This window comes from Miniopterus schreibersii (genome assembly GCF_964146895.1).
Source record: "Miniopterus schreibersii genome assembly, chromosome: 4".
NCBI classification, from domain to species: Eukaryota; Metazoa; Chordata; class Mammalia; order Chiroptera; family Miniopteridae; genus Miniopterus; species Miniopterus schreibersii.
The window spans coordinates 91,767,487-91,839,575 of NC_138105.1; positions in this window are offsets into that span (position 1 = coordinate 91,767,487).

The window sequence follows — 72,089 nt, forward strand, 5'->3', positions numbered from 1 at the left end:
GAAGATAGTGGTATTTCATGAAACACAAACTAAATAAATAACATCCTGATCTTTTATTTAGAAAACAAAGTTAGAACTCTAAATCATACAATAAAGAAAAATTCTTCCCAAATGGGCTGTACAGATAAATTTAGGGCTAAATATGAAAGTTATGAGCAATTGTTATGATTTTCTGAAAAGAAGCCTGCCTACACATGAAAATTTACCTGAATCTTAAAGAAATAACAGATAAGTTTAGCTATATAAAGATTAAGTACCCTATAGAAATAAGACATAAATAAAGATAACATTTAAATTGGCATATTTGAGTAAAATATATTTCTTCTCTATAAAATTGCTAAAAACCAATATCAGGAATAATAAAAGGAGTACTAAATTCAATAGCAAAAAGTCAGTTATAGAGAAAAAAAGATGATAAAAAAAGATAGAAAAGAATAGGCTGTGCACAAGAGAATATGGTATATATTTAAATAAATTATGATAATTGAATAATTGAGGAATGCAAATTAAAATGGATTGATTTTACCTATTTGCAAGAATAATTAAAAGTGAATAATGATATCGATTTTGAGTAAGTTTGTGGGGAAACACACTATCTCATTTACCAGTGATAATATAAATTTGTAAAACATTCTTAGGAAGTCAGTTTGACAGTAACTCTCAAAACTTACAATTTGTTCTGATAGGACTAAGTGTTTAGCCCAAAGAATTACTCACACGCATGCACAAACATTTCCTGTGGGTGGATGTTTATGATAGCAGCATTTGTAAGAGCAAAACATTGACTCTAACCTAAGTACCCTTCAATAAGGAATATTTAAATACACATGGTTCCTTCATATTATGGGTTACAATAGAGTAGAATTAAAAACAAAATGTGACACCTCTATGGACGCATCTAGAAAGAGTTCCATGTCCGATTAGTAAGTGGAGAAGGAATATTTCAGAACAATGCACACGGTATCAGTTCTGGGTAAATGATATGAAACAAATGCATGTTTTGTGCTGCATGTAGATATATGTAAGTATTTAGACAGAGGTGTTAAGGAACAAGAAACAAGCTATTTATAGTGATTCCCTTTGAAAAGGCAAATGCATTTCTCTACCTTCCTTTCAATTTTGTTTTAAACCTAAAGCTGCTCTAAAAAAAATAAAGCCTTACAAAAAGACAGAGATTTACAACTGAGGGTTAGGAAGAGTGTCTGCTGTTTATTTCCCACTAATACACTTTTTGATAGTTTGAATGTTTACCATGAGGATATATTCACACATGTTTAATTAAGCAAATTTATTTATTATTTATCAGTTCCAATGTTTCAGTACCAGCTGGAGACCCTCTACCTTTCCTTTGAGGCACTTATCTAAGCTATAATACTTGAAATCACTTGAGCAAATCTCTGTTTAATATCCACAATCCCCTTGGCCCTCATGGTGGCTTGGAAAGCTCCAGGCATCATATTTGTGTTCAAGGCAAGAGGAAAACAGGAAGGAACCGTGCTGGCTGTTATCTGTCACTTATTATTAAAGAATTAGAAATTCTCCGAAACCTACCAAGAAACTCCTGCTTAGGACCCATTGTGTATAAATAACTATGTTCCATGGTCAAGCCTAACTGTAAAGTAGGCGAAGACAATTATCAGTTGATTGTTCAGACTTTATACTTCCGTGGGACGGAGCAAAGTTTGTGAGGGCCGTTGGGTCAGCATCTATCAATGAGGTGTTCGGTGTTTTACCTGATAGTTTAAGTTTTATACTATGGATCGTGTTTAACTGATAGCATAGAGTATCTACACTCTAGATACTCCACCAGAGATTTTGATTTCTAACTCACTGCCTCTAAATAAGTATGCGTGATTATACAGAGCTGTGGCCAAGAGAACCGGTCTTCAGGAATGATTTACTGGAGGGTGTAGCCTGTCCATTCCAAAGACTTTAAGTTCTAGTCTGTTCCATCCAGTCAACGCCACGCGCTCTCCTACCTCGCTCCTTTTGCATTAAATCGTCTTGATATTGCTCAAATTGGTCTTGGCAGGGATACGATCACCTTCCATTCAGGAAGAGTATTATAAGAAACCACCCTGTGAAACTAGTTACTACATTTTCTCATACATTATTTATCTGTCCTGCTGCAGGATACAAAGCTCCATCAATTACACAATTGCTGTGTTTCAGGACCTGTTTTCCAAATTTAACGATAAACAAGAATTATTTTTCTGTGTGATCCCGTAGCTTTTGACGACCTCACTTTTAATATCTGCTTTTCTGCTGTTGTATCGACCTGCTATAATTCGTTCAATTAATTATATCTTTTGGAGCATTCCATGGTTTCTGCTGTTGCTGCTATTGTAAGTGTCAGTGAACAAACATCCTTGTCACTCAATCTTTTTGACCCTTATTGACTAATCCCAGAAATGGATCAATGGATAAGGGTGAGTTTAAGTCTTTTAATTTGCAATGAAGTGGTATTTTCAGGGAAGTGAGTGACAGGAGCTGGTCAAGGGGAGGCTGGGGAATATTTTATTTGCAGGATCTGCAATGATCAAAGAAACGGCAGTGAGCCTAATAGACGGTCTGGCACAGCAAACATATTGATTCCGAGGGAGGGGTGACCATGTTGGAGAGTCGAGGGTGGAAATGCGTTTATAAAATGCCCTGACACGCCAGAAGGTAGGTCTGACGGGACTGATAAAACCTCCCATCGTCCTAAGAAGGAGTTAGACTGGGTCTGAACGTGGTATCCACCTCGGATGCCTTTGAGCGGCAGGAGGGAAATGATGCAAAACTCGGCCTGGGGGAAGCTTCTCAACCACGGTCCGTGTGAAACTGCGCCGTGTGAGAGGGCAACGGGAATCGCAGAGGCACGACATGGTCACCCCTGGGATTTCTCTTAAATGGCATGTCAATACTGTATCTTTTTTTTTAGCTTTTAGCTTTTTAATTCAGAAAGACATATCTGAACAAAATATTTGAATGCAAAAAATGTGATGCTATGTGTATTTTTTAGAGTGGTGTTTTCTTTGGCTCCTCCTCTGTGATTCCTGTCGGAAATGCTTGCCATCTCCATATGTACACACAGAGCCGTGTATGTACACATCAATATACATCAGAGTTCTTAAGATAGTTTTTCCAAAGAAGACCAAGTTATACACAAATATTTGGAACTTGCTTTTCTCATTCAAGAGGCCCTCATGCAAACCATTGGAGTCTTTTTTTTCCCTTTAAATATTAAAGCCATTTACTTTAAAGTCTTCATGGCTGCTGTTTTTTTAATCCCTTGATGTCTTTCCAACATTTACTGATAAACTCCAACACTTTCTTCCAAATTTTTGTTAAAACGTTCATCTAGATGGGTTGAGTATTAATACAATGAACACCTAACATAAGTTCTCCCTTTATTCAAAAGCTATTGCTATTTTATTATATTTGCTTTACATATGTATTTCTGTGCTATTTATGTAATAGATATGTATATATATACACATATGTATATTGATATGTATATATATACAGATATATACATATATACATATATACATATATATGTATATATGCCACTTGTAAGTGACATGCATCATGATACTTCATCATATGCATATCTTCATCATGAGGACTTTTTGTACAAAACCATGTTATTACACCTCAGAAAACTAATAATAATTAAAATATGTGTCTAATATTTGACACATATTCTCTTTTTCCCTTTTATTTCATACATGCACTTTTAACAACCTTAATGAGGTATAATGTATATACCATAAAATTCACTAATTTTAAGTTCACAGTTTAATAATTTTTAGTAAATTCACAGAGTTGGACACAATCACCACAATCCAATTTTAAAACATTTCCATCACACCAAAAAGATCCCTCATATCCATAAGCAGCCACTAGCCCACCCAGGCAATCACTGATCTAATTTCCTTCTCGATAGATGTGCTCTTCTGGAATATACACTATGTGGTGCTTTGTGACTGGCTCAATTTACTTAGCAAAATTATTTTGAGGTTCCATTTATATTTTCATAACTATTAGCAATTTATTTATTGTATTAGCAAGTAGTATTGTACGGTATGGACATACCATATTTTTTCATATAAAATTCTAGCAAACTCAAACTAATCTATAGTGATTCTGTAGGTCCTATAATCTATAGAAAACAGATCATCAGTTGCCTGGGAACAGAGTGTGGAAGGGGCAGTGCCTGGGAAGTCTGGGAGGTGGTGGTTACCAAGGGGAATGAGAAAACTTTGGGGATGATGGACGTGTTTATTTAGTTACTTATGGTGATTGATTTCTTGGTGCATACTTAACAGTCATACACTTTAAATATACACAGCTTATTGTATATCATTTACATCTAAATAATGTCATCTTTAAAATAAACTAAAAACAGAAAGGGGGTGAGACAGGAGGAGGCTGGGGAAGGGCTGCGTGCGTGCGTATGCGTTGCATTTTAATCTCTTGAAGCTCTCTGCACATATATATGAAGAATAAACATATCTGGCCATCGTGGTTGTTATATGTTTTCCTCCAACCCTCCAGGAGTTCTGTTCCACTAAGTGTTGTGATTACGCGACCTGATTTTGCTCTTGCCCTTAGGACCCCTGAGCTCAGCCGGGCCCGTTTTGGTGTTCACTGGACTGTTTTTGTCATGGGAGTGTGCTCTACTATAGATACCCTGTCAAGGGTCGGAAGCCCAGAGGACCTTTCAGACTGAGTTTTGTGCTCCTGGGCTCCAAGGCAGGGAGGCCCCCACAGTCTCGGCTTTTTGGGATTCAGAGAAATCCATGATCCTTTTGGAATTCAAGAATACTCACACTCCCTCAGTGGTGACCACTCTGCAAGAGGCCCCAAAATCTCCAAATTGAAAACTTCTGCCTGAACGCACTGTCCTCTTGCTCTCACCTCCGTAGCTGATATTCTCTAGTCCCTCTCAAGCAGTTCGGTTCTGGGAGGAAGCCCCTGTCACATCTCTGCCAAGACTCCACATAGCCCAAGGCATCCATCACTCCGTTCGGTTAACTTCACGTCCAAACACTGGTTGGCAGTGGAGTGTGTCAGAGTTAGGAGAGGAGATGCCTGCAGTGTTGTCACACTTTCTCAGATATTTCAAGAGATTTGCTCTAAAATAACAGCAGTGGCCTTGTTTATGATGGTCTGAATGGTTTACAGTCTTCCTGAGAGTGCAGCTGAGGCTGCAGACAGAGCAATTCTGCCTATGTACTCATGGACTTTTTCTTCCCTTTTTTTTGAATTTCTTGGGGTGACCCTGGTTAACAAAATTATACAGGTTTCAGGTGCACAATTCCACAACACAACATCTGTACACTGTATTGTGTGTTCACCTCCGCGAGTCATAAGACTTTTCATTGGAGCATTATTTTTTAAAAGTTGGTCCCCACCCTGCTGGGTGTGGCTCAGCGGTTGAGGGTCGACCTAGGATCCAGGGGATCGGGGTTCGATTTCGGTCAGGGCACATGCCCGGGGTTGCAGGCTCAATCCCCAGTCGGGGGCATGCAGGAGGCAGCCGATCAATGACTCTCATCATTGATGTTTCTATCTCTCTCTCCCTTCCTCTCTCTGAAATCAATAAAGATATATTTTAAAAAAAAAAGTTGGTCCCCTTCATCTGTAATGGAGTATGGACTCACAGACTGTTGGCAATTAAAATTAAACCTGATTCATCTTTTAATATAGTACTATATTCTAGTGTAATTGAGTAGGGATTGATGCCAGTCGTGTGATGGACAGTAAGCTTATCCAACATGACGGAGATAGATTTCCGAGAAGACGGAGTCTGCCGTTTTTGTGTACAAGGGGGATGAGTAGACTATTTCAGCAACATTTAATTATTCTGTAGGTAATTATTCATTTGAAGAACACAACTTTTCAGAGAAACAAAAGAAGACAGACCAATACAATTACAATTTGTCTAAGTACACTGTTTAGTGAGAAACCATAATTAGTTTTTCATTAAATTTGCATGAAGTGATTTTAAAAAAATAACAAGGAGGAGTTAAATACATGCACTTAAGAACAGAAAGTTTGGAAGTGAGTTAACATTATAATATACGATGATTTTTTTAGGCAAAAGTACAACAAATGATAATTTCTCAGATTTAAATTAAAAGCTAATCAGAGTTTTAAAAAGAAAGTCACTTAAAATGCAAAGTTTCATAAAATATATTCTGAAAACCCAGTAGGAAATTCCATTATGGATATTGTTTAGTCTTACTTGTGGCCTAAATTTTAAATTATAAATGTGACTTTAGTTACAAGAGCTTAGTAGCTGTGTTAAATATTGTATCGCTAGAACAATACATAATTATCTGTATTTTATTTGCTAAACTAATCTTATAAATGTACTTCTATCAGTATAATAGAACAATATCAGCATTATTTGTGAAAGGTATGAACTCTGTACAAAATATGTGTCCTTAAGTAGCAAGAGTGCCACTATTGAATTCTACAAAGCAGAGAATCTTTTCAAAAAACATAGGTTAAATAATAGAAATGGAAAGATGGATTGTTCCACTCATAAATCTCAATTTTGGCTTGAATTAGTTTCTTTCTAGGTAAAAATTATTTTCTTTCTTATCATTAATAACTTTCTAAGATTGAACATCACAGACAAAGCTGTTCTCTTTCAACCATGCAGTCATTGTACTTCATCATTCTCACCTGCAAACCACGACTCTGGTTTCAAACCCAGACCCCACCATTCTACAGTTAATATTTTACTCTGCTTTGTTTAAAATGCAACCTAGTGCCTGGACCACACCTGTACCTGCACAGCTGAACACAGGTGGGGAGACGTACAGCCTCTGCGCTCTCACTTTCCAAACTGACTATTTTAAATCTCTTCTGTTCTCAAATCTCAATCTTTGCTTCCAACAGATGCATTCAGAGGAGAATTTTTATAAACTCCCACTACCATGTATCCTGTGTTACCCTCAACAGTATGATACTCTGCTTTTTCCCAGTGCTCTGAATGAACATGTGGCTAAAGCCAGCATTTTTATTTGTGAGTGGGATGTCTAGATTATTACTTTTCTCTGTAAAGAAAAATTATGAAAACTTGGAAATAAGATGAGAAGATTACTTTCTGCTTTCCTAAAATTATACTAGAAAATTTCCTAAAATTTTCTAATAATCATGTTTAAGACAACAGTGTGGTGGTTAGCAGAGGGAAAGGGGATGGGGGGAGGTAGGAGAGGGGAAAGGGGAAAAAATAGTGCCAGAGGATATGTGACTTGGGGTGGTGAACATACAATACAGTATACAGATGATGTATTACAGAAGTGTACACCCAAAACCTATAGAATTTTGTTAACCAGTGTCACCCCAATAATTCAATAAATATTTTTTAAAAATAATTTTAAAAGAATCATCTAACCCTTGGGGATATACTTTTCCTAAAAATGTTTTACTTAAAAATCAAACATATAGCAAATTAAAAGAATTTTACAGTGAACAACTAGATATTTATAACTAAAATGATGCAATTAATGTTTTATTATACTTGCTTTACCACATATCCCAATATCCACACTTTTTTTTTTTTTTTTTTTTAATTCTCACCTGAGGACATGCTTAGGAAGAGAGAGGGGGAGAGAGAGAGAGAAAGAGAGAAAGATTAATTGGTTGCCTTCCGTATGAACCAGCAACCCAGGTATGTGCCCTGATTGCAAACTCAACCAGCAATCTTTTGCTGCACAGGATGACTCTCAATCAACTGAGCCACTCTGGCCAGACCATCAATTTATTGATCTTATATTTAGTGCACTGTAGAATAAATTATAAAAATTGGTATAATTTTGTTTGATGTACTGTTTACTACTGATTACAGCCTCAAACCTGTAAAGTTCTATGTTAACTTGTAGAAAGTTTGATAAATTGCAAATTATTTCCATATGGAAAGATACAAATGATTTCTGCCCTGCAGGAAAAAATTATAACACCAGAGATTATAGCAGTAACTATTGTAAGATACCAATCCGTTTTGCATATAAATATTCAATCTTATCCCCAAATTCTTTTTTCCCCAAACTCTCCTTTTTCTGAATCTCCTTTACCGTCGTCGGGTTCTCTCACTAATAAGTAAATAGAGAGTTGCCGCTCACTATGTATTTGTATGAGACTAACACTTTTTAACATTTTTATTTTTATACTCTCCCCCAAATCTTTTTCATTATTACATAAATATGCTATTATTTCTTCCAAAATAACCTTCTGTTGACCCCACTTCCATTTTTAACTATTGCTTTCTTTCTTTTTTATAGCAGAACCCATCAAAGGAATGCATGCTCTCGGTACTCTCTTGAACTCATAAGTATCAGGCTATCTCCACTCTTCATCAAACTTTCTTATCAAGATCAGGAATCCTCTCCACAATATTTAATCCACTTAAATGATTCCACATTTTACTTACAAGCAGCTTTTCACACCATTTGTCTTTCCATTCTTTTTATTTGTTTGTTTACTTATTTTTAATTTATCTTTAGTATTGAAATATTACAGATGCCCCCGGGGCCCCTCACCATTGGCCCCCTCCCCCCCTCACCGCCCTCCCCATTCCTTTTGAAACTCTTTCAACCTTGACATCCAGTAGATACCATTTTCTCCCAGTTTTCTTCCTCTCCCACTGGATGCTCGTCTTAGTCTCCTTTGCTGGTCCCTTCTCTTCTGCCAGACCTCTTGATGACTGCTTCAGAGGAAGTCTGGGCTGCATGGATCCTAATGGACTTTGTGTGCTATACAGTAAATCTGCAAGTAATCAAATACAGTGATTTTTTTAAATCAACTGGCTGTTTAGAGAAGTGCTGTTGATCTCTTGCATTTTGCATGTGTATTGATCTCTACACAAATCCTAGGAACGTAGCAGTGAATTTAAATTAATTCTATTAATCCATAAGATGTATTTAGTGTACCTCAACTTGTAACATAACTGATTATGTCTGCCATATTTAGAAATAAATTTGAGCTTTCATTTAAACCATATCCTTATTGTACTTGCGAGTGATAGAATTATTAGGATTTGCTCTGACACTGTTTCATAATTTGAGACTACATCACTACCGCAAAGTTTCCTTCAAACCAATTATTTTGGCATTTTTAAAAAATGTAGGTGTATCTAACACATCATTATCCTTTATATATTTTCTTTAAAAAGGTACAGTCATTTTAGTAACATATCTCAACATTCAACAGGAGGACTTTTGCATGCTCCTGGAAATGCCCTGTTTAACTGAAAAGCCAGCTTACTTGTGGTTTTTAATTCTGTGACTTTCTCGCTGGGTAGAAACTGCACATAACTAGTATAAACAGTCATTACCATTTTGCGTTTGAATCCATATTCCAACTCTTTTAACCTGAACTCTATCTAGCAAAGCTAACCTGTGTTATTGATTGTAGATGGGGGGCTTCAGGTTAACAGAATAATCCTACTCTGATCATTTTGACCACAGTGCTAAACTCCCTCAGGAAATACTTGGTTGGGAGCAAATATAAATAGCTTCGTATAGATCAGAATTCCCGTAAAAACTTCAAAATAAGTAATGAAAATTTCTTTCATCATACCTATGATGATATCTGTAGATTTTATGAGTATTTGTCCATGTAGCTCTAAATTAATGATGGAGTCCGGCCGGGCATGGCTCAGCAGTTGAGCATTGACCTAGGATCCAGGCGATCCGGGTTCGATTCCGGGTCAGGGCACATGCCCAGGTTGCGGGCTCTATCAATGACTCTCTCATCATTGATGTTTCTATCTCTCTCTCTCCCTCTCCTTTCCTCTCTCTGAAATCAATAAAGATATATTTTTTAAAATAAATAAATTAATTAATTCATTCATTCATTAATGACAGATTAAATAATCCTTATATTTGAGTATACATGTACAAGTGAAACGTGTGCTTTAGAAAAATAACAATAATAGGATTTAGGTTTTTTTGGTTTCTTTTGTCATCATTATCCCATACATTTGAAATTCTTCTTGTGCAATTGTCCTTGACCTATTTATGAGCTCAAATAAAAGTCTCATTGCAAATAATCTCACTTTATTTTTAAACCTTGACCACATTCTAAATCACCCACCTTTTAGTTCTGGGTAACTTTTGACTATTTCCATAAAATGAAATACTAAAAGAAAAAATATTTAGAATTTGAAGTACTTAAATACCATGCTGTGCAGGCTCTTTTGTAGGAAAGATGACAAATACTTTTTGAGCAAAATACACTCATATATTTAGATTTCTAATTGGTGGTGTATTTGTTCTAGAAAGAATCATTTCTTACAGGTGTGCGATAGATGTGCTATGTGTATGGTTTTAAACATGAGTTTCTCAAATATGTTTTACTCTCTTTGAATTTGGAGGCTGGATAATGAGCTCATTTCCCATTTAATTATTTCTACGTCAAGGGAAATCTATTCTTTTATTGGTGAGTGAAACCAACCACCTAATTCAATCTCTGGGGCTGAGGGCTGCTAGATCAGGAATGTCCTCAGCTTTAGCACTGTAAGAAACCTACTACAAGCCCTGCTTTAGATGCTCCAGTTAATACATAATAAATGGGGGAAAATGAAGGTATAAAAGAAGGAAGGAAATCAGTCTCAAGAGCTGTAGAATTAAAAAAGTTTCAGAGTAACTTTCTGAGAATTGGGTTTCTCAACATCAGGTTTTGTTTTTTTAGCATATTTATATGGAATTTTAAGGAAAATTAGAAATTTCTACTTGTTATTGGTAACTCCTCTAAGTGTCCGTAACTTCAGTTTTCTGCAAATGTATGGAATTTCATTTAAAAAAATCATAGTGTACTAACAATATATCACTTTAGGCAATGCATTTTTGAAGGAATGCTATTCTTAAATAGTAAAATTTTGTGCCCCTCGGGTGCTTGCCAACACACCTGAGGCATAAAATAATTACTCAGAATATACTGCCTGTTTGTCCCACTGTTCAATATTCACTGATTCTGCTCACATGTATTAACTCATTGGAGCAATTTCCACCCTTTTCAAGGTAGTGTCGCTGACAATTTAAAGGCATGTCCCCTGCCCAGGTCGGAGTTTCCTTTGGCCAATAAACTTCCTGCACCTGAACTTCCTTGAACTTCCTTAGAACAAATGAACCAATATAGCATATAATGGAAGATGAACAGTATGAAATTTATGGTGTCATTTAAATGAAACTTTCTTGGAACCGGCTGACGTGGTCTCTGGTCCTCTCACTGATATAAATACCACTCCCATTTAGCAGATTGCAGCTTGAAACTCCCCTCTTTTGGACTGTGTTTTAATATGAAAGGAGTGGCACCAACTATAAGAAATGTTTCATTGTAATAACTCCTGAGAATCTTTTATATACTTATTTTATTTCAAACACATATTTAGCCTTTCCCTTTCAGTAATCAGATTATATGCGATCAAAAGCAAATGTCTTTTGAAGATCTGGGTCCCGAATTTATGTTTTTTAAAATCTGAAAGGAGTGTGAAATAATAATGATAATAATAATAATAGCAATAATAATAAAACATCATTGATTAAGCATGAGCATTGAGACTACGGAGGGACATAGAGTTATTGAGGAAACCTCCATAATTTATCTTTGTTTTTTGGACTTGACTTTAAGTAAAACTTATTAGTATTGGCTTGGTTTAAAGCCTCAAAACTGAACAATTTTTTAAAGTGTATTTTTCTCTGAATGCCAGTCATGTAATTATTTAGTTTCATGGGCAGAGGATGGGGGTTCTGGGTGGAAGCTGACAATAAAAATGCCATAATCCGCCTCTGGATGACTGTTCTCCTAAAGTCAGTAGTCAGTGGAATAAAGAATGAAAGAAAGCCCCAGAGGGAGACGTCTGGTGAATTACAAAAAATCTGGATTCCAATTCAGAAAACTATTTTAGCCTCTCCGGGATCATTTGCCTAAGTACAAAACAGATAAAAACCAGGCAATCACTTTTCTAAGTTGTCACATATTTTTATGAGCAATAAAATATTGTACCTTTTGTGAGGCACTCATTACATAAGTGAATATCATTTTATTTTTTCGGTGGTAGGAAGTTCTGTGGGTTTTTTTTCTCCAAAGAGCATTTTTTAACATCATGAATATGCAAGCTTCATTACCAGGAGTTATTTCTTAATATTCATATTCCCCACTCAAATATGACCCACTAGCTCGTGCCAATCTAAGAACTGTTGATTGCTGCGCTCCAATGAGATGATACAGAAATAAAAAAAAGTTTGCTTAGAACCTTTTATAGCATTTTGCCATTGTAATATTCATGTATGTGATTATTTCTCTAGTAATTTATTAATTTAAAAAATATCAGTCTGCAACTGGCAGGAAATTTAAAAAACACACCAACTGGTGCGTTTTTGGGGGGGAGGTGTAGGGTGGAGGTGCTCAAAGGGGAAAAAGAGGGATATCTGTAATACTTTGAACAATAAAGATAAATTTAAAAAATACGGTGCTTTTTCACAGCCGTCTAGGAAGCACTGTCCTACAGACCTTAGCGGCTGTGTGTGGGCAAGAGTCCGATCCTCGTGTATAGACTGTTTGGGTGGCTGCATCTCTTTGCTTGTCTCCTCCTTGGTCCCTCACTCTAATAACAATAGTATTGGAGCAAGGACAAAGGCAGAATAAAATGAATATAAAGGGAAGAACCTTGTCCTTTCCATTGTAGTTAGCAATTACACTATTATTAATTTCATTTTACACTTAAAATTTTTAACTTCCGATCCTAATCACAGTTCTCAAAGGCCCCCACCAGAAAAGAACTCTGGTGTGTTAGATTACATTTTCCCACAGTGGTCACTCAAGAAATCACCGTCATATAACATTTGAAATTAAAATTCCTTAAGTACTAATTTAGTTTAAATTTATTAAAATTGTTGCACGTTTGAGAATATTTATTAAAATATAAAATATTTTTGGTTTTAATTCATATCTTTGCTTTGATGTTTCCTGATTCCGTTGGAAGGACTCTGAGTTTAATCAGATGATTTCCTTGGTGTAGAGGAAGGACTTCATGATTGCCCTTTTAAAACCTATATCACCTACTGGGAAAAAAGGGAGGGAATGTTCAATAAGAACCTTAAAGTCAGATGCAATGAAAGAAAATAGGGGAGAGAGATCCCTGATAACATCTCAGGGGAGGTGCAGAACATTGTATAGATCAAACTGTGTACCAAGCCCCACCCTCCTTGCTTCCCCGGAACTCTAAATAGGTAAGATCACACTAAATGTATTATATAAAGGCAAGGAAATGGAACCAAAGAGAAACTGCAGTTTGAAGATTTTAGGGAGGTGAATTTTAGGGAGGTGAATTAAGGTGATGGGTTGTAATACGTTACAGCCACTCTTTCTACCCGTAATAACCTTTAAACTAAATTAGAGGACAATTGTTTGCTAAAACTATTTCTAAAAAAATTACATATGGTTTTCTACATGTTCGTATTGTATTATAACTATACTTGTATAAATATAAGCCCCCTCAAATGCATTTTTGGAAAATTAGACAAAGAATAAACAACAGAATTACTTGTCTATTGTTAACGTGAAACAGTGCCCAATACTGTTCTCTAAAGGCATATTTAATGTTGTTTCGTTGTTTGATATCTATGATTGTTTTGATGATTTCATAATGAATATCACCGCTGAACTCCCAATAATCTACCTAAAGGTCACAAAAGCAATATCATAGTAATCCTGTAAAAAATTAATACCAATAATTATATTAATAGCTTTTGTATTTTGAATATTTATTATAAGTCAGGTACACTGATGTAATAGAAATGGAGTAGTTCATAGAACTGTTGTAATGATTAGATAAGATTCTGATGAAATGAGATTGAATGAGAACTACTCTTATTCCCATTTTATAGAAGAGGAAACTGGGGCATAGAGAGATTGAGTATCTTTTGAAAATCAAACAGTAGCAAAAAGGCAAAATTGGAAGGGAAGGAATGAGGGGAGGAAGAGAGGGAGGAAACTGCTAAGGAAACAGTTTTATTATATAATGTCTTAATATTTAAGAATAGTTTACCAGCAGATAATTTAGTGCTGTTCCATCCCTTCATTTTGAAACCACACCTTTGTTTGAATAGTCAAGATTGTATTTGCTTTAACAGATTTCTGCTTGAAATGTTTAAATCACTTTAACACATGTTTAATGCCTGACAACTTTTAGGTGTAGTGTCAAGTGAGGATTAAGCATTCTGCTTTAAAGCAATTTGGTTAAACTTATTATATTTTGCTAATATTTATTTAAAAGACAAAATATGCCATTAGATATGCTCCTAATTAAAAAAATGATAGTATCTTTATACAGGCTGAGTTAATTAAAACTAGATCAGAGATGTCATAGTAAATTAATTATCTAAATTATTTGTGGATAGTATCAACCAACTATGGTAAACGTTGTTTACAACTTTCAAGGAAATGCAAACATTTGTCTGCAAGAAATGTTGTAACAAATGTAGTTTCTTATAACAAACATTCATATTCACCTACAAATAATTTTTAAAAACTAGCAATATTACAGCACAATGCCCTTCTTAGCAAAGAAAAAATTTCAGAAATTTAATTTCATGATAAAATAACGCATAAGAGCAGACTTTACCCCCATTGTAGAGTAACTGTTATGAAAATATTTGCTAATTCCTCTCCTCCCCTTTTACCCTATCAAATGTGCTATAATGTATAGCTCAAGATTTTGCAACTCAAAGCAACGTGTCAACAAATGCCTATTACTTTAAGATTCTCCATTACCTCTGGGGTCAATTTGTTCCCGTTTCAGTTATTTTCTAGCCAAACTCCTCCTGGTTAAGGTCCCTTGTGGCTTTGTTCATAGGAAGTGCCACAATCATATTTTCCTAAACTAATACTCAAGCAGTTGATATTTCTTTTAAATGTTCCCTGTTATACTGATTCATGCTATATACTTGGTTTTAGCCTATCTGGATTTCAGTTTAAAAAGCAATTACTAAGGTAGAACACTGAATTAAACCCTGCTGGAGCGTCCTTGCAAACTGCTACAGAATCTTTTATTTTTTTGAACATAAAGCAACTCAGTGGATAGATTTATCCCGCAGGTATAGGTGGTTTGTTCTATACAATGTTTAAAAATGAAAAACTTGTCAACGTTTAAAAATTGGCTTATTTCTTATGAAATGATTATCTTTACTTGAAGAGTCTGAGGAGGTGACTGGATTAGGCCTGCATTCTATTCCATGTGGCAAATACTGACCAGGACTGGGCTGTAGCTGCTTCCTTCCTTTATTTGTATTTTTATTACTATTTTAAAATATATGCCGTATCTTTAAATGATTTTTTACATTTGAGACCCAAAAACATAAACCCAGGAAAACCTCCCCGCTGGGTCTGCAGGACCTTGACGGTGGGGTCCCATCAGACCCTGTGAGTTTGTCCCTGCCTTTCAGCCTCTGTATTTCTGCCAGGACACGGGTCCTTCTCTGGCCAGACTCACCTCCGCAGAATGCAAATCCATCCTGCAGGCTCACCTCAGCTTGTGTTCTGTAAACTTTCAGGTTCCAAATAAAGGCATTGTCTCCCTGTCAAGTTTCCAATCCGCATGGGCATTTCTCAAGAGCCAGGGCAGGCGGTAGAGAGAGATCCAGCATTTCCAAGGAAACCAAAGGGGCATAAGTGCTTCTTTCCAGGTAGTGTGCACACGCTGCATGGGGTGGCTGCACCGAAGGGCATCATTTCTCGTTAGCGTCCGGCCAGAGTGATGTGACGGCCTTGGGCTTCCTGCCTGGGACTGCACGGGCCGGGCGCGTCTGCAAGTCCTGTAGACCTGGTTGAAAACAGCGATGAGATGCTGGTGAAATGCTCTGCCTGCCCTTCAGGGACCCAGCGTGGCTTTCTCTTGGGCGATCAGGAGAAATGGGCAGTCACCTTCCACCTGACTCCTTTCCCTCCCTCCTCCTTGTAGCAGCCACTCTTCATTCATTTAAGATAGCTGCTTGGCCCCTGTAAGAATTTTGGTTTGTAATCCCTATATTTCAAGTATTTAATGCATTTACTAAAATATTGAAGTGTGTGAGTAATATACCACAGATATTACGCTTATTCACATAGAAATAATGAGGCCCTTGGCAATTATCTGTAAAATAAAGCTACCCTGTGGTAGATGGCGTGTCCATGAATCACTTGAGACCTTCCCAAGTATAAGTCACCAAAGAAGAAGCCTATCCAGAGCAGGAAGATAAAACTAAATGCGTTTGTGAATTTTTGATTTTAATATTATTTTGTCAAGTATAATCTGTTAAAGTGAGGCTTCTCTATCATAGATTTCAGTATATCAGCCTTTTTGCATGCTAAGCTCTGCAAAATTTATGGAAGGCATACATACGGCAATGCAAATTCCTTGTCATTCGTTGTTGAGCAACAAGGAATATAGGAGGCAATCATAAACAGTAATAATAAAAACAAAATAGGGAAATAAACCACAAGATTAAACTTGCTAAATTATTCATGCGCTTTGCTGGGGCCTTTTTGGTCTACTGAAACTTTTGATCAACATGATACGTGCATATTCACAAGGCACATATGACCCACCACATAGTCTATTACCTCTTTCTAAGATCAGTCGTATTTGCACAAGGTGTCGTGCAGCAAACCCGCACTAAGAAATGCAGGCCAAAGACTTTATGTTGACTTAATGCCCAAATTAAAAGCCCTGACATCAGCATCTAATGTAGTAAAATTGCTTAAAACTAAAAGCTGTGTAGGCTACAAATTCCATCACGATCCAAATAACCAAAAAACTTTTAATGATGAAACAGTATAAGATACAAAAATTAATTTCAATATTGATAAATGGTGCATTAAATGGGATTCAAAAGTGGGAGTTTTGAATAAAATTAATAGGGGTGTTAGACAATATGTACAATTATTTCTCTAATCAAGTAATTTTTTATTTACATTAGTATCCATCAGGAAAATATTTTTGTTATAGTTTTTTTTCTTTCCTTTACAATATAGGTTTAATTAAATTATTCTATTAAAAATAATAATTATTGTCCTTTATTGTAACTTTTTCTAGTTTCACAAAGAGAGAGTTTAGCACAGTACCCGAGAGAGTAGACCCACATGAATTGAATCCTAATTTAGCTGTGTAAACTTCAGCTAATTAAATAACTTCCCTGAGTTTCAATTTTCTACCTCTGAGTATAATATACATAAAGCACTTGGTCTGGAATAATTTGTATTTACATATTTATAACTGTGTCTCTGTCTACACCTAAAACTATACTAAAAGACATATATCTCTACGTGAACAGATATGCTGTTTTGTAGTCTAATAAATTTGGAAAACTATGAATATTTTAATTCAATATGCTTTTGATGGTGGTCTATTGTTTAACTGTGTGGATTTGTTATAACTTGTTGTGAGTCTCCAGTTGAAGTTAGGCTATTTCCAATATTTTGCTATTATAAACAAAATGGCAATGAACTTTCTTTTAAGTATATTTCCATGCAGGTTTTTCTGGCATCGTGTGCATAGGCAGTGAAAGATATAATTCCTATTAAATATATGTGTGTTAATTTTCTTTTTCCATGAAGCAGATCTTGAGCAGTTAGAAAAATCGAGAGAAGTTCTCAAAAAAAAAAGAAAGATGCTCTGAGAAGTATCATTTGTTATAAAGGAAATATACTGTTCTCTTTTATTTTTTGAAACTTTTTTTTCAAATATGTTTATATTGATTTCAGAGAGAGGCAGGGAGAGGGAGAGAGATAGAAACGTCAATGATGAAAGAGAAGCATTGATCAGCTGCCTCCTGGGCACCGAGCCCACAACCGGGGCAAGTGCCCTGACCTGGGAGCCAACCGCCGCCTCCTGGTTCATAGGTTGACTTGCAACCTCTGAGGCAAACCAGCTGGGCTACCTTTTATTTTACTTTTTTATTTTTTAACTCTTGTTGTTGAGAGTATTACAGATGTCACCCCCTCTTTTTCCCCATTGTCCCCCTCTACCAGGTTCTCGCCTGTCCCCAGGCCTTACCCGCACTATTGTCTGTGTCCATGGGCAATGCAAATATGCATATAAATTCTCTGGTTAATCTCTTCCTGCCCCCACTGAGATTCTGTCCTATCTTTTAATTGTATGTTTGCGTATACATATATATATAGAGAGAGAGATCAAGGTACAGATCTATAAAGTATATGTAGTTTACACAATACTTTGCCCAATGTGATGAGGCTGCTGACATCTTGAATTGTGTTATACATTTGGGGTTAAAGTAATTAACTTTGTTTTACGAATAGGACCACAGCAGCTCATTTATCCTTAAGAAATTAAGTCGCTCTCGTGAGAACCTATTTTTTTAAGCTTTCTCTACAACATTAATGTAATGTTAGGATTTCTGGAGAAACTGTATTGAAAATACTGAGGGGAATATTCTTCCCTACAGAGAAAATGCTTTTTGTGGAGAGGGACTGACATGGCATTTTTATATTTTAACATTGTATCATGCATTAGAAAATATGGAAATCCCTGCATAATTTTAAGTAGGGCATGTCAAACTTATCAGTTATTTGAGAATAAGAAACTAACCAAGCATGGGGGAAAATATCAGAAACTGAATCTCAAGTTGGAAGAAATTATAAAGGTTCCACAAATGTTGACAGTTCAGAGAGAAAAGTGAAGTGATTAATTATATAATCCAATGAGATGTTTTAATACACACATTTTATTAGGAAAGGAAATTTATTGTCATTTATTGTTGACCATAATGACAAACAACATGGGGAATGACAGAGGTGTATTCTAGCATTTTATGTGTATAGGATTTTTAAATAAATGAGTTTGTAGTTATGGAGCTCTAGTCCATTAGCACTAAGGTGTCTGGATATAAACAGCAGAGCAATTGTCTTTTTAAATTTTTGTCAACATCGACAGATTAACTTCAGTAGCAATTATAACGGAAAAGAAATACTTCTAACCTAAAAGGATTTTATTTAAAGAAGCTAAAAGTAAGTTATCCCCAATAATATTCACTAACACTCATGTAGCATTTATTGTGTTGCAGGTAGAATTCTTAACCCAGTAACTAAGTAACTGCATTAATGAATTCATTGAAGCCACTAAACAACCCCTATGAGATAGGTATCTTATGGTATCAGTCAGTCGCTCTCTCCATTAACAGATAGGGCCACGGAGGAACAGAACGGGTAAAATACCTGGCCCAGGATCTCACAGACAGGCTGAGGGGGCCCGGAATCTGAACCCAGGCAGCATGGTTCTGGGTTGTGCATGCTTATGACTATATCCTAGTCTCTTCCAGCAAGTCACCATATGGAGCCGCGTGCAACTGTAGACGCTAAGCTCAGATGATATTAATTTCTTTTCTCATGAAAGGAACTGAGGTCACATATGCTGATGACATGCAACATTCCCAAGTCCTGTAACAAAATTCTCTTTTTGTTCATTTTTGTATTTTCAACACCACCCCCCACAACAACTTCCAAAGCAGTATGACTTAGAGTATTTGATTCCATCCAGAAATAATCTCTTTTTGAATGAATTGTCTGGAAAAAAAAAACCTAAACTAGCTATTTAATCAAGAGAGAGACAGAACATGTCATTAAGTCAGTGGTAGATGTTTTGTTTCTTTCTCCTTAGGCTGATGGCTGAGGTTGTCACGCCTCAGTCAACAAGATGCACAATTTCCCTTAACCTGGGGACATGTACTAACAAGACGCCATCTAGTTCAGCTTCAGATCGGCTTCTTCGGTTGCCTGTGAAAAGAAGTATGGCTATTAATAAAGAAGGAGATTATTGAAACTACAAAAATACTCTATATCCTTAATTACTGTTCATAGTTTTCACGAGTTCTCTAGTTTCTATTGTCTCCAAAATGTTTGCTATTTGATGTATTAAAGAGGAAAAGATTTTCAATTAGGTGGATGACAGGTTTGTTTGTTTTTTAATTTTAGTATTGTAGCAAAGACTAAACTCAGAAGAGAAACAACAAAGGCATATTTAAAGCATAAAAAGAGTAATGGCAAATAATTTTGTCCAGAAATAAATTTGGCCCTGGCTGGGTGGCTCAGTTGGTTGGAGCAACAGAGTCTAGTACATCAAAAGGTTGCAGGTTCCACCCCCAGTTGGGGCAACCACTCAGTGTTTCTCTCTCACATCAATGTGTCTCTCTCTCTCTCCTTTTTTCTCTCTCCAGAATCAATAAAAACATATCCTCAAGTGATGATTTAAAAAAACACAAGCCAATAAATAAATAAATAAATAGGTTTCACTTAGGATAATGCTTTCTTAGGCAGAGATGAAATAAACTGAATTTTTGATATATTATTAAAATATAAAATGAATACATTTGGCTTTTTCTGTATGCATCATTTTTATTAATATGTGATGTATGAAAACTGTGGCATGTCTATTTTATTAGCAGTAGTTATAGACAGTAGTTCATTATAAAGCTGTTTTTAAAATTTAATAATTCTTAGTTTTTATATATTTGGACATATAACACTATTTTGATGTCAGTCATTCATGACTGAGAGATTAGAGTAAAGCAAATGGAAGTTGGCTCATCTAGAATTTACTCTAAGGGGCACAAGCACTTTATAAAATGTGTATGCAAAACCACAGTACCAGTGGACACAGCGGTTTGATAGTGTTGTGTGGACTCACCGCTTTATCTTAAGGTGGCATGGTCTTATCCCAAGGATTTCTGGAGGTGCCAAGAGGGTGAAGAACAGCGGATGTTTTCATTCCAAGGGCATACTTAGTGCTCTGACATAGTTACATTATTAGACCACTTTAAAGCTCATTTGTCTGTCCAGAGCGTGTGGACATAGTATGTGAGTCATTTTAAATCGCTGCCCTTCTGAAAGGACCGTTGTCCTAAAGAGAATGGCGGATAAAAGCCCGCCAGGTTAAGGCTTCCTTGGAACTGCTTCAGGTGATTATGAAAGAACTTCTGAAATTCTGCAGAAAGGTTGTACTGAGGAAGGTTAATTTTTTTCAACAGTAGCAGGTCACGCGGTTTGGGAGCGATCCCTTCGCTGACTCTTTGCTCTTTATTTTTAATTGAAGAGGGAATCCTGTAAGAGAGAGGATCATGGAAAACCGAACAAGGGCCGCAAACCGGTGGGATAAGCAGAACACTCTCGAATTCCAGAGAACTCTGGGCAAAATAAAGAAACAGACAAATATTCAGGAGGAGATGTGCTGAACACTGACTGTCAAATATTTTAGAAACGAGTTAGTCAATGTTGTGACCAGCAGTGACACTTAGAGAACAGATTTCAGCTTTAAAATGTATCTTTACGCTTGATGTTACTGTGACACTTTTCCTAAGGAGTCTTGGTGCTGAAAGACTGAAAATCAGTAACATGGGTAATGGCAATGCTCCAAAATCAAAATTTAAGATTTAAAATATAACACTTCTCAGTCTCTATCAGGCCAGTGACCCAGTTTAAATTAATAGGTCTCAAACTGGATGGTTAAGCTGTCACTTCTTTCATCATACTATTTTTGCATTTATATTGAAAGATTAAAAATCACTATTTTTAAAAAATAGTTAGAAATAGTTGAAGACGTTCAGTGTCCTATGCCTTTTTGACTGCTCGATAGGGTATTACTTAAAGGTGAATTTATTCCATTGCATCAATTAGCAAATGTTGCAAAACCAATCGCAAGTTACGTAATTGTTGCTCATGCACCCTTTTATGGAAATTGTAGCAGGATATTTAGTATATCCAGGAAGTGCATGATGCCTTAAACTGAAAGCTACCAGCATTTGTAGTTACTGTCTATTAATTTTTCAAAAAAATGAGGTCGCCGCCCAAATGGAAACAAAAGTCTTTTCATTTATTTTTGAAGGACAATTACTTGATGGGAGGTCAAGAAGGGGACTCAAGGTCTTACTGTTGACCAATAGGACATATATTTGTGTGACCTATAGGACATATATTTGCAGGAGGCTAGGAGGGGCAGCAGGCAGGGACAAGAAAAATTAATCCAAAGAGGCAAATTTGTGTGAGGGTTCCTGGAAAGGAACAGGGAATAGCTATTAATATGGTTGTTTGGTTAACTCAAAATATTTCATCAGTCAGAAAGAGGGCTATAAGTAAAAGCTAATTCAGCTATTGTCTTAGCGGCTACAAAAACAGATGTCCAAACTGATATATTTGGGGGTCCCAGCAGTCAAAGACACAGAGTTAAATAAATGGCCAAGCTCCCCACACCTCCCTGCCTTACCCCCTTTTTTCATGGACTATACTTTGGTTCTGTCCCTGGAGTAATGAGAGGACACCCGTGGCTTTGGTCAATTTAGGGAAACATGTAGCAGTGGAAAGAATGGTATTAAACAAAATCTTACGTCTAAATAACTCAGGCAGCTATAGTCATTGATTACAAAAATTCACTTTCCAATGTGATTAGGTGGTAGTGTCTATATTGAAAAATGTATATTCAAAGGAGGGAAGGCTGAGATGCCTACTGTCCTCATGTAGAAGAAATTGATGTTTTTGCTTGAATGAAAATCAAACCTTCTTGGGTACAGAAGTGCAAGTTCCATCGGGGGAGAAGCGAATCAGTGCAAACACCTCCCTTTAAGACGTGATAAGGTTTTCAATAAATCAGCTACTTTATTAGACTCACTGTGTCATTCACAATGAAATAGCAGAGCTCTATGTCCCCACCGATATTTCATAGTTTTATTTTGAAAAAGCACCATCTCCAGTGTTCTGCCTGTACTGTATGATTTACTGTTCTACACTCAGTTCTGAAATATCCATTCACATCTCAGCTATTCTATTCTTGGCACCAGGAAAGATTTTGCTTCAGGTTTTATTTATTCAGCGCCTGTTAATGTTGTAATTTTTATATCACTGTCATGTCACTTTGCCACTAATGTCATGTATCTGATAAAAGAGCACAGGGAGAGGAGCTGTGTCTTATTAATTACAGAGGTCTGATAAATGGATTATCTTATTTAGTAAGCAAGTCCTTGACAAGCCAGCAAATATGGTTGGGAATATTAATGCTGGCTTTCTAATGTACTGCTGTGTTAACATGAGGTTTGGTTATTTCGTTTTTGTTTTTTGGTAAGTTTCTGAACATCTCCCTGAAACCTGCCTCATTAACAATAGCTAAAAGTTATTGATTGGCAACCATAAATAATTAGATAGGCTATATTCACATGAATTATTTTATTTTAGTCCTTTCATGAGCCCTACAAGATGGCCTATAGTTACAGTCTCCGTTTTACAGGTGGGGAAACTGAGGCAAAGCAAGGTTATAGGGACATAAGATTTCATGTCTAATAGAGATCGAGTTGCAATGGGCCCTGGTAATTCTTCCCCGGAGATGCTGTCTTCGCTTCAGTGCCTTGGACAACGTTTAATCTATAACTCCCATGCTGACCTTCTGATAAATATATAAATCTTTATGTCAAATATAGATAGTAAGCTTTTGATCTGGATGTTGATCTGATCTTAGTGTTTACCCATTGAGGGCCTATTCAGTTTTTCCTGCCCTCCTATAACACCATGCTAACTCGCTCATTACGCCCGCGATGGGGATTCCCAGTAATGCTGCACTTTAACATGTAAGATAATATTATCAAGATCAATCTTGGTTTTGTACAGGAAAAAGTAGTAATTTCTATCCAGTGTCATCATTCAGATGATTTCCACTTGAAAATGAGTCTGTTTTCTCCCTGTGGCCCTCTTTAGTCTCTGTGGGTCCACTCAGTGGCCGCCTTCCTGTACAGAAGGATTGTAAGAGGGATTCGTTTCTTGCTCCTTTGTTATAGCTTTGTTATGCTGACATTTAAGCTTCTGGAATCTTCCTTACACACACACACACAAACATTGGGTGTTAAGCATTCATTTCAGGAAAAGATGTGAAATAGCACAAAAGTGGAATCATCCCAGAATAAATCTTTATTATTTTTGTGCATAAAACCTATTCAATAGGGATTTCAAAAAAATGATGTGTTCATCTTAAAAGCAGGACAGGACCAGACTCCTTTTTGGATGAAACTCAGCTGTGTTTTCCCTTTCTATGGAGCGATTCTCATTTGTCCAGCCACGTCCCATTCACTGCAGAATCCTGCCCGGGATTTGCAGGGTGTTGGTGTCAATCATCCTTCAGTAGAGTCCCTATGACTCTCTTCCCAAAGGCTTGGCCCACTGGGTTCCCGAGTCCCCCCACCCAGTGCAGTGCATACTTCATAAGCTTGCACAGTCCATGAAAACGGTCAGAGTGGAACTGCATCAGGCTTCTGTAGGCCTAGAAGTTTAAGTTCCTCAGAGTTGGCACTTGTATTATTACGGTTTGTGTGACTGCTCTTCTACTTTGGTTTCCTGTCTCCCAGGGAGACTTCAGTCTGTGTCACAGTCATAACCTCCCTGGGTGGGACCCTGTCCCTGGCCTGTATTATGCCAACCACCTCTTCTATTCTCCTGTTACTGGCTGTGCCTCTGCTTGTCCCAAAAGGTTGGTCTGCTGGGACTGAGGGCTAGGTGCCTTTGACTTTGAGTATCATCACTTTGTGGAAACCCAGGCTGTCCCCTCTCCCCAACTGCATCCTCTTGGACACTGACGTTGGCCCAGGTCAAACCTGAACATACTCACTCCCTGTGAGTAGACATTGTGTGTTAGAGCGCTACCTGTGGCGCTCAGTCCTTGGATGCTTTGTTTACCTGTTATCCTTACTATCATGGCCCCCTCTGCCCCCAGCTTTGGCCACCAAGTCCCTGTCACGTCTGTGAACCCAGCCCAGCAGGGAGCAGCCATAGATGTGTGGCTTTTCTCCTCAAGCTCCTCTGTGTGCATCTCAAATGGAACACTCACCAGTGCATCCCAGTTATCCAGCACCCCTTTCATTTTTGCTTCTGTCACGTAACAGCTGAAACAGGCTGGAAAGGGTTGTTGGCTGAGATGGAAACAGGAAGCCGACTCCCCGGGGCTGGCTGTGCGCTAGTGTATCGCACAATATACTTCTCATGGAGGACTCCGGGTGACAGCTGGAAGTTCAGATCTCAGGCGCATGACTCCAACGCCCTGCTCTTTCTCAGGTGCATGGTTGCAAGGTCCTGTTCTTCCTACCTCCTCTCACTGCCTTGCTTTGCTTAAAAAAATCATGCTCGAATTAGCTGCGCTAACTTGGATCAGTCACTTCTCTGAGTCTGACAGTCTTTCTCATTAAATCAAGGAGGTGGGCAAGATGCTGCTTACTTTCATGTTCTGATCTAAGATGTCATACTAAGTGTCAAATCATAATTCCAATGTGATACACTCTGGCAGGAGCTTCTAAAAGATTGTAAAGGCCAGGAGGAGGGATGGCCTCTGCCCGGGTTCCTGGCCCTAGTGGGAACTAACTCAAGCTTGAATCTGCCTCATTGGGATTGGACATTTTGTACATTTTCACCCTGCCTCTTATATTGAATGATATTATTTTAAGGTTGTATCTTGAGTATTTTTAAGTTTCCACCCAGACTTTAGGAGAAGTAGATTTCTCTACCATCCAAGGTTTACTCAAGAAAGCCTTTTAGAGTGTCTTGCTGAGGGAGCAAATCATATTTTCATTACCGTTAGCACCAGTCACTTCTCGGTTTCTTGTTTTGTGCTCCACTTATTACAAACACACATATTGGGAATCACTCTACTCAGCAGAGCCCAAGGAAGCTGTTTTGTCATTTACTTGGATTCTCTTGTACTCCTGCAAGCTGTGCGGCATGGACCTATGGGGCACAGAAACATTCTGAGATAAATACTTAGAATTTGGAACTTTTCTGTAATAACAAAGTGCCCCAATAATTTCTCACAAATTCAGCTGACTAATTACCATAGATCTGTTTGCAACCCAAGTCCCTTTAGTACCTTACAAAAAGTGAGATGCTTCCGGCAAGACTATCACCAGAATGAATGAGTTGGCGAGTATTAATAAAACCAGGGACCAACAGTGTTAAATGTTTTATGCATCATTCGAGTATGTGCCACTGCAGAAAACTGAATGAACAGCTTTTTGGTTATAAATACTGGAAGTAAATTTTTTGCATTGCTTTGCATTTCTTTTGGTGACAGACTTATCAAAATGAACATTTTTTAATAGAGAAGGCCTTGCAGGCATTCTCTTTCTCTTAGAGCTTAACAATGTGTGTAAAAAGTTTAGTGCATCGCCCTCCGTGTCTACCTTTTTTCTCTCAGGATAAACCATTCTCCCACTAAGCATTTACTGAACGCCAGCTGGGTCAGAGTTAGGGTCACATTGAGCTTGCACCAGGGGTTACAGCCGTGAAAGAGAATTGTCCCAGACTCTACAAGGTCACCAAGTTCACCACTGGTCCTGAGATGGATTTTAGCATTCAGGGTTTATTAGATTCTTGAACAATGAATGATGACATAATATCAATAAATTTCTTAGCAGTAAAAAGTGTTCAATAGCTCTCCTATGTGTGATGCTCTTCATTTCAGATATAAATGGCACAGTTCCTACCCTCAGGGAGGGCATTCTGTTGAGTTTACATGTGGATTTTCTACGCCCACCTAGTTCCAGTACTAGAAGAATGGGAAACGTGGAAGGAGGAGCAGGAGGGAGGGATAGTAAGAAAAAACACGTCCTGTGAGTCTCATGTGCTCTAGGAATTCCTTAGATTTCAAATAAAATGCAGCATGATCTCCTAAATGTTACTACTTCTACTCCTCTAGCTAAAGTAGAAACTAACACTTATTGTCTCCTTCCTATGTTCCAGGGACTCTATACAAATAACAAACAACATTTATTGAGAAGTAACTAAGTGCCTTACATGGATTGTCTTTTTATGGATTCTTGTATATCATCTTTTGCACAATTTCTTCAATCCTGTTTCATGTGTGTTATTTTATCTAATTATCTCCAAAACCTATGAGATGGATACTGTGTCTGTCTCCATTTTAAAGATGAGACAACTGCCCAGCCCATGTGGCTCAGTTGTTGGTTGAGAGTCGACCCATGGACCAAGAGGTCACAAGTTCAGTTCCCAACAGGACACATGCCAGGGTTGTGGCTCGATCCCCAGTAGGGTGCTTGCAGGAGGCAGCCAATCTATGTTCCTCTCTCATCAATGTTTCTATCTCTCTATCCCACTCCCTTCCTCTCTCTCTGAAAAAATCAATTAATAAAACAAACACATTTAAATGTGAGAAAACCTAGGCACCGAGAGATTGATACATTGCATAGGTAATGAGATTTGGAGCCAGGATTTAATTTCGGGCAGAGAAAGAGATTTTCCATGAAACTAATGAAATTTGAGATTCAGGAGCACTCACTTTTAGGCTCCTTCCAAACAGTGATACTTAAATTGTACTTGTAATTTCAAATTATTTATTTTAAAAAGGACTGTAAAACAGTTAGATGCTTCATGCCCCAGGTGACTGGGCCTCATAAAACCCCTCCGCTTTCAGCGAATAGAAGCATAGGCCTACCTGCTACTTGACCTGTCTTCTCCTTCCCTCTCTGATCAGGGTGGGCGTGGATTCCCTGGAAACCAAGGCCACTCTGTCCACTTCTCTTCTGCAGCCTGTTTTCTCTTCATTTCACAGAGACCATGATCTGTCAGCTTTATTTAGTTTCATTTTTCTCCCCATCTCTGTTATCAGACTATTTCTCTCTACTATATTAGTCCCATCAGCATTCAAACATGCTCTTGTTTCACCGTTATAAAAGGGAGATTTTAAAAAGGAAAAAAAATACCCAATGTCTTTCCATTTTAATTTCAGCATTTTCCATACCACTCTACCCCATTCCCCAGCTAGCGGGAGACCCGTTGGCTTGGTCTGTCTTCACTAAGCCCTTTCTTTCATTATTTAACAAACACTGATTGACACCTGCCAGGTGTCAGGCATTGTGTCAAACCACAGGGTTAAACCAGAGAACAACACAGATTTTATAGGTATAATAATTTATAATAGGAGCTTGTATCTAGTTTGTTCTATTGTCTCTGTGGTATTCAAGAAATAATAACAGGGATCTTCATTTTTTAATTTTTATTATTATTTATTTTAGTCCTATCTCTCATCAAATCTGCGCGGGTTTTCGAGTCTTGGCATGCCTATATACAAATAACCCACCAATGCATTAAAAAAATATTGCAAAACATGAGAGAAATGTAGATTTCAAACATGGCCTTTATATCTAAATTTATCAAGCTGCATTGTCATCTAAGGGCATCAGTCTGCTTTTAATCTAAGATATTAGCTTCATCTAATTATTTAGGTAGGAAGGACACTGGCCCACAGCATGGGATTTTCCAGGGCATTTCTATGAATGAGGGTAAGTTATATCGATCCCATTTTATAAATAAAATAAGTGAACATTTGAGATAAATGAATAACTTGCCCAATCTCACCCAATCCATTATATACAAAAACAAGAGTTGACTAATAGTTCTCTTTGGTTGCACAGTCTGAGCTTTCCAATGTACCTCATGAGTGCAGGAAAATCAAGAGGCCTAGGGTGGTTGAGACTAGATGGGAACAAGAAGACCCACAATGGGAGTGTCAACAGACTATCTTTGTGCCCTTTGAAATCCTCCCTAGCCTGCCCCTTGTCCCTAGTCATGGAAAACAGGCATTTTTAGAGTCTCATCAAAAAGACCTCAGATGCTGAGCAGCTGTTTGAACTATTGATAAATTATTTTTTCCACTCTCATTTTCTGCGTAACCAGAGTCTTAGCGATTTGTTTGTGAGACACTCAAAGCTCTTGCTATTTTTGCTTTCAGATGCTGAGTTATTTCCCTGTGTTAGGAGAAGCATTTTAAAGAGAGGATTTGTTCCTAGCTTCCTTTCGCTAAATTTGTTTATTTGAAATTTTGCATGATTTAATGTTCTGCAGAGAATTTTGTTGTTGGTTTTCTCTCCCTTTAATTTTAACTCGAACAGCTTGATAAGAGCTTAATAGAATTTGTTTTAAAGTTATTGCTGACCTTGAGTTAGGTGGGAGCCAGTATATTCCCATGCAGGTGTGGGCTTCAATTTATGGCAAATATGTCTGTCTTTACAGTCATGCATAATTTCCAAATCCCAGAAATTACTTCTGTTTTATAGCTGTGCCTTTTAAACCCATCATAAGGAGGGCTCTGTCAGCATTTCTATTACATTCTTTACTTTACAGAGGTTTATAACATGGCCATAAAACTCACTCCAGGATTGGTTTTGGCAGATAAACTCTCATCCAGGGAAGAAAGTGTTATTTTTTCCCTAACATTTTAGAAAGAATATACTAGCTTGTCTATTCTTATACAATTGGAGTTCACAGACTACATTTTTTTTTTTTTTTTTTTGCTGCCAAACTTCTCTTTCTCTAACAGAGGATGTCCTAATTAGAACTTCTTTCTCCTCAAAAGGGAGAGCTGCATAGCAACACAGAACATGGACACGCGAGTTCAACAGACACGAGTTCAAAACCCTGTGCTATGACTTAAAAGGTGTGAGATTGTGAGCGAGCTACTGACTACATATAGTAAGCACTTAATAAGTGGTTGCTATAGAGGTATATAGTATCTCATTTTTGGTCCTGTTTCCATTTAGGGAGTTAATGAACTCCTTAATCAGATGCATGTCTCTAAATAATGAATTAAATCTGTTCTTTCATTTCTCATTCAATATTTATTGAGGATCAGACTGGAGGCGAGAGATACAAAGGCCGTGGGACACGGCCCCTATCCTCGGGGGATATGTAGTTCAGTAGGTGAGAGTCAGACGTGTGAGGAGACAAACTGCAATGTATTTGATGCCTCCTTAGAGGCTTGGGCAGCTCAGAGCAAAGTCGCTTTCCCTAGCGGAAGGCATCACCGAGGGTGGAAGGTATTTCTCTACCGGGTCCTGAGGGATGCGTAAGGGAAAGAGAAACTTCTCCTGGTCGTGGGAGTGGTGGGTACTGGGAAAGCATAAAGAAGAAGGCACGGCGTGACCTGGGAACTGGGCGTGACTGCCGGGAGCGGCGCAGGGGGATGTGAAGCGATGGAAGGACGTCTCTATTCTGTCTCCATCCTGGTAAGCCTGCCAGGCTCTCTCTTGGCTCGGACACCCTGCGTGCCGTCTCTTCTTCTATTTTGGTTTGTACCTTTATTTTGATGAAGTACACTTTCCAGTAACTTTCTGTGTTGTTTTTTTACTTTATTTTTAAAGCGTGTGGGAAGTATAGTTTTGTTCACATTCTTATGAGACTTAAAATGGCTCAATTCTACCCTCTCCCCTGGCATCTAATGTAGCTGAGTATGTGATTTTTAATTTGGAAATTATTTCCTGTCGGGGTTTTGAAGGCACTGCTCCTCTCTCTTCAAGCCTCTGACAGGGCCGTTGAGAAGCCTCAAGCCCTTCGGATTTTTCATGTTTGCATCTGACCTATACTTTTCTCTGTGGAAGATTTTAGAATAGTCTCTTTGTCACTGTGTCTTTGGATTTTCACTTTTTTTTTTTTACTGGTTGTTCTAGACCGTCTGTTGAACATTTAAATCTGGAAACTCATATCCTTTATGGCTGGAAATTTTCTTAAAATATTTCATTTATTACTTTTCTAATTTCTTTTGTTTCTTTTCTCAGTTTGGGGGGACTCCTTATTCAAATGTGAGATAATATTGTCATGTGCTCTATATTTCTTATTCTTATTTCCAGCCTTCCATTATTGTGTCTTTTCATATGCTTTTGGGATTATTACTGAACTTGGTCTTTCAGCCTTTCTGTTGATTTATTTCTAGTCCTTGGGTCTCATTATCTTTTACACTAGTGTCGCTCCTTCTCCCATAACCCTATGTTCTTTCTCTATGCTGGTGACCTGAAAACTTTTCTTTACCATCCTGATACCTCTCCTGAACACCGTCCTCAATTATTCACTGTCTACTGAAGCTTCGCAGCAACAAAGCTGAGTTCCTGGTCTCCTTTCCCGAATCAGTCCCTCCTGAAATGTTCCCCATTGTAGGAAACAAGAATGTTTTTTTGCCAGTCGCCCAAGGCAAAGTTTGAGTAGTTCAGGGAGCTGATCACGTCTCATTATTTCCAAGCTTACCAGTCTCCTTTAAACTACCTTTTGTTTCTCACCTCCTTTATTGTAATAGCTTTCTAAGTGGGCTTCCTGCCACTTCTCTCGCCTTGGTCCCAGCACAACAATCCAAGGGACCAAATTCAAAACACTTGGGTGGTTTCCCGTCTCACTCCGTGTAGAAGTGGAAATCCTTGTGATGGCCAGCAAGGCCCTGTGAGCTCCTTTCCTTCACCTCCCATCACTCATGACCTGTCTGACCTTTTCTGTGTTTGTTCCTGTTTTGCACCATGACAGCCACATTGATTCTTGTAGCAACTTGACCATGTCTTCTTGCCTCGCCTCTGGAACACCTCTGCAGTTGCCGTTCTGTCCTGAGCAAGGGAGTGTGTCCCTGAAAGGAGTCACTCGCACACGTTTGTGTCTTTCCACAATGCCTGGTTTATTAGGGGAGACACTCCCCGGTGAGCCAATAGAGTCACATGCAGGTTACACGCAGAGAGGGGGAGCTTACAGGATAGAAGCCAGCAGAGCCGGCTCCGGCTCAAAGTCCTGGTCCCTGGCGGTGGCCGCAGGTGGAGAGGCGGGCGTCGGTCCCAAGCCAGGCGCCTGGAGTGGCAGCAGGTGTCCGGGTGCCTGGAGGTCAGGCAGGGCTCCAAGCATGGCCCGTCCTACGGTGCCATTTAGAGGAATACTTCCAGAAGGTGAAGTGCAAGGACGATTATATTAGAGAGACCAATTATTTACATTTGTTTTGTGAAATGTCTCTACTTGTAGGTTCTTCCCCCTAGCAGGCCAGGCTGTGCTCTCCTTCAGAACAAAGGACATTGTCAGGGAAGGTGGTATTGTAAGGTCCTTGGGAGCTTGAGCTTTGGTGGCGTTTAAAGACTGACAGCAACAACAGTAACAACCACCTGGTTTCAAACCCAGGTTAGATCATTTATTAGGTTCGTGAATCTGAATAAGATAATCAGCAGTACAGTGATCCCCCTTCCCAAAGACAGAAAAGTTTCAGAGCTAAAAAGCAACTTGGGATCATTGAACTTGATACACTTACTGATAAAAATTCAAAGCTGGTAAGTTATTTGACTAAATTCACATAAATTGCTGACCTTTAGAGCTCTGTAGTCATCTCATGCTGAGCACAGGGTCCCTTTTAGAGGAGAGATGGTGGCCCTAAGGGTGCTTAGCAAGCTTTGAAGTCTCCCAATAAAAACAGAGGCACATTCACAGAAAAATCCCGGTGGCGGAAGCTTATCAGTTTTCCTTTTAATTTCTCAGGTTTGCCAGTTCTTGAATGCAACTTCCTTCAACTCCCTGCCTGAAAAATAACTTGCTTTAGGTAGGCCTCAAAGTATACTCTACTCTATTTCTGCCTACATTTCCCCTTGTTCTTGGTCATTTCTTTTAGGTCCACATAGAGGTGGAAGAATTTCTCAAATAAAAGAAGTTAGAATATCAAAAAAAAAGAAGGTAAGGTGTGGTCAAAACTACAGCAGACAATTGACAACAATAGATATGTATATGTACTTATTTATAGTAGAGTGATACCTATATTGTATCTATAGCTATATCTGCATATATGTATAGCTATCTATATTTTTAATTAAGCCACTGCCAGGTACACATACAATTCTAAATGGGATAAACCAGTGATCCTCAATGCGGTACCCATCTCAGTGTGGCTCATTTAAATACCCTTCCTATCTATTTGCTTTAAGAGAGAACGTGGGTTTAAATGAGAGCAGATGCAAGTGATTAAATTAAAGTCAAAGTTTGGGGTTCGCTAATCTTCCAACCTCAGTACTTGCTTCATACTCCAGTGATGTTTGTTGGAACATAAACATGCAGGAAAGAATACTATAAATGGCAAAACAGCATTTTTCCTGCTCCGTGGCCAAGCCCCAGACATATTGGCCTTGTTTCTGTCATACCCAGCTTTAGTGCCAAAACACGAAGTCTATTAAAGATACTTGCCATATCCATAGAGTGATTGGAGCCCTCTCTGAATTTGCTCATCACTGACTTAATGCATAATAACTAGCTGATTACAATGTTTTTAGAATTGGCATATAAAACATGTGGCCATGACAGCCATCATTTCGGGAGTGGGAAAAATTCCTGCCGAAGCTACAGCTGGAAAATAATTTGCTGAAAAAATCGGCTGAAGCGGGAGGTTCCAGCTCATTGAAACTCAATTTATTATATGCTTAAATGACTCCTGGAACAGTGGGCTATGTAGGCAGTACAACTAGACAAGGCAAATCCTGTGCTGATCACAAATGTGTAAAACTCCAGCACCTATTGGAGAAGTGATAGCAGCCAAAATTCCCTACTTGCCAACTAGTAGAAAATAGGAACATGCTGTTAGATAATTAACATTTCCCTTATTATGCAGGATTGGGTAGTGAATGTGTAACCAAACTTTTCTCCCCCTCTGGGTAAGTTGCAACTTGCAAAAGCATATGATTAAAGCAAAGCACCATTTTCGGAGAAACGTTGTGGTATGGGCCCTAAAGTTGAGATCTATTCCCTTGTGTTTCCAAGGTCACAGATCTGTAATCATGAACCTTGGTTAATAATAAGATTACGTAGAAGGTAGATTAGATGTTTTATCTTGTACAATCCTACTGAACTTGAAGTGAACTATTATTGAACATTTGCCATGCTGGTATTGCAACCAACTTACCACAACTTACAATTATATATGTGTAGATAGCACTTAAATAGAAGTTCTCAACACCGTACAGTGTAAGGTTGAATTCAAAATGGCCAGTGATAATAATTATTAATAGTGTGGCATTTTGAATGCTCACGTGTTTTAGGTAAAATGTTTTTTCATAATTGATTTAAATTTATGACCCATTTGGCTAAAATGAAATGTAACTGTTTCCTGATGACACTCAAACTAATGACAGAGCTATACGGTCCAAAACTTCCTAGATAGTACATGTAGACTTAATATTTGTTACAAATATTTCAGACACAGATAATTGATAATAAACTTGCAAGCAAGAATGTTAGTTTACCTTTATCCCAGATGATATCTAATTTCAAAGACAATTCTTTGCATTCGGAAAGGTGATCTTATTATGAGGCTTTGTTTTGTCCTTGTGCAAAGCATTTAGCACATACTGAATTTATTTATTTTCCCATTTATTTCAACTTAAAATATCTTGTGGAGAAATTCCAAAGATATCTAGGTGGATAGCCAGGTAGATAATGTATTTTATCTACATAGGTATTTCAAACCTATGAAAATTATCCTGCATTATAGATCAGTTTATTAAAGCATTGTTCTATTCATGGAATTTAGAGTATTTCCTTTTTATGTAAATTATAACAATGAGCCTCTTTGTACCTGCCTAACATGGTGAATGTATCTCTATTAGAAATCTACAAGCAGAAATCTGCAAGAGAATACACTTTTAAAATTTTGTTAGATGCTTAAAATTTAGTTTCCAAGTATACATGACAGTTTATGTCCTTATATTTTTGCCAGAATTAGATATTTTCACTCTTTCAGATATTTCATTGTTTTAATGTGATTCTTTAGATCACTTATTGGCCATTTTAATTTATTTTTCCTTAAATTTCTTGTTCAGATGCATTTCCATATTTTTATTAGATCAGTTGTGTTTGTGTGACTGAATTGTAGGAGTTCATCATCTATTTTGGATGTTATATGTATGTGTGTGTGACAGAGATTTATATACAGGCCTGGCCAAACTAAGTTTATGGTTGTAATAGAAATAAATAATACAATAATTAATAATACAAGAGTAAAGTCTTTTGTGTACTCACAACTGTAAACCTACTTTTTCCCACCCATGTGTGTATGAGAGAGGGAGGGAGAAACTTCACAAATATTTTGTTTTATACATTTAGTTGATTAACCTTGCTGTCACCCTGCTCAGTGGGAGGCTGTTAAACTTTACATGCAGACGTGGGTGAGTGTAGAACCCGGCAGATGACTGGAGGAAGGCCCAGAGAAATGTCCGGCTTGGGTGTTTCGGGCAGCTTGGTAGTGTGATTTGTTTCTCTATTGGAGGCCCGTGGTAAAGAGTATGGGCTTTGGCATTATTCACGCCATGGTCTTCAACTCTTCATTAGCCTTGTGACCTTGAAAAAATAATCATATAACTTCTCTGCACCTGTGCTTTCATCTATAAATATAAAAATTGTCGTAATTCACTTTAGTAATGAAGGAAAATATTTCTACAATATCAATCGGGTATATAGAAACCTTCAACCAGTATTGATGATAGTTATTACATGTTATTTTGAAAGTTAAAAAATCATCACTGTCTTTCTCCCCTTTACGGCTCGCACCTTGAACTTGGCTCCTGCCCAAACATGTTCATGGCCTAAGCTTCGACATCTCTTCCTTAAGGATTCACCCAGGTTCTTTCAGCTGCCCCTCCTACACCTCTCAGTACCCTGTACGTCTCGTTTCATTGACCGTATCACACTGTAGGTTTTCGTTTAATGCCTGAATACTCTTTTATTCCCCTAACCTTTAAATTCCAGGAGGGCAGGGACTTCGGTGTTTGCGTTTTAACTTCTATATCCCTCGTCGTGCTAGCATACCCCTCAACGGTTGCTGAATTTCCAACAGAGAAAGGACGTGTGCGTGGATAAACGTTTCCTGGCGGTCGCGTGTCTGTCTGCATGCGGTGCATGGACGGCTGTGTGGCTGGAGGCGTGGACGGATGGGTAGGTAAACAGCCATGGCACAGGCTGAGGGATACTGGTAGGGTTAGTGATCACGGTGTCAAGCAGAGAATCTAGTTTTGGATTAGCTTTTGAAATCATTTAAAATACACCCATTGTCACGCCTTCACCAAGTGCTGACCTCAGCTGCCTTTGTTGCGTGGACGTCCAAGGAAGATGGCAGTGCAGTGAATTTTACCTGGTGTGTGGCAGAGAGCGTCGAGAGACTCAATGATATGTCACAACATGCCTACGGTTTGCTCCCAGCACATTAAGGAAACACTTTCATAAATGCAGGTCCACCCCTACCTGCTCTTTTACCTTAGCATAAGGTTAAAATATGAGCTATTTTACTTCACACATTGTACATTCGATTACTCCATGTTACAAATGTAACATCCTTTAGCGGTGATTCATTATGCAATTTAATCTGATAGCGAAAATTCCAACATAATGCAGAACAACCTACAAACTTGCAGTGAATTTTAAGTAATATATCTTGCCTAATGTGTGTGCTGATTTACCCAGCACGTCGAAACGAAGTTTGCCAGGCATGTATTGGATTGCTAGGAAAACTGTAATTAGTCCACAGTGCTCAGCATGTTTTCAGATATTAAACTGCTGCTCAGTTTGATTTGACACCATTGAGATTCGACAATGGGCCATAGCTTGCATGAGAGTAGATACAAGAGTGATGCCAAATGCTGTCTCCTACCGCTGGGGGATTGACCCCCATTTACTGAATTTAAGAAGATTGAGAAGAAAACTTTTTCCCCATAACTGACCTTTCCCAGATTAATTACATCCAATCTTGATTACATTTTGTCTGTCTTTCTCTAGTATTAATTCCCTGTAAAACATGCTTGAGTGCATGTGAACTTGTCAGCCTCATTTTGTAGAATTAATTAATGGTTATTGGATATATGATTTTTAACAATTTGTAATACCTTTACCGATGTAAAGTATATTTTCTAACATCTTATGTTTTTCTGGACACACTGTTTTTTCTTTCTCTCAAGTGAAACTTCCAAATTCTATATACATTCAGGAGACACGTGCATATATGTGTGTATGTGTGTCATATGTGATATGTGTGTAATATTTGCATTGTATGTGATATGTACTGCAGATATAAAAGACGAAACCTGAACTATTGAAAGGGGAGAAAAATCACTTGTCTCCACCAAAGCATTACAGGACAGACTTTATATTATTTTGTTTAAGGGTAAGCCAGGTTTAAATTAAATGTCAAACATAATTTTGTATTCAAAATTTGAAATACATGATCGTCCTTAGAGAAAAATATTAGAACACATGTCTTCTTGGCAAATTTGTGTTTGCATAATAGTGAGATATAATGTTATAGATCACTTTATGGCAGGGTGCCAACCCATAAACTGCTTAGTAAAGCTGCTAAAAACTTCAGTCTGAAATGCATTTATCTCAGTTAGGAGTTTGAATCCTCCATATAAAAATAAAATGCACTGGAGTATCTAAGTTCTTAAAAAAAAGAGGGACAAATTCTAAATTCTGTTTATTTCCACATTTCTTCCTTTAACTGCTGCAGACATAAATGCAGAATGAATGTTGACATATTTGCTTAGCATCCCTGAACGCATTAAAGTGCTTTAGAAGTTCTTCTGTAATCAGGCTTGAAAAATAGAAACGAGCATTCGCATCCCTGGATAGATTAAATTATCTCAAAAGTTTCTTATTAATCAGACATGAAAAATATATTTAAAAAGTTGCAGTGAGTCCTTTGAAAAGTACTTGAACTTTTCCTTCCAACAAGCTTTTTTGGAGTTTCACCATATATTGCCCTTCTTTCACCCACACACACAGAATAATAAATATATAACCTGTCTACGTTCTCTGTAGGTGAGTTGGTCAGCAGAAATGGACATTGACCCATCCCCTTGTGAAGTACAGTGTGTGTGTATAAAGAACACCGGGCCTGAGTGTAGACCTATCATGTGTCTTTGGGCAAATAAAGTGGGAAGGATATATAATTTTAATTTGAAATTTCTCCCAGGTGATTTGCAAGTATAATAATAATTCTGTAAGTTTAACAGTGTTATGGCCATTTTAGAGATGAGGAAACTGAACTTCAAAGATGTTAATTGACTTGCCTCATATATTCTAGCAATTACAAAGTAGAGTCAACAGTCTCTATTAGACCTAACTCACCCCAAAGTTCCTGTTCCTCACACTGTGTTTTCTCTCTCACACTAGTTTTCTCCTGGAAAATGAAAGGATTGGGTTATATTGTTAGAACACCATCTCCCACTCAAATCCTCTAAATTCTTGCTGAGCAGGCATTGAAATGTGAGATAAGGGGTGATTCGTTAATTATAGAAATGTATGTCATTCCAACAGTGTGAGTTCTTGACTTTACTTCCGTAACTCAAACCAATGAGTGTCAATGACTTGAACTTTGCATGGCAACCTGCAGGCAATAAAGACATATGCATCATTAGGTTTTTATTTCATTTCATAAATTTACCTGTAGGTTTGAAGATAGTTAACAATGAACCACCAATAGTTACAGTGCTTTTTTAATGGCCTTACCATTTATACATTATTCTTTCTAAAATTTTATGGCATTGAGTTGTTTCAATGGCCAACTAGTGATCAGAAAGGACAGGCCATGTGTTCTTGTCTTCAGGGAATGACTTTAAATTAAAAAATCTATATAAATAAAGTTTAATTTCTATTTTTCACCACATGTTAAAAATGTTAGATGCATCTTATTGATGTAGAAGGGGATACTTTATATGGCTTAAACACAACTCTGAGCTTTATTTCAAAGGGGCAGTGGTACTAAAGAGTTGCTTGAGTAGTCAAACAAGAGATCAAAATTTATGTCAATGCCTCATGGCCCAGAGGATATCAAAATTACTTAGATGCCATGGACAGATTTCTGATTTCAACCGTTGTGGAGTAATGGGTATCAGACTTGTCTCCATTAACACTTTGAAACTGTATGCTATATAGGAGGCCACTAGTTTCAGATATTGGATACTAGACAGCACGTGGAAGGGATCCTTGAGAAAAGGGAAATGTAAGTGTTGTGTTCAATTTCCATTCCAGATTGTTACATGTACACACTTTCCAAAATGTGACACGGAAACTGGAGCTCAAACAGAAACCAGGGATCTCATTGCCTGGAGAAAATAGAAATCAGAGTTTGGGGCTGCTGAGGTGCTGGAGTTTGTAGAACAGGGTATTGGAGATAAGGGATCTGTGCAGAGGAGCCGTAGAAATCTGCCTAAGGTTCCACTTGAGTTTTAGAAAAATACTAATATGTGCATGTAGTAAAACACTGCAAGACTTGGCAAAGAACAGCTTTTGAAGGCCTGCAAGCTTAAAAAAAAATCAGAAATTGCACAATCCTGGAGGACATAGCTATAACCTTATTGACATTATGAAAACTATTCATAAGAAAGCTGAAGTGATACATTACTGTCAGAAAAAACTAAACTTCAAGACAATACATTCTATTGACAAAATAGATGGATATTTATTAAGGATTAAATTTACAATTGATTAAGAAGATATAGCCACCCTAAACTTGTATGTACCTAATAAAAGAGCCTCAAAATAAATAAAAGCAGAAACTGACAGGACCTGAGGATAAAGTTGCATTCAGATTTGGGTATTTATCTCTCTAACAAATGCAAACAGAGAGAAATTCAGTAAGGGTAGATTTAAACCACCAACTTGATAGATTATCAGCTAACTTGAGCTTATTAACACTTACAGATGAGTCCAATCAATATCAATGAAATACACATTTTTCAAAATTATTATACATTTTCCATGAAACAGACCATACTGTAAACCATACAGCATGCTTCAATCCATTTTTAAAGGACTTAATTCATCCAAAGTATGTTCTCTGATCAAAGTGGTATTATATTAAAAATCATTATCAGAACAATCTGAAAAATTCCCCCAAATTTAGAAATTAAACTACATATCTCTAACATTCCTAAATTACCTTTGCATCAATGAAAAAATCAGAAATATAATTAAATAATATAAATGAAAAAGATATATATATAAATTTGTGGAATGCAGCAAAAGCAGTGTTTATAGAAAATCTTATTGCTTGAAGTGATGATATTAGAAAAGAAGAACACATAAAATCCATGGTCTGAAATTCCACTTTAAGAAGCCAGAAAAATAATTAAGTGCAATATAAGTATAAAGGGGAAAAAAAAGAGTACAGTCATATAAAATAGAGAAACAATGGGGAAAATGAAGAAAATAAAGAATTAGCATTTCAAAAACAGTAAGTTTGGTAGATTGCTTCACTAACAATTATTAAAACAGGAGGAGACAGGTGGAGTCAAAGAAAGTATGTTATTAAATAGCCCTCTGCTACTAAACAGAAAAAAAAATTATGATTTTGGTTACATGAACAATCAAAATGAAATATATATATATATATAATCAAAAGTGATACTGAAAGAAACCAAAACTGAATAGACTTATTCTTATTAAAAAATTAGATTTTAATTTGTAATTAAGAACTTTCCTACAAAGACAAGTCCAGGCCCAAGATGTCTTTAAGAAATAAATAATACAAGAATTATTTCAGAAAATACAGTAAAGAGGACACACTTTCCACCTTACCATGACCATGATACCCAAATCAGGCAAGAACATTACAGGAATAAAATATATATATATGAACAATAGCCCTCGTGAACAGTCACGTGAATCTCCTTAACCAAATATTAGCGACGTGGATCTGACAGTATAGAGTCGTCTCTCAGTGCCCGTGGGGACTGGATCCAGGGCCCTTGGGGATATAATAGAAGATGCTCGAGTCCCTTATGGAAAGTGGCCTAGCATTTGCGTATAACCTACCCACCTCCTCCTGGCCACTTATCTGAAGTCCATCCAGACCCTCTACGGTGTGAGAAGTCATTTTGGTTAACATCTGTGGAAGCAGTTAGTGAAAGGGAGTGATTAACCTCCTTGAGTTCCAGTGATAACTATTTTTTTATATTTATTTGCCACATACAAGCCTTTATTTTGTAAAAATTCATTGTACTGTAAACCTATGATTTATGCTTTTTTCTGCATCTGTTATATATATATATATATATTTAATTGTATTACTAAGTTGTACAATTTCAGAAAGGGTCATATGAGTTTAAGGTAAAACTGGGACTTAGCCTAGCTTTTAAAAGTTCCATAGTACTTTTAAAATGGTAGGCATACAATGAATTGCATTCATTATTGTTTCAATAATGAAATTCTAAGTGAGAGAGTGACTACTTTATATAAAACCAAGTTTAATACTTATGAATATTTTCCACAAAAATGAAAATATAATGGGAATAAAAGCACTCTAGAGTGAACAGAGCAATATATTTTTCTTAATGTATTAAGTTCTAATATAGCAGGACATATAATGAAGCATGTAGAGACTTATTTCTCACAACTACTCTTCAGTTAATTATTTTACCACATAACAGCTCTTGAGAAGTTAAACCGTTTGTTGACAATGGCTCCATTTTTCAGTATAATGAATTTTACATCCTAAAACATACTAAATTCACTATAAGAAGTGATATTTCACATGATTTCAGGCAATGAAACACTCATCAGTTTTCATGACACAATAGTTTATATTCATAGTATATCACATGGAACAGAATTGAAATGTGCACCATTCAATTTTGAATAATTCCAGTGTTTTTTCTTTGTCTATGTATCACAGTGAGAAGGGTATAGAGGTAGCATCTTCTATAAATATTTCTCTGTTATCCATATCCATGCTTTTCATACTTATTTTGAAGTGCCCTCATGGTTGTCCTTAATTTTGCTCCAAAAGTGCTTAAACTTTATGTGTTAGTATAGGTTGAATGCAAGATGACTGTGAGTCTGGAAAATCTGTAAAATTAGCGAAGAAATGAATTTTCTTTCCAAAGATTGGCTCCTTTACATACAGTCTCTGCTAGTCACCAGCCACTATTACATGTCCTGCTTTGACAAGTGCAATATATACTCGTGATTTTACATGTTATACACAAACTACTGCATTTATTTGTTTTTAGAGTGTTACTTATCACTTGTATAAGCTTATTTTGTTATTGTTAATTAATATATTTTCTACCTGTTTCTATATTGTGTATCTTGGGTTAGGCTGGACTATATCACATTTCTCTCTTTAAATTAAAGAGAAGTATTTTTTCATGCTGTGACCTTTTCACTTAGCAGCAGAGTTCCTAGAAATAAATCGAAGTGAATAAAGGATAGGTGTGTGTGATCTTCTAAGAAGACTAATAAGGTTCCTTACCAATGAAATTCTTAAGGAACTAGCATTCTATGGATGAAATACATTTTTCTTTTTCTTTTTTAATATACTTTTCGTTGATTTAGGGGAGAGAAAGGGAGAGGGAGAGAGAGATAGAAACATCAATGATGAGTCATTGATCGGCTGCCTCCTGCACCACCCCCCACACACACTGAGGATCGAGCCCGCAACCCGGGCATGTGCCCTGACCAGGAATCGAACTGTGCTCTCCTGGATCCTAGGTCGATGTTCATCCACTGACCCGGCTGGGCAAAAGACACTTTTCTTAAATGGTAATATCAACTATTACAGACTAGTAGTTCTTCTTGCTTCCCATATTTGTTCACTTAAATACCCCTTAGGTTCTCAAACTCAACAGGTTCAAAACAAAACTCATGATGTAACAATCTCAAAAGACAAAGGCTCCCTCTTTTGGATTGCCTATCCCGTTTAATGTCTTTAATTTCATTCAGGACCTTAGAAACCATCATTATTCCTCACCCTATCTTCTGTGAAATGCTTTCTTCCTGAGAGTGATTAAAAAAAAACAAAGACACACACAAGTTCACCAGCATTTCAGACATCAGTATGAATGAACCTGGCTTTCTTCTCTGATTTGTGAAGGCACATTTAACACACACACTCAACCTCCTACATTTGCCTGGGCTAATACAGTATTTTCTGGTCTCTAAGAAGTTTCACTCTAGTGAGGGAGAGTGGTCTTTGCTTTCTTCCTCTCAGCATATTATTATTATTTTCCTTAACATGCTCACCAGTAGAGAAATTAGAATTGTGCGTCCTTCATTATTCTTAAGAACCTCTAGGAAAAGCCATCATTCCATGAATTCTTCAGTTATTCCAAAACAATGCTGTTTCTTTTGCCTGCCAGGCTAGCTACCGGTGGGCGGGGCACAGTCACGGATAAGAGGGAGGATCTGCCCTGAAGGAATCCGTTATTTCAGAGAAGAGAAAACTATTAAACAAATATTAAGTAGAATGTAACAGAGTCAACACATCACTCTGTGGGGATGTTGAGGAGAAACCTCTAAACTTGTCTTTGCCAGGACAGGAGAAGACACTCTGGAAGAAAATGAATTTTAAGCTATGGAAAATCCGAGTTATCTAGTGAGAAACTGAAGGGAATATGTTTCACTTGAAAAAAGATGTGGAGGGAACTAAATGCAAAACCAGAGGGCTGCCCTGTGTCACTTTTCCCTTGTTGGAGTATCAGCCACCCAACATTCAGCGCTGACTCACCCCCCTCTCTAACAATAACCAGACTTTCCTATGGCCATGCCCTTCGTCCTGAAAGCAACCAGTGGAAGGTGGCTTCACCTCAAGCTCCTGGGAGTGAGACTCACGTGTTTTGGCCGATTAGCACTTTCTAACCCTCTGTCTTGTGAGTTAAATGGTCCAATCAGAGTGAACTTCATCTGGAATCTCCTTCTGAATGTTGTCATGTGCAAATGTGGAAGCGCTATCATGATTTTTCCACTATTGCAAGAAATCAGCCATGGAATGAAGCTAAGGCTGAAAGGCAAAACAGAGAACAGGAAGGATTTAATTCTAGCCCCTTAATCAAATGAACTTTGAAGACACTCTCAGCCCTCTAGACTTCCAGTGTTGCGAGCCAACATTCCCTGTGCTGCATGTCGGGTTTTCTGGGAAGTGAACTTTTAGGTGCAGATTAACCTGCGAGACGTTTATTAGGGAGGGCTCCTGGATCTGCACCTGTGGAAGGGAAGGAGGGAGGCAGGATTAAGCAGAGGAGGAAATTAGGCTGATCACACTGAACCAGAGCAGTCCTGAGTTAGGGCAACAGGAGAGGGTATTTATAGCCCCGAATCAAGTGGATGTGGATGGCCCTGGGAGGTGATATGACATTAAGAGTCTTTATTATCCAAGGTAATTCCCAATTCCCAGAACATTCCCAGCAGGGGAGAGACTAAGAACTTCTGTCCTGGGTGGGGATTAGAGTGACCACTCCATTGTTGAAGCCAGTTTGTGTTTGACTTTCTTTTACTATCTACAAACCAAAGGCACCCTCCTTGAAACCAGGAAACATTGTGATTTGGAGGAAAGGCCAGATATGTGTGTCCTTAGGCTAGTTACTAATCTCCCTGAACTTCCTCTTTTACTAGAAATAAGGATTTTTGTACAAATTAAATGATCAATTACTCACTATATACCTTGCTATCAGTATGAGTGACCCCCCCTTATTGTGAGCTGATAAGGTGTAATAGCTGAAGCATATGCTACATACTATTTTCTGTGACCTATTAGGCCCATCTACACAGTTTCAATAAAACTATAAAAAGATAGGCAATGATTACCTAACAGTCGTATTTAAAGTTTTATTCTATAAGTGTGCATAAGAGATTTTAGTTAATCATACAATAAATCATAAAATTTGTACATTCAACTCTAGTAATTTTTGGTAGAAGTGGCAGAACTTATTATGGAAACTGAATCACCACACGTGTCGAACTGAAGGCATGGAGAAGAAATAGAGGGGGGAGGGAGGGAAGAACTGAGAATTTCTGCTATTTCAGGTGTGAATTTCTAAATTCACTATGGCAAATTGTTGATTGGATTCTTTAATGGCACTTGAAATATCAATTTTTGAATATATTACTAAAATATTCACAGCACTGACAGGTAGGCAGGGTAGAGAAACAAGAGTCATTTACGTGGAGGTAAAATTTCTTCTTAAAATAAGTCACAACGCAAATTCTGCACATTTATTAAAACTCTTGACAGTACTAATTTAAAGTTAGCACTTTATCAAAAACTTAAAGAGTGATAAATGTATATGCGAATAGTGATACGCATATGTTCCTATAAATCACATCACGAACATAATGATTTAAAATTGACATTGTACTACTCACAGAAAATCGGCCACACTGTTAGGTTAATGAGAATGTATAATTTTGCTTATAAGGGAAGCTGATATGTTCCTAAAACTTTAGCTGTCTAAAAGATTTAAAACGTAATTGAGTTTGTTTCTGTCTCAGTTCTTAAAGATTAAAATTTCCCTTAAAAACCAACCATTATTCTATATCTGGGATCTTCATGGGATTAAGTCTTCTACACTTTTTAATTTTTTTTAAAAATTTGATTTAAATTTGACTTTGGTATAAAATATTTGGTAAAATATAATTGTCAGAAGGAGATGCTGCAGAAAGTTCTTTTAACGAGATATGCAATTCTATATTTATTATTCCTGCCTTAAGCATAAAATCCAGAACTACATGATGACATGTACTATATCGGAACACACTTTTAACACATCTATTTTGAGTTATTTCAAAGATTTTGAAGTATGAGCATTAAAGTAGGATCTGATTCAAAGGAAGAGTCTCAGACATAAGAAACCAAACCATTTTCCTATAAGGCCAAGTTCAGAAGGGGTATGAATTAACTAGGATTTGGCTCAGGATATCCCTAGAGGTTTCTAATAAAAATGTGGTTTTCTTAAAAATTAATTGACAATCCAATAAAATAATAAAATGCGCTGTATTTTCCAGTTTCCGTTTCTGAAACTTACTTGGGGTAATTATTTTGCCTGTCATCTCCTTCCTTGAGGGTAGTGAGGTATTAGTTTGTTTTCCTCTTGTCTGCTGTAGTAGATGAGATTCTTACGATTATAAGTAACAGGTACCTAATCAGACCAGCTTGTGCTGAAAGAAAAAAAAGTAGAATTTACCAGGAGATACAGGCCATCTCAAAAAAAGGCGAGGAGAGAGTTTTTGTCCAAAAAAGAATGGACACAGCACTGGAGTGGCAGAAAGGCCTCTTTGACCCTCTGGTGCTCCCGGCTACTATCTCTCTGCTTTCCTTTGGACACGCGCTTGTTTCTGTCTCTACATAGTGACTTTCTCTGCTCTGCTGCCCTAGTTTTAGGGAAACATAGACTCTCACTATGTACATAGAATGTCTTAACTCCAACCCTAAATACTACGTAGAGGGAAGATGAATGACCCAGTTTGGGTGAGGTATTGACCTTCCATCCAGTGGGACGTGGCCAAGGCTGGTAAGGAAAGTGCTCAGCAGGAGGTGTGGGGTCCAAATCAAAGCCGGAGCCTTGGGGGCAGTGGCCGTGGGTAACGATCACGGAGAGCAGGGGTGGCGGTGACCACTCCAGGTAAAGGGGACAGACTCAGCAGGCACGTGGAAGCATTGCCTCCACTCACGCCGACAGCCTTCGGTTATCTGCAGACTTCACTTCTAAGGTGTCCTCAAATCGAAAACATTGCACTTACAATGAAAAATTACTCACAGGCCTACGCCCGATTCACGTCAGTGATCCAGAAAGGGTGTTAATCTTATGAATGTTACCATAGCATTATAATCTGATTCTGTAGAATTTCAGAGTTCTGGAACCGGTTAATGTAAATTCCATAGGTGCTTTTAATTATTAACAGATAACCGATATAAAGCAATCTTAAATATTTCTAAAATAATTAAGAAAAGATAGCCTTAAGGTCACCAGAGACAAAATGTAAATGATGGAATAAAAAATGATGGAGAGGATATGCTGAATATTATATAGAGTAGGCAAGAAGTGTGTTTTTATTCTGTTTTTATTGATGTTCTAGATGGTTTGTTTTGAGTCTAGAGGAGCTGGCGTGGGTCACAACTATGCTTCAGATGACAAAACTTTCCATTTTTCTTTACTGGAAGGAGGAAAGTAAGACTCCACCCTGGACTTATTCAGCTCTCTCTTCACTCCCCAAGACAATCAAAATGCTTCCAGGATCTCAGCAACAGGCAGGATGTCGTGGGGATGCTCCCTTCCCATTTCAGCTGCCGGCCTGGCAGAGCCAGCTCCTGTGCAAAGCGCCCAGCGGCTGCCCTGTGAGCCCCACATTCTGTGGGTCAAAAATAAATCCAGCCCCAGTGATGACAAAGGTGCGATCGTAGTCTTTGGGTGATTGAATCAGGACTCGTACTGCAGATTATATCAGCTTCCCCAACTACTCAATTTAAATTTTGAATCAAGAAACAAAATAGTAAGTGTTTTCACTTTTTCATTTTCCCCTTTTAAGATTAAGTGGCCGGAGCCTAAGGTATCTCGATGGCTTCATCTTCAAATGGCATCGGAAAAGCAACAGGCGTCTAGCTCAGTGGTCGCCCACTGATGAGAGACACTTCTCAAAAATGAAATTCTAAGTCCTAGTGACAGGAAAGACTATGATTGTGTAGGGCACTTAATTTTTCTTTCTCTTCCTGACACCTGCAGATAATTCCGAATAGCATTTTGATCTAATTTGAATGAAGTGTCTTATGCCTTTTTTAAATGAACACATCAGTATCTCGGCCTCTGGCTGCCACAGTTCCTCAGCTCGACTGGCAACTTAGGAGTGTGGAAAAGTTCTGTGTCTGATCCGTGCAGCATCTCAGCTGTAACTGCACATCAGCAGTGAAGGAATTATGAGTAAACCTTTGACTGCTGCAAAAAACTAAGTTGTGCCCCTTAGACAATGCGAACCCCCTAAACAGAGTCCTGTTTCTAACCGTAAGCAGCCCCTTCACGGTATGTGCAAGCACGTCTGTCTCGGCGAGGCTCCTGTCTTCTTAACGCCAGCATCTTGGGGAAAGAGGTGCGAACCGCAGAGGTAGGTTTGCTTGTGTGTTATGAGTAAGTCAGAAAAGATGATAAAATGCTGGACAGCAGAATGCTTGAGAAAAGGAATTTATACAGAGCCCTGTAAATCATATACGGTCACCAATTAGGAAGGTCGAACTTTAAAACAAAAACCTAGTCAAAAGTCCTTGCTTTTACAAATAAGAAAAGGAAAGGTGAAGGGATGGGGCCAATGACCCAATATCATGGAGCTTGCCCTTAGCATACTGTTCTCTTCTGATTTATATTCTTTCAGTTAGTCCTACTTAGCTTATATTTGTGTAAGGTTCTGGGCAAAGTCAAAGCACTAGACCCCTCTAATAGACAAATTCCCTTAGTTGCCTTGGATTCTGTGCCTTTCTCATTTTCGCCCGTGATACTCAAAGCAGCGCACTCTCTTTGTACTCACTGAAGGCTCCTAGTTAAATTATGTTTCGCTATTACATTACTTCTTAATGGGAAGTCAGGCAAAGAGGGGATTTAGGGGAAAACACACACACAACTTTTAGACTCTCTATTTTAGATTTAAGTTATTTCCAAAAGATTGTATAGTATTGCGGCTTTACTTGGTGTATTCTTATTTCCTTTAGTGAGACTTAGTAATATTAAAGCAGAGCCCTGACGGCCGTGAGTAAGTAAACTCCACCACCCCTGAGCTGTATGAAGGAGAAATTTGATTAACTGAATCATCTCATCCTCACCGTAATACTTTAAGCTTTTCTTTTAGTGACGCTTTCAGGAAAACATCAGTTTATCTTTCAGCTTCTACAATTTGTATAGCAATGAAGTCAGTACACATTTTTTTAATTCACACAAGCTAACATTGTAATACAGTTACATTTTCTAGAACACTTTCCATTAGGTTTTTTTTTTTCTTTTAGGTAAATTACTTTTGAATAATTATATTACATTACTAAATCTGTCTTGATGCCTTTAAAATGAAAATTTAAATCAAAGTTGCTAATGTAAAGGTATGTGGTCACTGGTACCAAGAATATAAACCAATTGTTTATAAAAACAAGTGTATATTAGATTAGACATTTGAATCCATTACAGAGATTTTATACCCTAATCATTGATTTAAAAAGAAATAAAGCGGCATTTTATTAATATCAAGACACTAATTTCATTAGCTAAAACATGCCTTAAAATTGATGAACCTTCATTAAAATCTTTTTCTCCCACTGCCTAGAAAAAAAGCTATTGCAAAGGTACGATGGCCTTTATATGGCATCCTGTAAGCCAGACATACAGGTTGTCTCCTTCTAATGTGACTGTTTTCAAATAGAAGCTTCCTCCAGATGTAGGAAGAAAAAACAGTAATCACACCCAAGCCTCACCATCCCTAATACATGCCACTCTGCTTGGAGTTTCTTCCTCTGAATCCTTAACCTAAAAAACCTTTAATGAGAGACAGCCCGGATGCGAAGCTGTCAGCTCCACCCGTGTCCTTGATGCATACCGAGAAAAGGAGCGATTTCGCCTTTAAAAGGAGCTCCAGCTTCTGGAGACATTTATATTCAAGCCGGACTCTCTCTCTCTCCTTCTTTCTCCTGGGAGAACAGCTCGGCTCTTCAAATGAAAAAGAAATAATAAAGCACGCGGGGCATGGCGGGCCTCAGACCTGGCGCCCCTTGCCGTGGACCGCTCCTTCCACATGGACGGCTACCCTAAGCCCTAGCGGGGCACTGTGGCGGGAGCTCGGCCCTCCTGGGGTCCTCTCCAGCACCTGGGTTCTGCTTAAGCAACAGCAAACCACGGGGTGGGGAAGCGATTTATTCGGCTGCCTGTTGTAGAGTCTTGCAAAACTCCGGTCAGCCTGTCCTGCCCGTCGAGCCAGTTGGCGTCCGTTGGAAAACGAAACCCAGGCACCTGTGAAGGTGTCGGCTGAGCTCTTTCCCGTGGCAGTTCATGTCACACCCTAGTGATGCTTCTGTCCCTCACCCTTCTGGTAGATGTGCCGGCTTTTGCGGGGTATTTCCCCATAAAGACTAAGAGGCTTCCGCAGGCATCCGACTTCTGCCCCGTCCTTTGAGGGCGTCTTTAGAACGTTGCTGTTTAAATACAGGCAGGTTTATATTAAGGAACGTTAATCTCCAGTTTAGGACATTTAATAATGCCATTCAACATGCTTGTGACAACACATTTACCTCCTTAAATCAGGGCTAGTTCCTAAAAGGCTCTTATGATTTTAGGGGAAATGTTTCACAGTCTTCTCACTCGCCGCCTCATTTAAGCATCGGGCATCCGTCTCCGCACAGGGATGCTTTTCCTTCAGCAAGTACCTCCCCTCCTGCACGTGCCCCCCCCAAAGTCCCTTTTAATGTCTCCACGGTGCCGTTCTCAAGGATAAGAGGAAATATCTCCACTGAAGGACTTTCTTTTCCAGATAAGAAAGATAAAGGCGATTCTTAAGAGGAGACAGACCTACTGATTTAAGCTTTGTGAATGTTCGCTTACACTTACTGACATTTTGGGGTGTTCTGTGCAGTGAGTGTGTACAGCTGCTTTCACTGTATTTCTCTAACACAGCTTTTCTTTTTTTTTAATATATCTTTATTGATTTCAGAGAGAGGAAAGGGGGGGGGGGGAGAGAGAGATAGAAACATCAATGATGAGAGAGTCATTGATCGAGTCCGCAACCCGGGCATGTGCCCTGACTGGGAATTGAACCCCAATAGCCTGGATCCTAGGTCGACGCTCAACTGCTGGGCCACGCCCGGCCAGGCTCTAACACAGCTTTTTTACACTAAATTATTTCCTTCTTCCCATGCACCAGTTTTATAGTTAAACATCCATGAAGAAAATGAACGTCTCCCTGATTTTCCCTTCTCCTGACTTAGCCTATTACAACCTGATGTTTCACTCTCACCAGCGTCCTGAACTGCAAGGAAAAGGGTAGAACAGGGGCAGCTTTCTCGTCAAATATGCCCATGATTTACGAAGGTGGAAGAGCTCCCTCCCGCAGCTCTAGGAAGGGCTTACTCAGGCACAGACCTCTGCTAGTGAACAGGCTAGAAACTGGATCATGCAGAACCGGTGTGGCTGCACATCACCGAGGCCCGAGGAAGGGCTTTGCCAGGCAGATATTTAGTCTAAACTTCTTTGTGTGATATGTTAGATGAGTCTTAAGTACTTGATATCATCGATGAGCACATGAATAAGTTGCCTAACTGTTTTGCAATTGTTTGTAATTATTTTAAACGCTGATTTTTTCATTCAAATGGTCACACGTGCTCATAGTAAACATGCAAAAACTGCAAAAGGTATGCATTGGAATATATGTTTATTTAACATTTTAGCAAGAGCCATATTTGGGATTGAATTAAAGGGAAAAAGTTTAGTTTACTTTTCTTCATTTTTTTCTTTCACATTCCCCTTCCTTCCTTCCTTCCTTCCTTCCTTCCTTCCTTCCTTCCTTCCTTCCTTCCTTCCTTCCTTCCTTCCTCCCTCCCTCCCTCCCTCCCTCCCTCCCTCTTCCCCTTCCCTCCTTCCCTGCATAAGAAATGAATGGTATCAAGCTTAAGCCTTCACATATTGAGTAAGAAATTTAAGCAATATATTTTATTAACTGTGATTTCCAAATTACAGATACTTTGTTCTTAGCTATATTGAATATAAGAACGCTATTCTTGCTTTTGAAGTTGCAATTTAATTTCTGAGATGAAATGTACGAGCAACAATTGATTTTAGGAAAAAAAAATATATGGTAGCAAATGCACATTTGTTTAGAAAATTTTATTTGTAATGCTTGGATTGATACTTGGTTTCTAGTTATATTTAAAAATGCAAAACAGCCCTGCCAGGCATGACTCAGAGATTGAGCATTGACCTAGGATCCAGGAGATCTCTGTTCGATTCCCGGTCAGGGCACATGCCCGGGTTGTGGGCTCGATCCCCAGTGGGGGTGTGCAGGAGGCAGCTGATCAATGACTCTCTCATCATTGATGTTTCTCTCCCTCTCCCTCTCCCTTCCTCTTTCTGAAATCAATAAAGATATATTTTTTAAAAAAATGCAAAACAGTATATGGAAGAAAATTAAAATCACATTTAATCCTATTTCATTAATCATCAAAAATAAGCTAATTAAAACTACAAAAAAGTACTACTCCATGCCTACTAGAATGGCTGAAATAATAAAAGACAAAGAATAATTTCCAAGCTGACATGAATGTGGGGAAACAAGAGTCCTGGTGGCAGCGTAAACTGGCGAAAAAACACTTAGAAGTCTTTAGCAGTATTTAGTAAAGGTGATCAAGGACATGATCTGTGACTGTATCTCCACTCCTAAGTCTCAAAACAATAAAGTTTAACAATCCGCCAAATGGACAAAATAATCTCATTATTAGTTTAATTTAAATAATTTTTATTTTCAAGTAGGTGAAGTATTTCAGGAGTTCCGTGGATGGCTGGATTGCTTTCTGCAGGTCATTTCCATGCGTGGCCTATTTCCCCGTTAGGTGGGATTTTTTCTCCTTCCTGCTTACCCTTTTCTTTTGGGTTGAAAACGTTCCTTATGAATCATAACAGCGCTTTGTTTGCTGCTCATCTTTTAAGTTGCTTTATTGCCCTTTCATTTTGTATGTTTTTTATAAGTGGGAGGGTTTGAAGTGTGTATATAAGATCTTACCGAAATTTTCCTTTGAAAGTTTTTGAATTTATTTTGGCAATATGTGTAATAGTTTTACCAGTTACAGTAATTTCCTAATTACGTGTTACTGGAGTTAAAGTATTCTTGACACATGGTAGTTTATCAAATGAGATAATTGAATCTTTAAAAATAATGAACTAAGAGCCTCATCAGAGTTTTATACAGGAGCAGATTCAGTTCCTAATAATCAGAAGTACAGAAGCTAGGTTTGAGTGAGCATTTTATAATGATACATTTTAATAACTTCTGAAATCATATTTAAGATTTGGAAGCAAATTTTAGCATTTTGCTAGTTAAACCAATCACAGTATGATTGAATCCACCATGTAATATCCTTCCGCTTGTTTTTGCTTGCAATTTCAACACATAACAGAATAGTTTCTGGTTCTAGATAGGTCTAGATTCTAGTTTCAAGCAATGCCATCAAAAATCCATATTTTTGTAATTATCAGTTAAGCTTTTTTTTTCTTTTTTTTTTTTAATGTTGGCTTGATTCTCAGGCAAGTTTCTATCGGTTCCCAAGATACTGCCAGAAGCCTCAGGCTTATGCCCCTACCGCTCAGCCACCTCAGGAGGAAGACTCTCTTCTCAATAGTTGGAGCACAAGTCTCAGAGATGGTTTGATTCATCCATCTCACGTCACATTCCTACATCTGAACCGATCCCTGAGGCTACGGGGAAGCAGAGCCCTCACTGTCCAGATCTGAATCACATGCCCACACCCCAGAGTCAGCAGACGGGGTCAGGCATCGAGAGTCAAATATTGGCCTGAGAACTAAGCTAATGGAAACCATGGCGCAGTTACAGGAAGAGTAAATAGATTTGGGGTGTGCAAAAAAATTAGAGATGTCCCGTGCAAGGGGACGTGTGTATGTGTAATTTTTTTTTTTTAATTTTTAAAAATTAACTCAAGCTTCATCTATTCTCTACTTTTACAGTTGCTTATTAGATAGATCAAAGTGCAGAATTTACATTTATGAATTAAGTATCATCATTAGACTTGGTCTATCATTCTAACTCTTTCAGATCTTTATGGGTCATATCTTCCAAATTAGGGTCATATGCAAATTGAACGTAATCAACGTTGTATTAATGCCCTCAAGCAACGCATCCGCATCCAGAAAACGTTGAATGGTACCAGGTTAAGTTCGTGCAGACAGAGAAATGGAGCTATGCACCATACCTGTAACGAATTTTCCATAGGTTGTCACCTATCCTATCATCAGGGCCTCAAGATAGGGCTTTAGTACCAATATTAAATCCGCCGCATTATATCATTATCAAAGCATGGTTCTCCATCATTCCCGGTAAGAATATAGTGAAATATGTTGTTAAATGCCTTCTCAACTCCAGATACACTGTGTTTATGTAAATGTCTATCAGTCTACTGATAGTTCCACTTCCAAAAAATACAGTAAGCTAGTGATGGTGCAAGCATTTTGATATTGGATATCATTCCTTATTTTTCTAAATACTCATGCATCATGCTTTTTGAAATTTTCCCACAGTTGATTACAAGTTCTCTGGCCCACAGCTTATTTCATCTCACCTTTTTCATGTTTTAGAAAGTATCCTCATGTAAATTTTTAAAAATGTGCCTGTCTGCCAACAATCACATTTGTAAATTCTTTTGGGATGCTAGAATGCAGCTTATCTGTGTCTGAACTCATTTTAGATAGGCTTTTAAAAATAACTCATTCACTTAATTGGGCTTCAATTACTGCTCTACATTTTCTAGTCTGAAGATCATTTTCTTGACAAATAATGTGAAACAAAAGTAGTACTTGATTGTATTTTACCATCTGCACTTCCTCAAGTATTAGTTCTTTGCCTGGTTTTCTTCCTATGCGAAATATTAAGAAGCTGCCCATTGTTCCTTTCAGCATTATTTACTAGCTTCATTCCCTGCATGCTTTTGTTTTCCTGTCACCATGTTTACCGTCCAGTCTACCGTTGCTCTTCCTCCCAGAAGGGTCTGATTCTTTTGTGCCCTGTTGTGGAGCTCCTTTTCAATGAACTCCTGATTTCCTCCTCACTAGGGCCTTTCCTGATTGTTCATTTTATGTCTCTCAAAACCCTTGCAGTAGTAACTTACCCATCTGGAAAATGGGTATGCCTTTTGTTCCCCTGTGATTTTACAAAATCAGATTTAAGTAGATTTGACTAGGGCCCCTTCCTTGAACAGCATCACCTTAAGGTACCATGTTTATTTGGTAATGTCAACGAAAGGAAAAACTTATTAATGTAGAGATTAAGACCTGAATCAATGCTCGGTGGGTCCCTGTTTGTTCTATGGTTAAGGACATATCCAGTAACTCTGGGTCTCATTTTCTCTCATTTGTAAGATAGGAATTGAAATCAAGTCACATGGGTAACACATTATAAAAAGATTCTGTGAATAGTAAATTAAGACACAGGTTGAAAGGAGGAAAGGGAACGAAAGATGGAGAAGGAACCCTCCCTTACACCCTACTTCAGCTTGAGATCATTTATCCCCCAGTCGATATAGTTTCCACCTCGCAAGTGATGCTCACCAATTCGATGCTATGTAGATGTATTTATTTGTCTCTCTCCCGCTCTGCCTTCAACCCATCTACAGCAAGCTGATTTTTTACTTCAACAAGCCATTCAATTTCAAACTTTAAATCTTTGGTCTCAGAGGCTCTGCTCAGCCTCAAAGGTCACAGCTACTCCCACCCTGTGCAAGCTGGTGGGAATGAGCTTCTTTGTAGGCACCCATTGCTCTGATCTTTGATGGATGACTGGCCAGATCAGGATTTCCATGGATATAGATTTGAGAGTTTTTTGTTGCAAGGAGAAATTTTGGCAAGGTGTTTTTAAAAACCTTGTTAGCTCTAGAAGACGTATTCACTCTTGAGGAAGCATTAATGTAGTATATTGTTGACTTCAATAAATGTTATCTAGATTATAATTTAATAATAACAATGGAAGTTATTTTCATATATAGAAAGAGATAATATGGTATAGATCATCATCAATGCTGAAATGTCCCAGCCACATGAGTCAAGTTCGCTAATTCTTTTATATGAAAAAACAGATTTAGCCCTTCTAGAATACATTTGTTTCCTTCTGTTGAAAAAAAGTAATTGACATTTTATTTGACTTTAAAATGCATATTTTTCTTTTTTAATTCTTGTGTTGTTTTACTTTAATTTCCTGGTGGTTTTTAAATTTGTTTTTAGTAGAGCAGAAAACTTGCTTTTTTGTATATTATGTTAGTTTAAAAAACATAATGAAAATTTCATTTCATTCATTTTTCATTGTTTTACATTAAGCTTCCCCTTGTGATTTGCATTTGTGTTTCAAAACAAATTAGCAGAATGAAAATCATGACAAAAATCGTGTTTCATTTCCTCCTGTCCTTAAATAACTTATAGTTCCACCTTATGCATTTATTACAGTGGTAGAAAACCACGATGTGCTTTATACTTTGACTGTAGTGAATGGTGTGTCAGGCACTGATCTAAACACTTTACATTTGTTAACTCTTAACTTTCGGAAGATCCCAGTACGGTTGGTACTTTTGTGAACTCTATTTTATAGCTGAGAAAAAATGAAACAGGAAAGTGAAGTAACTTCCCCGGGGTCACACAGCAATTACTGCTAAAGCAGTAATTTCAACCTAGTAGATCTGCACTCCACCTTCTCCTGTAGATAAAGTTATAAACATGGCCTTGAAACATTTTTTGAAGTTCATTGAATGCCAAAGTAAAAGAATGTAATGGGTTATTTGTTTTCTGCTTATTTTCATTTTTTCAGCATTAGGAATACAGTTGCCAAATAGAAATTGCATATATTTGAGGTGTACAACTTGATGTTTTGGTATACGTATGCATCGTGAAATGATCTAAACATGAGCTGGTAATTTTATTTTTATGCTGTTACTCTGCTATGTGTGGGGCAGGGGGATTTCACAGAGTGGAGAGCAACAACAGAAAGCTAATTTTCTTTATCATTTGCCCCATAAAACAATTTTTTTGCCTGTGATGGCTGGGTAGCTTGGTTATTCTCAGGGATGGTTTTAGTATAAATTTTCCAAAAACAGTTCAATCGAGAACAGAAACATTTCTGATTCTGAAGGCCAGATTTTGTGAATGGCAGTGTGTGTATGTTTTACTTATTGGTCTGATTTTTCCCCATCTGCTGAATAAGGCATTTTCATCCACAAGTAATGGGTATTTTTGTGTTTAAAACTTGGAGATGAGAAAACAAAAGGATTGGCAGTAAGTGACCTAAGAGGTAAACCTCTGATCTGTACCTTGGCGCTACCATGGTGAATATAGAGTCATGAGCAATTTCCTAGCTTAAATTCAGATGGACACCAACAGCAAAGAAAAACACTATCAACAAAAGTATGATATGAGCATCCACTGGTCAGAAGATTCACTCAAACGTATTTAGAAAATATATCTTCTAATCAGCTCTTCTGGGCGATTTCTTTTTTGGCAACCGTAGGCCCTCGCTCCGTGGCCCTGGCGCCTGATCAATTATTAGTCTGAACCTGGAGTGCGGCTTTTTAGAGAGGCGTCAGCCCCCTTGAAGTAAATTGTACCCCGTGGCTAGAATTGGACACGTTGCAGAAGCACCTACTGTCTCTTCTCTTCTTCGGCAGAGGGCTGCTCTTTCTCAGATGCCTCACAGGCATCTGCATCTGGGGTGTCTGAGCCAAACTTTCCAGGACTTGGATTCTTTGAAAACTTCCAATGCTCTGTGTTATCAGACCGACGGTGAAGCCAATCTCAAAGTCCACTATTAAAACTCCCCTCCAGGACATTTTCATTAGAACTTTGTACGTGGGTAGTTCAAAAGAGCCAGCTATTGATTTTTGTTCAGAAGTCCTGTCTCCGCTTTCACAGAACGCAACTTTTCTGACGGATTTTCAAAAACCACAAACTGCGGGCTGCCTGTGATTCCAGCCAGGATTTTATGCTGCTCATTTGATTTCCTGGGGCCACATTCTTCTGTCCTTGTCAGCATCGCAAGGAGAAGGTCCGTCTTAGAAGATTTGCTAAAAAGCAGAAGCAATTTCACAGCAATGGGAGGGGGAAAAAAAATCTGACCTTTCCATGCACAAAAAAATCTCACTTAAGTAAATAACCTTTTTAGCTGTAAAATTTGGTTGAGGCATTCATTTATCAGACACACAGATAATCGGAGTGTTTATCTCTTCGCCATTTAAAATTTCATAAAAGGAGTCAGGAGCCACTGGGTGTAAATTGCAGAGAAGAGCCTCTAGCATATGTGCTCAGCACATATTTAATGGAACTATCTATTGGAGAGTAGGAGGCAGAGGCAGCCAAGGAATTAATTATCGGGATAGATATTTTATGTCTATCCACCGGGACAATGTGAAATAAGACTTGCCTCCATATTACTTCTGTCACTTTGGGTGGCCTTTCAAAACTGGCAGTTTCTAAATAGATGGAGAATTGAATCATGTGGTTGGCCCTGGTCCAGAGTGTGACTATTTCACGGCCACCAGGTCATTCTGAATAGGACAATTTTGGTGACCCATGTAGAGTTCAAATGTGAGATAGCAGTGAAATGACCTTGTACAGGTAGGAACCTCACTAGCTTCAGACTTGCAGATATCATTCAAATTTAAATGTCAGAATGAAAAGCGAACTCCATAGGATACCCTATGTAGTTTTCTTAAAACATATGAGTTTATGAGGAGTATTACTATTATTATTAGAGCTAGCTTTTTACCAATCGGTCTCTACAGATAGGCACTGTACAGTGGACCTCACTTGTATTATACAAGTCAGTTCTCTTAACCCCTTGAAATAGGTGGTATTAATTTTCCCATTTTATGGATGAGGAAACCACGGCGGAGAGAAAGTAAGAAAATCATTCAGAATCTATAACTAGTAAGTTTTGAAAGTGACACATGGTGAAAATTCTACTCATGCCAGAGAATATGAAAGATTGAGGTTGGCACTGTAGAGTGCTGGAATTCCGTCTCCAACGTGAGATCATGATTATAATTTTCTATTCCACTAGGGGGCAACATAAACCCTGCATCTACTCCATCCCCTTTGTTCCCCAAATATCTAAAAGACCCAGGAAAACAAAAAAGATCGGTCAAAGCCCAAGCGCTTCGATATTTAAAGCAGAAATAACACTTTGTTAAAATATCGGTTGTCCCTTATTGTTGATTAAAAATGTTACCTTACTCATTGTGATAACAAGAGCTTTTTTTTAAAAATTGATATTAGCAATTTAATTATGCGCCTTGTGTTGCTTTCCTGACCCCACTTCCCCCGAAACTCAACTTGAACTCTCGCATAAGATGACAACCAGACAGTGAAACGTGGTCTCACGTGGGTTTTCTTGTCAACCTTTTCAAGGAAGTGCTGGGAGTGCAGTGGGTTTACCTCACACAAAGCATCGTGGGCAAGGCCAATTTTAAAATGCCAGACAGCGAGGAGTTCCATGCTGCCACAAATCAGGTGCAAGTGGACACTGGTGAACACTCAGATGTGTCTCTCTCATATCAAATGTTGAAAATGTACTGTTCCTAGAAAAAGCTGTTAGCAAGTTCATGAACCTGACAGCACAGGGCAACAGTGTCCTATTGTAGGAATAAATGAAAGCGGACGCTACTTGGGTTTCCTGATGCTTCTCTTATTTGATCCTTTTGAACTTATTTTCATACTCCCCCTGCCGGACTTAAACAGGACTAAACAAATGAGTTTGGGTGTTTGCAGCCTGTTGACCTGCGATGACACATTTCAGATCGAGTTGCCGGGAGTTCTACTCCTTTGTGCCTTGTTGAGTGGAAATCAGTCATTTGAGGCCAGCGACCGTATCCCTCTGTCGGCACTGTGCGCTGGAACTTACAAAAGAAGGCCTAAGTTCAGTTCCAGTTCTGCCCAAATGTCAGAAACAAATGAAGTTCTCCTGTAAAATAGTACAACGATGGTTAGGTTTAAGAAATTTGTGAGACAATTAGTTTTGCTTGAACTTTGGGTGCCAAAAATTTACACAGAGTATATGAGAGAGAGAAAATAATGCAATAATTTAAGTGAGGTAGTATTCTTACTACCTTAAAATAAATACATAGGAATATTTGTTTTTCAATGTTCAACATAAACATAAACATAGAAATAGAGATCTTGTCATTCTTGGATTATCAATATTACTAGCTATTTATTGACTGGCCTCTGTGAATCAGGCTCTGAACTATGCCCTTTGCAAAGAAATAAGTGCAAATCCAACTTTCATAAACACTCATTTGGGTCCTTTGTAATCTAGATAGAAATTTGGAAGACATTACTGATGATAAGTTGTGTGAACAGCTCTTGCCCAGGATTAAAAATTGAATTATGAACAAATTGCCTGTAAATTACAGGAGATTCCTTTTCCATTGTCACATTTCAGTCTCTCCTAGTTCGTTCTACGGGTTCCTTGAGGATGACCACAAGAGTATTGCGAGAGGGGGAGCCATCAGCTTGCCACCACAATTTTCGTTCCTTACTTGGGACATTGCCCTTGGAAGTCTCTGTCTCATCCCCATGAATCTGTGGCGCTATGTGACAGTTATACCCCTATAAAATTCTTGATGGGTTTTTGTGTATTTCCCATACTGCCAGGGTATCTTGGAGGGTCCTCATGCAGCTTCAGTGGATCCGACAGATGCCAAAATCCCACGGATCCTCCATGTCAACTAGTACGAAGGACCAAATAAAATATTATGAGACAAAGGGGGCACAGTTCCTCCAGAACGTTCTGTCTAAACATTTCAAAATTCAATAAGATGGAGGGTTCAACACATGGAGAGGAAGGAGAAAAATGATATTAGTTGGAAAAACTTGGACTTCATATCCCTTGTGCTTACATAGAAGTTCAGATTCTCTACCGATGTTTTCCTGAAGATGGAACTCAACATATTGCCTGGTGTCATTTCGAGACCATCCTACAGGATCCGTATTTATCAGGGATCTCGAAGAGATCATTCCCGGCTCCTATGTTGAAAGAGCACCGCTTTCATCTTTTGTGTCTTAATTGTTTTACATGATTCAGGCATTGTTTTGCAATGTGTATATAGAAAAGTTCTGAAATAAAGTGACTTTTGTATGTTTGCTTGTTTTTTTTGCTTATGTTTTTAAAATAACTTTTGGTCTTTCCCCCCTCGATTTTAGTGAGGTATAACTAACATATAACATTTGAGTAGTTCAAGATGTACAATGTAATATTTGATATGTGTATATTATGAAATTAATACTACAACATATTTAATTAGCAACCATGACCTCACATAGCTACAGTTTTCTTTCTCATGATAAAACCTTTTAAGATCTACTCTCTTAGCAACTTTCAATTATGCAATTACACAGTATTGTTAATATAGCTGCCATGCTGCATAATATATCCCCAGAACTTACTAATCTTATAACTGGAAGTTTGTGCCTTTTGAACACGTTCACCCATTTTTCTCACCCTTCTTGCAACCCTCTTCTTGCAATGTGTAATTTGTTTCTAAGAGGTTTTTTAAAAATGTTATATTCTACTTATAAGTGAGATCATACAGTATTTTTCTTTCTCTGTCTTACTTCGCTTGGCCTAATCCCCTCAGAGTCCATCCACATTGTCACAAAGAGCAGGGTTTCCTTCTTTTATATGGCTGATTAATACCCATTATATAATATATTACATAATATTATATAACATTATATGTAATATTATATATATATAATATCTCAGTTTCTTTATTCATTTGATGATGAATACTTAGGTTGTTTCCATGGCTCGGCTGTTGTAAAAACTGCTGCAGTGAAAATGGGGACGCAGGTATCTCTTTAACATAGTGATTACATGCCCTTCACATATCCAGAAGTGGAATTGCTGGCTCCATTGCCATGGTAGTTGGATTTTTTGAGGACCCTCCATTCCACACTGTTTTCCACAGTGGCTGCGCAAATTTACATTCCCACCAACAGTGCCTAAGGGTTCCCTTCCCTCCATTTCCTTGACAACATTTTTTATCTCTTGTCTTTTTGCTAATAACATTTCTCACAGGTGTGAGGTGACATCTCGCTGTGGTTTTGGTTGGCATTTTCTTAATAATTACTGATATTGAGCACCTTTTCATTACTCGTTGGCCATTTGTCTGTCATCTTTGGAAAAATGTCCATTCGGTTCCTCTGCCTATTTCTTTCTACATTTTGCCTTTTTAATGTAGGCATCCTGAGCACCTGGAAGAGTACCTGGCAGATACTCAGTGCTGAATAAATATTTGTTGTGTCCATTGTAATCACATTAATTGGGACAACTGAAGAGCACCAGAAGAATTATTATGCACACATCTTGATCCTCACATCTAATCTGTCTATTAAAAAAAGGTCAGCACCTTTGCTCAAAGAATGGGGACTCTCATGACATCATATTAAACACTGGCCTCTGAACCAATCACGGTATCAATTAAGACTTGGTGAACACTTACAGTGTGCCAGAAACAATGCGAAACATTTGCGGACATCATTTCTTTGACTATTTACAAAAGCCTCTGCTGTAACCAGGAGAGAAAATGAAATCTAACAAAGGCGAAGGGACTAGCAAGGGGAATTGAGTCCATTTTCCAACCCAGGTCTGGCTACGAATGTATTCTCTTCATCGCCCCTTTGTTTCCCTGCAGGATTCCCTTTCAAGTTAGATTATTTAAAACCATGCTCATCTCGTCTTTGCTGCGCACGTACAGCCAGTCACCAAGTTGTATATATTCTGTTTCAAAAATAGCTCCCAAATCTATTCTGCATTTTTGTATACCTCTTGTAACTAATCCTCCTTAATTCTCATGTGTATTATTTTGATAGTCCCATCTGGCTCTCTTAACATAAAACTCTCCTACCTCCTAGTTCAATGTTTTTGTTTGTCAGTTTCTGTTATATTTGGTTTTCGTTTTTTGGGAAGGTATTTTTGTTTGTTTTTGTTGGATTTTTTTTTTTTTTTTTTTGCTTTGTATTTCTTCCAAATATGGCCCAAATTACCTCTCAAAAATATCTCTTCTGGTGCCACATCCTATATCCTAAGATTCCAGCCACAGGGAACTTTTCACAAGTTGTCCATGTTCATCTTATGCTACATTCTGCACATGAATGGCCTCTGTGCTTAAAAGACCCTTGTATACCTTCTCTACTTAAATCCTCTATTTTTCCAGCAAGAATATGTTCAAATATAAAGTTTTCACTGATTTTTTTCCCATTAAATAGCATTCATCATACCCACCTAGTTTATATTTATAAACATTTTAGGAATACATAATGAGGTTAAATATTTAGTCAGATATTTTGTTAGCATCAAACCCTTTAGAGAAAAAAATTTATGTTAGTGGCAGAAACTCTTTATCAGGAAAAAACTTTATATTTAAGTTTCATTATAAAAGAACAGATGAAACTATCCTAGGATGGATACATAGCCCAGCTCACTCTGACTTTCTCTTATGTGCTGCGGCTCCCCACAGCTAACCCTGCAGTTCTAGGCAACTTCACTTGAAAATCACAGGCACAGGGTGCTGGGAACCTTGCGTGGATTTTCATTTGTTGTTATTATTTTGACTCCTCATATCTGAAAGCCAGTTCATTTAAAGCAACACTCCCGTTCTCTCTAAAATGCAGGCACGTGATATTCTTCTTAATTTGAATTTATCTAAAATGTTTCCTTTTCATTACCGACTTTATGTGCTTCTATAGCAACGATGTGGACACTTAATCCTGCCTGAGAAAATGCTAAAACAGACCTGAAATGGTCCTTCTTAAATGCACTTGGATCCGCGTAGGGAAACCAAAATCAATCTGATAAAGGTTCTATGAAAGAAAGAAACCTCCTTCAGTGAGCTATCTAAGAAAAATAGATGGGCGTCTCTGTTTTAGTAACTCGCTGATTTGAGTGAAGAGAGCTGTTTATATGGAGGCTGCAGCTATTTTTATTAAATCTATCTGAGTTTTAATTAAGTCTCTCACGTCAAAAGCAGCTGTTGGAATTAAAATACTCCAAGAAAGTCCTTTTGATTGTGTAGGACTCCTGTCACTTATCCAAGTATGCATGCTTTTATCTTCTTCTTGATACTATTCTCAAAATAAAACTTTCAGCAATTTAGCAAATACGTACCAGGCACCAGAAAGCCACTCTTGCAGCTACTTGGATCCCTATGGTGAGCAAGGAAGTTTTCTTCCCAGTGTCCATACTTCTTAGATTCTATTTTAGAAGATTGATATTCAACACGCAACTTCGAGTCACACCAAAGGGAAGTACTGTGAAAGCACAAGACTGTGGGAGCCACCTAAAGTGTGGGGACTCGGGAGTGGACTCCCTAAAGCAGTGATAGGTTAGGTTGAGACAGAGAGAAAATGTTAGATTTAAAGAAAAGTTAGACTAACTAAGGAAAGGGGCTGGAGTGCTCCAAGGAGATGACCTGAGAGGTGACAATTAGTGACTATTTTATATTTAATATTGAATTTGTAACTACTTCATATTTATGCAAAATCTCATTAGCTATAAAAAGCTAAGTTGTGTTTAATAAAGACAAATATTGCATAAACCTGCTTATGGAACCATCTTTTGAATAGTAAAAAGTTGGGAACCATCTACATTTCCAACAGCATGAAGTAGACTAGAAAATTTGGGTAAGTCCTCTAGATGGTTGGACCATTTCAGCCATTAATAAGGACTATGAGGCAACATGGAAAATGCTTATTGTGTAATATTATGTGGAAATAGAGGATAATATTCTAAGTCCTTCATGCTTATAAATATGCAAAACGGATATGAAAAAAACCCCACTGGAATATATTAAAATCATCTTTGTGTTTGTATTAAAAAAGCTGATCCGTGTGCCAAAAAATTATTTTCTCACTTTCTCACAATGTGGTATATAACTTTTTAAAAACTAACAAAGAACAAGAAAAACGTTGGATAAAGGAAGTTATTTCTGCTTTAAAACTAATTACCACCAAGCAAAGCAAATCCCACTTTGAAATGAATCCTATGAAGAAATGTTTCGGAAACCAGGAGTTTCGGTTTCAGCAGAGAGTAGAGGGCAGTTTCTCGTGTTCTGTCTAACGAAGCCGAGCGATGCTGCGTTCGGCGCTGACCCCCGCCGGAGGGCTGCCCTGTGCCCCTGGCGACCAGGCCTGGGCAGGGCGCTGAGCTGGGGCCGGGCACCTGTCCAGGCGGCCAAGGACAGGAAGCTGCCAACTCACTCTCCTGCCCTCCTTGAGCTTATAATTTATAACAAGAGGGAGGCTAAGTGTTCGTCTCCTACCTCTCATTTCCTAGACCCCTTTCACCTTCATTTCCATCACGGGTATTTAGAACACAAACTGCGGGTCTGCTGCGGGTCTCACTCCCATTTCTCCCGTCGCAGGACACACTGACAGTCTGCGCTGGGTGTTACAGATCCCTCGCTGCCACAATAACAAATGGCTCTAACCGTGCCATACGAGTCTCCTTCCTGCTCCCCTCGTTGGGAACAAAACTGATACAGAAGGTTTGGGCTGCGAGTCAAGAAAGTAGATAAACAAACTGAGCTAACAGTTGGGAGCAGGATTAGAGAAAATGTTCTCCTGAGATTGCTATTGTTAGAAGAACGATAAGACTGCTGACAATGACTGGAAATAAAGTAATACGCACACGCAAAGAAGACAAACTCCGAAGATGCTGCCAGCAAATAGGGCGAGAAACCAAACAAGGTTCAGTGGGAAAAGACAGTTGTTGTTTTCTCATTCCCCTTCAAGAGCCTTGGCTCAGCTCGTATTATTTTTCTTTCTTTTTCCCCCTTCTAAAATTAGATGTTAATTTGGTTTAGAGAGTAATTATGCGCCCATGGCTTCCCCTGGACATGCAGTTGCTGTTGATGGAGTCACATATTGTTCAGAAGCCCTTTTCCCCCTACCTTTGGCCCATTTCGAGGCAGGTTAAATGGAGTGGGAAGTCGTCATTTACTGGTGAGGCTGATAAATCTGGGAGCCAAAAAAGATAATTTGAGCTCTATGAACATTTTCTGCAAGATCTCTTTTAAAGGAGAAAATAATTGTTGAAATATTGTTGTTGTTTTTCTTGATTCATTTGAATATTGACTACCAGTTAGTTCATATAGGTAGTCAAATATAGGAAAATCGGTCAAATCAGGTATTTGAAATCTTATAAATATCAATACTAGCTACTGGTAAATTAACATGAAAACCATACTTTGCAGAAGATGAGGTTCTGACTCATTGGAGGTCGTTGTTTCCCATTCTCTAAAATAATGGTATTGGATTAGACGATCTACAAGGTCTTTTCCATCTCTAAATTTTGTGACTTTTTTAATTAAAACATGTTTTTGACTTTTGCTAGGTAAGAAAATGGCTTGAACAGCTACACTGGATTTCTCACACCAGAATTTGACATCTGCCTTGACGGCTGGCCCTATAGACAGGACCATACTGCTCAATATATAATTGATGATACTGTATTTCAGACTAAATTACTTTATTTTAATTCAATCTTATAATTCACGTAGTTTTGAATTAACATTTGCATATAAATATTCATAAGATATCTTTATCTTCTCCCCCTAAAAAAAGAGCAATTCAGCCAAATACCAGTTAAAATATAATTTAAAACAACAATTAGGAAGAACATATATTCCAATTCTTTGGTGAAATGCTCTATAGAGGCATAAATTTATGTCAGAATGCTTAATATTTTGAGCAAATGTGATATTAAGTATCGGAATGACACATTTCTACAACAGCTTACAAGAGGTTAGAGAGAGAGACCCTAGACCCTAATTTATCATCTGGTTCCTAGTTCTATAAAACACCTGAAAGCCAACTGGAAAATTGCCCTGAGGACTGTTTTATTATTATTTTTATTTTTTAGAGAGATAGAGGAAGGGAGAGAGACAGAGAGGGAGGGAGAGGGAGGGGAGGGTTGTTGCTCCTCTTATTTATGTATTAATGGGCTGCTTCTTGTATGGGTCCCATCTGAGATTGAACCTGAAACCTTGGCGTATGGGAACAATGCTCTAACCCACCGAGCTACCCAGCCAGGACTTCCCCCAGGGTTTTACCTACTTGCCTTGTAAAGCCCAAGCAACATCTTTGCCTTCCATGTTTTCTTATTTCCTGAAAGAAAAAAGAAAGTTTCCAGATTTCAGTGAATGGAAGAACACTGATAAATATAAAGTGGTTGGCAATGTTATATCTAAGCAAGTTGCCAAAGATTTACCTTTTCTCTGGTTCACTTCGTCACAGGCTGAATGGAGTCAGTCAGGCATTAGGGTCTGAGGAGTGAATCTTTGTTTATATAGAGAGAGCTAGAAGGCCAGCTTGCTGGTAGAAACAATATATGCAATAACTTAGTACCTTAATGGTTTATGGAGCAAGTATATGTGTGTGCACGTGACTTTTCTTCTCTTGATAATGTGAAGACTTGTACTTTTGAACTGAAAAGGAATCCCAAGTTGTTAATACCTAATGGGGTGTTTTAATTCTGAAACTAACAGGTAAGAGGACAGTTGAGGTTTAAACTGTGACTGTTTCCGGCTTTTGAGGATTTTACCCAGATCCCTCAACCTTTCTACAATGTAGCTTTCAAAATGTGACTATAATTAGCCCTTCAAAATAATGTTCTTGCCTTTGCCTGAATTATCACCCATTTGCCACTGAAGTCTTAGACAGGATTCCTTGATCTCCTAATTGTCTTACCCTTCATCCAATTTTTTGTCGCATCAAGGAGGATGTTAGTTTATTTTTAGAGACTACCCCTTGCTTGTCAGAGGGACATCTCATCAGCATTTTTTGATGTATTTTCCTTGGCAGAATTTTTAAATTTGCCCATCTCCTTTTTATTGTATGGAGCTATCACCTGTTTTAATTTAACAAGGAGCCTTCCAGGTAGAAGGAACAGCAAGTACAGATTCCTTTGGTGGGAGTGGTCCTAGAATTTGGGGGAACATCCAGAGGAAATTATGGCTTGAGCAGAGTGATAAAAGGTAGAAAATAATAAGACATGTACGGTCAGATATGATAATAATGATAATGAAGTTGTTATTGGATAAGAGAGGTAGCCTCATAGATCTCAGTCACGCTAGAGTCCTAAGGCTTTTGAAATAAGCCTGATCCAACCTGTCCATTTCATAGATGGTTAATATAGAAATGGAGAGGAAATTGGCCTGTCATTCAGTATTCCTTAGGTTTACTTTACCTAAGATTTTTTTTTTTCCTTTGGACATGAATTATTTCTTTTCCACATAAAATCTCCAACAAAATGACCTACCCTGTTTAGTTTAGTAAGGAGCCTCCTTAGGCTGTTCAGACAAATTTATCTGGCAATCTAGCTACAAAGCATATTTGCTTTTTGGACTTTAATTTTTAGTGTAATGACCATTTTCAGCAAGAGCAAAGCCATATAATACACACAGTCTAATGAGCACTGATAAATATTACATTCCCTTACAGTGAACAAATTCTAGCCCCCCGCTGTTCCCCTAATAGCTTACATTAGCAGGCCATGATTGCTTAAGTTTCATTGCTCTTTATCAGAGCAATGGCTGTGCTAGTCTTTTTCCCACACTCTGCATCCATTCATCACAGAGTCTCTGAGCTGTAACTATAAACCATTTCTATTACTAATGGCACAGTCTGTCTCACATTAACTGTCTTCCATTTTAGCAATGCATCTTAAAGTCTTTTTTACTCAGATCATTGGTTATGTGCTAGATTGGTCCCTACAATATACCATTTACATGCTTTAATTCATCACCTAATTCTCACAGTTGCATATTGTCATAGCAATTTTGCAGATGAGGGATGTAAGGTCTCAGAGACTTTGTTTGCTAGAAAAATGGTAAGACAAAGATTTTAACCCCACTTAATCTGCAAAGTCCACAGTCTTTTCTCTCCTCCATGTTGCCTTCTTCCTGCTCTGTGCTTAAGAAGTTCTTCTCTTTGGGGTATTGGGAATTCTTTAGAATAGAAAAAGCCAATTCTTCAGTATACCATTCACCAACATTCTGTAATTTTGAGGCATGTAATTAGGGAAAATTGTGGAATCCTGGCTTGGACCACTAGCCCAAAAGGCTAGGGGGAAAGGCGATTTTTATTGATGCAAACATTTCTTTTAAAATGACTATACTATATCAATAAAAATTTTCCTGCCTGGCCAGCGTGGCTAAGCGGTTGAGCATTGTCTGGATCAGGGCACATGCCAGGGTTGAGGGTTCTATCCCCATTAGGGGGCGTGCAGGAGGCAGCCAATCAATGACTCTCTCATCATTGATGTTTCTCTCTCTCCCTTCCAATCCCTGAAAACAATAAAAACTCATTAAAAAAAAATTTCCTGAAAATTTTTATTGTGAAAACTTTTGACTTTACAGAAAAATTTAAAGAATAGAATAATAAACATCTACCTACCCGCCAGCTAGACTCAATAGTTATTTTGCCATATTTCCTTTATGTATCCATCTAGCTGTAATTTGTTTATGTTTTTTTCCTAAACCACTGACATTAAGTCACAATCATAATAGACTTTCCCTGATAAATACTCCACCATGGATTTCTTAAAAGCTTATTTTTTAAATGTAAGTGCAAGAGTATTCTTATACCAAAATAGTAATATGACTTGAAAATCATTAATATTATCTGAAATCTGGTTTACATTCAAAGTTTCCTAAGAGCTCGTTTGAATAGATTAAGGTTAACTCTTTCAGACAAGCATCCTTCAGGCTGGATGCTGTGGCCTCCGTGTTAGCCCGCGTTGGTTTGCTTGTGATGTCGAGTTTTCTTGCAGGGTATCACAATAGCATTGATCACTCAGCTCAGGGGGCAACGATCAGAAATGTCCGGGTACCTCCTCCTCTTCAGAATGACCTGTTTGGCTAATATTTGGCAACAAGTAATGCTTTTAACTTTTATTAACCATACTTGCTTGGAGCAAAATTTTTACTGGGCGCATCAATTGGATTTTCTAACTTAAATTTCTTAACTCAGAGGAAAATAAACCTCTTCAACAGACAGAAGGAAAGGCCTCCTTCTTCCCCCTTTGTCATAATTTTTCATAGTAAAGACCATGTAGTATTTCCTTCCAATGGTGACAGATAAATTTATTTTTCTGTTATTTTTCTCTCTTTAATTCTATGAACTAAAGAATTATTCCATGCATTGCTATGGTTCCAGTCAGGTTCCAAGGTTCACTTTTCCTGCCTGACTTGGAGCTGGAATAAGACATTTCTCTAAGAGGCCCTGGCAACTTTGACAAAAAATCAGATGGCTGGGAGGTTCTGTTTTCCAACCCTTCGTTAGGTGTCATGAATAGATTTGTTAACATGCATGCTACTTAAGATTGCACTTTGTGCTACTGACACACTACAAGGATTGTGCCCTGCTAGACGTAAGGGCTGGTCCATGTCCATTTTTAAAAAACTTTCATCTTAAGTAGCATTAATCAATCTAATTTGCATGGTTCATTCAAAAGTATTCTTCATATTTATAATTCAGCCATTGTTTTTTAGGTCTGGTTAACAGGGATTATTTAATTTGTTGCAGTATTTGCTGAAAGTTGGGGTTAAAAACCTTTTGCATATTGAGAAATATATCCTATTTCTTTTAGAAAATTATTTATTATGGTAAGAACATTTTAAAGGAATTTATAGTAGTAATGAAGTAAAAAGACTTCAATGTATGTCAGATACACGAAACTGTTGATATATTCAAACAAGATTTTAAGTTTGTTTTTCTTTGTTGATTACTGGTTTATTTTAGGGATGTAAGTCAAATAGACAGTTGACATATGGACAGTGACTTTGGTAGTGATGGCCACTCGATGGATATTAACTACATGTGTGTTTTGTTTTGTTTCTCCCTCTGGATACCTAATATGTGTATATTACTTTTATTTGTGAATTTTTTTCTTGAAAGATTTGGCTATGCTATCCAGGGATTTTTATTATGTTTTCCTTGTAAGTTTAAGTATCAGATGGCTGTTGCTACCAGCAAAGATCATATGAAAGCTAAAATTTACTGTTGAAAAAATCAGCTATTTTAGGTAACCCAAATATTTGTGGAAAAACATCTGGATAATTTATTGATCACATTAGTATTGTGTAGACACCTTTCACAATTCCCGTTGCATAGGTTTTCATTGTAGAGTAGTCACTCTGATACTCTTTAATATGCTTTGCATGTAAAATAATAAATATTCAACTAAAAAGTAAATTTGCATTAAAATATGCCAATATCCCATTGTCCTGATTTCCATAGCTTTATAAGAAGTGTCAAAACCAGGTAATGTCAATCCTCCAATGTTGCTCTTTCTAAGGTTACTTTTGATCATCTAGGTTCTTTGTAGTTGCATATAAATTTTTGAATAAAATTGTTGATTCAATTCAATCAATCAGTCCAATCAATCAATCCATTCATCCATTCATCCGGAAGGGATTTGGGTTAGAGTTGCATTGGGCCTACAGATCATTTTGGAAATGGATTACATCTTAACACCATTGAGTGTTCTCCTTCATGAAAGAGTTCTGTCTGTTCATTTAAATCTTTAACAACTCTCAGGAATGTTTTACAGTTTCAATTATAGTGGTCTTGCCTGCCTTTTGTGATTTTTTTTTTTTTATTCCTCAATTTATTTATTGGCTTTTGTAAATACCACCTTTTAAATTTTTAATTTTCCAAAATGTTGCTACTTGTATATAAAATGCACTAGGTCTTGTTTACTAAATTTATATTCTGCAATCTTGCTAAATTCAGGTGCCAGCTGCTTCTATTTTATAGATTGCCTAGGATTCTCTACAAGAACAATGAAGTCATAGACAAATAATGACATCCTTTCCAAACTGATTCCTTTTCTTTCTTTATCTTATTTTAATTCCTTAGCTATCGCCCCCAATAATGGTGAATCAAAAGATAAAGTCTAATTAATTAATTTGTTGTTTAATGGATTGTTCTAGATTATTATATTTGGGACATATTTGCCTAATCCAAAGTAACAAAGTTTTTCTCTTATATATTCATGTTTATATATTTTTAATATATTATTATAGAAGTTTTATAGTTTTAGGTTTTACATGATAAAGTTTACTGTGTTCAGTTTTGAGTTAATTTCTATAGGTAGCGTGCAGTAGGGATTGAAGTTCGTATATTGCCATACAGTTATCCAATTATCCTGGCACTACTTGTTGAAAAGGCTACCTACTATCTCTCTTGATAGGGATAGGATAGATCAAATAGATAAAGATATGGATGTAGCTATAAACAGACAGACACACCAAAGGCAGGTAGGTAGTGAGTCAAGTGGTCTAATTCTGGAGTCTGTTCTGTTCATTGACCTGTTCTTCTGTCCTGACGCCAATGCTATACTATCTTTCTCACTGTAGCGTTAAAACAAATTTGAAATTAGTTAGTGACAGCTCTTCAACATTGTTCTTCTTTTCCAAAGTTGTTTTGTGTATTCTAGGTCTTACACTATTATACATGCATTTTGAAATCAGATTTTTAATTTCTAAAACAAAAGGATCCTGATATATTTCTGTGATTTATTAAATCAGTAGATTCTCTGGAGAAATATAGACATCTTGAAAATATTAAATATAACAACCCATGAACATAGTGTATCTCTCTGTTAGATTTACATTAGGTTCTCTCTGCAATGTGTTCCGTAGTTTTAAGTGTACAAATCTTTCACATCTTTTGCCAGATTTACCCCTAAATATGTTATATTTTTGATGTAATGACAATGGCGATCACAGTCTCCATGGA